This window comes from Meleagris gallopavo, chromosome 17, assembly GCF_905368555.1.
Source record: "Meleagris gallopavo chromosome 17, MGAL_WU_HG_1.1, whole genome shotgun sequence".
In the NCBI taxonomy this organism is placed as follows: Eukaryota; Metazoa; Chordata; class Aves; order Galliformes; family Phasianidae; genus Meleagris; species Meleagris gallopavo.
Window position 1 is genome coordinate 513,778 of NC_139420.1, and position 70,537 is coordinate 584,314.

General features: G+C 44.3%; 2 protein-coding genes and 2 long non-coding RNA genes across 7 annotated transcripts in view; 3 read left to right on the forward strand and 1 right to left on the reverse strand.

Annotated features, from left to right (window-relative positions):
• The first annotated feature begins 3,528 nt into the window (after nt 1-3,528).
• Nucleotides 3,529-14,483, forward strand: LOC146543156 (uncharacterized). 2 transcript variants are annotated; one of them, XR_014887076.1, is made up of 5 exons: nt 3,529-6,894; nt 7,228-7,373; nt 7,684-8,904; nt 9,182-9,392; nt 9,610-14,483. It is a non-coding gene; the product is annotated as an uncharacterized LOC146543156 (long non-coding RNA). The 2 variants fall into 2 exon arrangements; XR_014887075.1 differs by having other exon boundaries at nt 7,684-9,392.
• Nucleotides 14,484-16,361: 1,878 nt separating this feature from the next.
• On the forward strand, nt 16,362-44,868 carry MAPK1 (mitogen-activated protein kinase 1). The gene is made up of 9 exons (XM_085238791.1): nt 16,362-16,760; nt 28,792-28,974; nt 30,568-30,757; nt 33,660-33,776; nt 35,375-35,489; nt 36,104-36,235; nt 37,334-37,443; nt 38,562-38,689; nt 40,760-44,868. The coding sequence occupies exons 1-8, from the start codon at nt 16,618-16,620 to the stop codon at nt 38,676-38,678; spliced, it is 1,107 nt and encodes a 368-aa protein (XP_085094917.1). The 5' UTR covers nt 16,362-16,617; the 3' UTR covers nt 38,679-38,689; nt 40,760-44,868.
• An 18,452-nt stretch (nt 44,869-63,320) lies between these two features.
• Nucleotides 63,321-64,689, reverse strand: LOC146543157 (uncharacterized). The gene is made up of 2 exons (XR_014887055.1): nt 64,369-64,689; nt 63,321-63,455 (listed from the first exon to the last, which is right to left on the reverse strand). It is a non-coding gene; the product is annotated as an uncharacterized LOC146543157 (long non-coding RNA).
• The window catches only part of YPEL1 (yippee like 1), a 16,571-nt gene continuing 10,224 nt past the window's right edge, over nt 64,191-70,537 (forward strand). Inside the window, exons 1-2 of one of the 3 annotated variants that reach the window (XM_085238648.1) lie at nt 64,191-64,344; nt 67,686-67,968. In XM_085238648.1, coding sequence (XP_085094774.1) covers nt 67,852-67,968 — 117 coding nt within the window. In that variant the 5' untranslated portion in view covers nt 64,191-64,344; nt 67,686-67,851. Of the gene's footprint in view, nt 64,345-64,740; nt 65,139-65,733; nt 65,902-67,685; nt 67,969-70,537 lie in introns of those variants that run through there. The other 2 variants (XM_085238647.1, XM_010719964.4) reach the window with 2 other exon arrangements.

Consider the following 70,537-nt stretch of genomic DNA (forward strand, 5'->3'; position numbering starts at 1 on the left):
AAATTTTCCTGCATCTGGATCAAGACGCAGGGGGAGATCTTATCACTGTCTACAACTACCTGAAGGGAGGTTGTGGTGAGGTGGGGGTTGGCCTCTTCTCCCATGTAACTAGTGATAAGATGAGAGGGAATGGCCTCAAGTTGTGCCAGGGGAGATTCAGGCTGAAAGTTGGAAGAACTTCTCCAAAAGGGAGGTCAGGTGCTGGAATGGGCTGCCCGGGGAGGTGGTGGAGTCACATCCCTGGAGGTGTTCAAGGAACGTTCAGGTGTTGCACCAAGGGATGTGGTTTAGTGGGGAGTATTGGTGGGAGGCGGGTGGTTGGACAGGATGAACCTGGAGGTCTTTTCCAACCTTGGTGATTCTATGATTCTAAGATGACTCTTCAGTTAGCTCTAATTTTGGTTACAGGCTTTCATATTCGTGTCTCTGTATGTGAGTATGAATGTGTATGTATATATATATGTTTAACGAAATCAAGGGTAATCTTCATCAAGTTATGCAGAAAGTCACCTGTAATTTGTGTAGGGATTGTAAGGGACATTGACTGCCTGCTTCAACAAACTAATTGGTAGTGCAATTTTGTAGATAAAGCCATGCCAGCATCTTACGCTCAGCAACCCAAACATAATCTGCTTTTTTTTTTCTTTTTTTTTTTTTTCTGTATGTTAAGTTGCTCTTGAACTTTTCTGTCTTGGATATCTTACCAAGCATCTTACCTCTTGCACTCCGTTAGCTCCTAAGGTCTTGGCAGATGCCTTTTAATACTTTTTAACTCCAGCTTAAAAGTTTTGTAGTTTGTGTTTGCCACGTTCTCCCGTTACTATGTTGAGATGTTTGGAAAGAATCTTAAGTTCTCGTTAGAATAAGAAAATATTTAAATCTGCAGCTGTTATCAGGCACTCAGACAGAAGTAGCTCTTTGAAAGAAATACTTTGAACGTGCCTTGACAAATGCAAACCTGTATTGCTGTATGTATGAAAGAGTTCATTGTGTGCTCGAGGCACATAATAAGGCAAAAACAAGTATTTTGTGTAGCCTAGAAGAAAAATCCTAACTATGCTGTGGTGGGCCAGCCTAGCTACAGTGCTTGAATTTTCAGTTTGGTGGATGTCCTATATACTCTGAGAAAGATTGCACAAACAGTAAGGAAAAGAACAACCCTTACTTTCCACACATTCTGGAGTAGAGTAAGCACTTCCAGGAAATAGCTTGTAATCTTCTCCTATCCAGCCTGGCTTTTCTGCATAAATCTGTGGTTTCGGAGTCCTCGTGGGTGACGCAGACCTGTTCCTCTCTAAGGAAGGGCGGGGGGTCTCAGTGCGGTGACCTGCTGGTATCTGAGCGCTCTTCCAGGGCTTTGTGTTTCTGCCTCCAGAGGGCTCGCTCTTTCCTTTGGCCGATGCAAAACGAAGGGCGTAGAAGATACGTGACGCTGCTCAGCACCAGGCGTTGCTCGGCGCAGCCCCGGCGTGCTGTGTCATCCCTCAGTACTGCAGTCAGCCTCTAAGGCTGAGCCAGAAGAAAATCCTTGGCGTTGTAACGCCTTCTCTCCAACTGCACGTCTTTTAAGAAGTTGCAGTGATTCTGACACCAATTCTGCGTTCTGTTTCCTTGCTGGCTAAAATTCAAGTAGTTGGTTCAGGCTGGGATGCAGCTTGTCCTGCACCATGGCCAGCAGCAGTGGTCTGGGGAGAGTGCAAAAAGCCAGGAGAGGTAATTTATATAAAGAGTGGGCTGAAACAGCTGCGGGTTAGAATAATGTTCTTTTTTGCATCTCTTAGATAAAATTAAAAAAAAAGTCATTGTGTTTCTCCTTATATGAAGTATAAAAGATGTGTGTGTGTGCTTATCAGCCTATCTAAGAGATCTTTCTTTTAGTCGAGTTCAGCTCCTTTACAAAAGCAAGTTCTGGTGTCAGCATATGGAAAGAAAAACAACAGCGCAACAATGGAACAGGAGACACTTCAAGCTTTCTGTATAATTAATTACAGTAATTTAAAAATCTTGTGCAAAGTCTGTGCTTGAAGAAGTTCTAAGTTACAATTAAGCCAAGCTGCTAATGATGGATCTAATTGTTGGGTTACATACAGGCACAGGTAACACAAGTTGGGCCACTGACATCAGAGATGTCACCTAATTGCTTTCTGTTGATGCTTCTAATTCCACTCAGCAGCTGGAATGACCAGCACGAGGTGAAGCCTGGATGACCATCAAGAGTTTGCCCTGGCAAACTTAACTGTCCAAATGTCACCGGTCTTTACAGGTACCATGGCCTTGCTCTGTTGGCTCTCCAAAGCTTCTGGGGAACACAGCTTCTTTAGCACCACTCCTGTTGAGCCCCCGGAACCAAGGGACTTGAGACGGGAGAAAGAATCAGAAGCTGAGGTGGCTCTGCAAAGTGTCCCTTTCTATAATGGCATCAGGTGAAATCCCACATGTTTCTGAAGAAACGAAATGTGCAGTTGAGGCAAAGGTCACATTCAGCAGTGCTGTCAGGCTTTGTTGTGGTTTTGGTGAGCCTGCTTTTAGAAATAAAAGTGGATCCTTTCTTCTTCTCTCTGTTTCATCTTTCAGAGGATTTTCTTCTCCAAAATAGTAGAAATGTTGCATCGTACATGGAAGGACCTTTATTTTACTAAGACTGAATGCCTTGATTAATAAAAGGATACCAACATAAATATCCAGTCTTGGACTTCTACTATTAAGGTTACATTTAAAGTCTAGATACAGAGTGCGTGGAAGTTAGCAGCCTTCCTGCTATACAGGGCAGTGCGTAACTACCAGGGGATCTTGAGGAGAGCATTTATGTTCTTATTTTTGGACTGACATTAGAAGCTTTGAAGAATAATTTCATCTAAATTTATTTTTGCACTATGCTCTTTCTCACTGTAACACTGAAAAGGTTGTTTCTGTCTTAATTGTAGCATTCTAGTTTTGTCTGCTTTCTGAAGTGTAGGCATTAGGGATCTGTACTCTTGGTCTTAAATCTCTTTGTAACTTCTAGCTGTTACTTATTCATTTATGTACTTGCTAGTGCTAGATAGAGATGAGAAAGTGGCTAGCTTTTGCAGAGTAAGAAAGAGAGGATTCAGCAGTTTTGCATCTTTTAAGTAGTTTAAGGAAACGTAGTGGGTAAATCCTGGCAGAAATACTTAGGAAAGCTGTTCGTTTCTTCCCTCTTCACTTCTTGTAATGGTATTTTGCTAAGGCTCGCCTTTACCCTCAGAAAACTGTCTTTCTAGTATTTTCTTGTTAATGAGATTTTAAGTCAATGACTTGTTCCCAAGTAGTAACAGACCAAGCCAGGATGTGCATTAGCAGGCTAATGGCAGCCGTCCTCCCTTGCTGAAGGCAGTGTGTCTCATGGCAGTCCTCTAGGAGTTGGCTGCGTCACTTGGAGCACTTAATGTTGGCTCTGCTGAAGCACTTCTTGTCCTCCCATCATCTCCTTTGGGAGACTTCTCTGTTGACTAATAGATCTCACTTGTCAGGAAGCCCTTCCTGTTCTTCGGTCTTACTGATCTCAGTTCCAATACATCTAACTGAAATTTCTTTGACTACTCCTTAATGAAATATTAACGAAGAGAGGCAAAAAGCCATCACGTTTATATTCACATAAAAAATGGAAACTAATCTGTAGTTTGGTCTTCACAGTAAGACTTGCAGAGCTAACTGTCCGACAGTAGCAGTTAAACGCTCCTGCATACATTTCAGGCTGATAGTGGCAGGACCTGAAGTTGGCTTGCATAAATCCACCTATAAATAAAACTATTGGGAATCTGTCAGGGACCGGAGTGTGTGTGTGAGTGTGCATGTGTGTGTGTGAGTGTGCATGTGTGCATGTGTGTGTGTGTGCATGCATGTGTGTGTGTGTGTCTGCCTGCGACAGGCGCAAAACCTGGCAGCTACTGAAAGCAAAGCTGACCTTCCTGGGGCTCCTGGGATGTTTGCGAGGTTGCACAGTGCGCTGGTTGAGATGTGGGGAAACCAGAGCCCTGGGGTGTGGGAGGGGAACCACGGGCTACGCCTTGTGAGGAGCATGGTGTCGGTGTGCCGCAGCCTGCACAGCTCCATCCGGTGCAGTGGAAGCTGCTTGCAGCCGTCGTTGCCACCAAGAGAGGCTGGTGAGCAGGAAGCAGCTGGGAGAGGTTTGCACAAGGACTTGTTGTTTGGTTGCTCACATTATATCAGTGTTTGGGCTATTGAAAGGGATTTGGCCTTTGGGTCTTGCTTGCATCTCTATTTATTTTTGCCCATTCTCAGTTCTCTTTGTGAATGCCAATTTTCTGAGTCACTCAGAATGATTCCTGCCTTCATTAGGGATTCCTTCCAGCTTCCCTTTAACTGCCTGTAGGCTGCTGCCTGCCCTGCCTCCCCCTGTGCACTTGGCTGTGTGGATTTAGCTCTCAGTATTCTGTAGCTCATCTCCTGCAGCTCAGGCAGCCGAATACCTTCATCCGCATGAAACTGTACTGTACCTTTGGCTCTCTGCACAGTTTGCGTTCTTCACCTGACCTGTTCTGTGCCACCCCTGCAACTTCTGGCATCTACGGTGTGGTGTGAGGCCGTAGTTTATTTCAGGCCTACAGTAGTTGAGGCTATTCAAGAGAAATGGTTAAACCAGGAAACTGAGCATCCGGATCTTTTAATCTCTTTCTGTTACACTGTGTCCTTCTGTGTCATCCTGGATAAAGCCATTTTACCTACTGGTGTCTTTATTTCTGTGATATTCCTTAGTGTTTAAATTGCCTGTGATATTCACACCACACAAACAGGACTGCTTTTTTAGAAGCCTAAATTAAAAGATGCAATATAAATACGAAGTAATCGTATGCTCTTTAATGGGTATTCTTACCTGAGCTGCTGACCTCTGTGGTACAGAAAGCTTGTCTACATGAAATCAAAAAATCAATAAGGAAAATAACCTGGGATGGAGGATGGGTCTCTAACTGCAGTGCTGAGTGTCAGTAAAGTAGATGTCTTAATGCTGGTTAATGACTGTCCGTAATGGTATTAAAAAAATGTACATTTGCTGTTGCTTTTTCAAAGTCCGGATGAGCTGCTTGGAGCTCTGCTAATGATGCGAATTATTTAACGCTCATTTGTATGCAGTATGCTCCTGCTTTGGAAGTACTTTGCAGAATTCAAGCCAAATTCAGCCTTGCAGCTCCACTGAAGTCAATGCTTGTCTGTGCATCTGTTGATTGTTTTTCCTTTTTTTTTTATTTTTTTTTTCCTTCTTCTTCCTTGAAGACTTATTTTCTTGTTGCACTGATTTTATTTTCTCAAGGGTATTTTTTGCAGCGGGTTTGTAGTCACTTCTCCCCTCCCCAGTAAAGTAGCTGTAAGTACAAATGCAGTTCTATTGATTCTCCCATCTCTTCGTAAGCCCTACAAATGAGGACAAGCTATGCAGAAAATAGCACTTTGTGTTCATTCCTTTATACCACTTTGCACCTCCGAGGCACAGTTTTGGTGATACATGGCACTTCTCCTAAAAAATGTCCTGCAAAGAATCTCTGCCTGCAGTCTGATGTATCCAAGAAACTGAGTTCCTGTCTGTTGCCTATTTCTGGATTGACCCAGCATGAAGTGATGAAGGCCCAGGACATGCACGATTCTGCAGGTCAGTTATAACAGCGCCAGGGCGCACCTTGTTATGGCTGGCAGCAATATGGTATGGGAGTCTGATCTGATATGTAGAATAAAATCAGCTGCTGGAAGGGAGAACAGGCATTCGTAGTTAAGACATATATTTTAGTATTTGACTTTATAATTGAAATATTCCTTTAATGTAGTTTTTAACTTGACCCAGCTATGTTTTTAACACACACACACACACCGGGGGTGGTGGGGAAACATCATCTGTGATTTTATCATTCACTCCTCCTGGATAATGGGCAAGGGTGTGATTTTTATCTCACAGCATAGCCCTACAACTCTACTGCCTGCACAGAGTGAGTGGGAGTAATGGAAAAGCTTCCTTTCTAAACGTACACATCACTAGAATGGGCAGAGATGTTTCTTGTCAGCTCTTAGATATTTGCTGGTAGCACCAGTACAGGGATGAGCGTCGAGATGTGGGAATAATGGGTTCGTTTCCGAGCTGGATGGAGGATGAATCCAGCCGCCCTAAGTTATATAACACTACTATAGTATGTGGCTTCCCCTCTCCCTTTTCTGCAGCACAGCTCTCCCAGCCTGTGCTCATCGCGGTGCGCTGTACAACACGGCTCCTCCCCCCGAGCTGCCTGCCATCCCTTCTGGCCCGCATCTCTTCCCTCTCTCCTGCTGGGGCAGCCGTAATCCCCGCAGGAATGTGGCCCACGGCCTCGGGCGTGTGACTCCGGAGAGCTTCTGATGGCGAATACAAAGCAGGAAAAGCAACCTTGTGTCACCTAGCAGCGTAGGAAGGGAAGAGCTGGGCATCTGTGGGCTGTTCGGTGTGCGTGGCTGTCCAGCCACCTCATCAGGCAGAAAAGTAGAGGCTAGACTTTTCGGCTGCATGTGTTGTTTCCCTGTCCATTGTGTCTGGGTGATGCATTCTCTGCCTGTGGTTTTAATAAATGTCTTTCTAAACTACTTTCTGCTTCAGTCCCCTTCGGGACAGCTCATTCCAACTCAGCTGCTTCAGTGTGCTAAGATGCTAAGTTAGTTGTGTGGAAAAGTGGAGAAAAGAAAACTCCATGTCAAACATCTGAGGAAGCTGTAGCTGAGTCTCTGTGAAGCCGCTGTATGCTGCAAACTCTCACCTGACGTAGCACAAAGCGCGGCCACTTGTCACATTCACACCTCCTCCTCTTTGTCTACAGAACGCGCAGAAGTATTTGCCATGAGAATCCCCAACTACTGCTGGGACCCAGGCTCGTGTTGGATTCCAATAAGCCTTTGCAGGTAGGGTGTTGCTGTGTTATAGAGTAGAGAATTTCAACAATTCCAAACAATTTGTGTGTGTGGAAACTGGGTTTTGTTCTACGTAGTGAGCACCCATCTTAACCCTGCCAGAGCAGAACAGCCCTTTTTCTAGCAGAAACCAGAGCTGTTGTTGATTAACGTCTTGCTGAAAACGAAGTCTTTGCCATCTGTTCCGCCCCCTCACTACGAATGCCACTCTCATTATGTTGATTATGTAATTAAAAATGAAAATATATTTTGGTAGAGTGCTGCATAAGCATCTGTGCTTATTCTTCTGTTCCTATTCACTGCCTCCTGCCCCATCTCATGCAGAAGGGGAAAGACAACAATTGTTCCACTCGCCAGTGGCTTTATACTGAAGCTGTCGCACTGGCTGCCAGACTGGAGCACGTCGTGGAGCAGCCACTTGAGCCCTGCTGTGTCCGAGCTGCGGCTCCTTCGGAAACCCCGGCTATGAGGTTCGTGAGAAATCTGTGGCAGGAAGCTGACCCTTAAACTGAGGCTCCTTTAAGTTCTTGTGATGGGTTAACTTGAATCCAGAACATGAAAAGTGAAGAGAAAGAGGCCTGGCTACTTCGTAAGTGGTAGTGTGACCTCCGAGATTAGCGGGGCTGCTCGTGTTACAAATATGGCCTGTCTAAGGATGGAGGAAGAGAGAGAGGAGGGGTAGCCTTCTTGTACGTGGGTTAGAGCAATTACTGAGGTCTCTTACAGCAAACGAAGTTGTTAGTGTGACTCACGTTCCCTTTTATTCCTCCTGCTGCCAAGTTCTAAGCAGTAACCAGACGGAAGAAAAAAAAGAGAAAAGCAACAATGGAGAAGAGTTGAACTGAAACAACCCTTCATTCAGGGTATTGTTTGACGTTTTAGTTCTGATTGTACATAGAGATAAAGGACCTATAAATATCCTGTCTGCTGAAATTCCTTATAGCAATATCGCCTTCAGCTGAACAAATAGGTTAGGTTCTCTAAACGCCACCTAATTACGCATGTAAATACAAATTACTGATTACATCCCTGCACCGCGTGGAATGAAGACCTGATCACTGGGAGGGACATTAATCTCCTGTTTTACTGAGAGATGCCCCAGTCCCAGGAGAGCAAATGGTGCACACAGCTGCTACTGCTGAATCGGTGCAAGTCCCCACATCAGACTGAACCGAGCAAGGAGATATTTATCTGGCTGATGAGCACAGATGAAAGCCTCTTCTGATGCTTCTGAAAGTATCTCAGCATTTAGTTCTGTTTAACAAATGGCTGGAAGCTTTTCTACTCTGCTTCAGAGCTTTTAATGAAGCATTGTGATTCCCACTGTGGTCGACTGTTTGACAGTTTTATTATTACTGGTATGCATCGCGTTTTTTAATGTTTGACAGCTGGAGAAAGAAGTATTTTGTGCATTCAAATTTTTAGTACAAAGCTGCTGTTTTCTATTCTGCCTTTGCCTTTGTCTCATTGCTGATGCAAATCAATGAAAGACAGAACTGATGAAATTACATCTGTTTACTTTTTACTTGATAATAATGAGACACAGCCAGCCCTTTGTGAAACACAGAAATGGGGGATGTGAATGTTTCTACAGTATTTCCATAGGGTTGTTCTTTTTCTTACAATATGAAGGCATTTATTTGTTTCTTATGTCTTGATTTATAAGATAATGTGCACTTCCTAATGTATGTGGAATGAGAATGGAGCAATGAATGGCAGTTAGCAATGGATTCCTCTTGAAAACCTCTTTGCTTGTTATTTTTATTAATTCAACAACACAAATGATCGTAGCACATCGCAAAACAAACACCAAGATAGTTCTGTGCTTTACAGTAGGACTGCCTCTGATCACTGCCGTGTATCTGTGTACAGCTACACAAAAAAACCCAGTCCACTGGCTTTGGCTTTATACACACGTGATTGTTGGGGGGCCCCAGCTCTGATATATTGGTACGATATTGGAAAGAAACAAGCTGAAATCAGATACCCATGGTTGTTTTGGTGAGTAATGTGCATGTCTTGTGGATTGTGTAATGCATTTTTGGGGGGTTTTTTGAACGCTTGCCCTAAGAAAGGAGGCCCACATTTGTCTGCCTGACTCGTGCAGCATGCTCGTGTTTTTGCATGTACATTTCTAGATGTTGATAGCTGCGACAGAAAGGTTTCAGGAGAGGTAAAAGGCAGAAAAGGGAGAGGAAGATGATGAGCAGAAGGGAGGTGGTAAGGGAGGCACTTACACAACTGCTCTCCTGATGACTGTTTCCTGTGTTTTGGCCAGAAAGGAGAAAAGCACATCAAAGGATGGTAAAGCCAGCAGAGGTGTCTGAAGGCTTCTCAGCAGTGGAGCCAAATTTCCCTGCTTCACAGGCAAAGCAAGACTCAAGAGTGCTCACGTGGCAGCTGAGCCAAACCTAATGAATTGCTAGTATCAAAAAGGACAGCCCTGCTGCTCTCTTTTTGTGCAGGTCTGGTGCTTGTCTGACCCTTTGGTGAGTATATGCAGCTCAGTAAACTTTAAGAAAATGAATTCAGCAAAAAAATAGTGAAGCTATCAGCCACAGAAGGGAGGAGGAGCAGACACTTGCGAGAGTCAAAACTGGAACTGCAGTGGTAGGGAGAGGGATGGAGGTCAGATTTTTGCTGTAGATTTGGGGTGTGCTGGAGGATGCCTTGCTGCTACACTTAACCTTCCTCTTCATCTCCTAGGTGGTGCCTTCCCTCAGAAGAGGACGTGCTGAATACGAGTGATTAAGAAGGATGCCTGGGCAGGTGAAGGGAGGTGGCAGCAGTGGTCGCACGGCAGAGGAGGGAACGAATTGCTGCAGGACTGCAGGAGCCCGGGAAGATCTTGCCATGGGTAAGAGTAGTGGAAGAAGAACTGAGGAGGAAAGAGGATGTGTTCAAAGCGACTGCAGAAAGCTGCTACAACAAGCACTGAGAAAACATTGGAATACAGGGCAATGGTCCCATTTTGCTCTTAAAGGGTAACACGAATGTATCCAGGTAGCGGTTCCTGAAGGAGGAGTCCTGTACATCTCCCTTATTTAGGCCTACGTTTATCCAAATTGGGTTTTGACAAGAGGACAGCAGCTGGATTTTTATTATCTGAGACAAGCAGTGATATTAGCTGTTCAGAGCTCATGATGGAAATGTATCTGCATGCTGGCGTGCATCCAGCTGCTCTTCAGAAAGGTAAATGGGACGTGAGAGCGGTGCACTGCTCCCTTTTAATCCATCTGCTGTAGAAGGGGGCACTTTGCCTCTCTGCAGGAAGGCTGGCAGAACTGCTGTGCTAATAAACACACATTTCTTGCTGCAGCATATGGGCTTCCCAGATTCATAAACCCAAGCAATTCATAGATGAATTACAGTTAAATATCCACACACACCTTATTGCAGTCTGGTGTGAGAGGCATAGGCCAAGGCGTCAAGGCACCTGCTATCTGCTCTCCTGCACATACTGCTTGGAGAGCACAATCCCCTAATCTTCCTCCACCTCCATTAATTGTACCTTCAAAACCAGATGCAGAGTGTCATCCTACAGATGTTTTGCCATGTCCTCCCAAGAGCAGCATTCTCTCTTCCCTTTCCTTCTTCTTCCTTTTTTTCTTTCTTTTTTTTTTTTTTTAAGCAGCCCTTACTGTCAAATAATCAGAAATGATTTTCATTGCTGCTGGTCTTTTTGTCAGAAGATTTCCAGGCCAAAGGTTCACTTTGGCTCTGTTAATGATAGTGGGAAATGAGACATCATATCAAAAAGTTGGTAGAGACGAAGGGCACCAGTGGATCCCCACAACAGTTTTGTGTCACTTCTACAAGACCCATAGGCTCAGTAATGCAGTAAGATAATGTAGCACTTGATTGCAATGGATTATTGCACTTACGGAAGGCATCTTATCGTGGGGCTCCATGGGGCATATCTGAAGTAATAACTGCTGATGTCAGGTAAGACAATGGTAATGGAAGCAGATAATTTTCCCATTGTTAAAACGCTATAAATGTCTTAATTACATGAAATTTAGCTAGATCTGTGCTGGTGGCTGGAGGGAACATCCTTTTGAGGTTCAGCCTTTCTCTTGGTCTGAACAGAGCTATTTAAAGAAGTAAGAATTATATGTAATTATTACCCATCTTGAGTTTCCAGGCAGCAAGGTTACCACATGAAACTGCCATTCAGATGTTCTCATTTGTCCCAGAAAGCTTGAACAAAGATTTATAATCTGCTGTGAACGTAACGAGCCTCCTTCAGCGGTGAAGCCCCAAGAGGCACAAGAGCTGTCTTCTGCACCGTTGTACAGCTACCTAGCACAGTGCTTACTCCCTTATGGATGGAGCAGACAGCTTGTGTTTGGCCCCTACCCCACGTTCCTGTCAGTCACAGGCTAAGTTCTAGCCACTATTGCAAGAACATCCTAAACTAGTCTGCAATTTGTATTTCCTTGCCAAAGATCTTATCTGCTGCGGGTGCAAGTTGCACCAGAAAGGTCGCTGGTGTTGAAAAATGTGCACTCTTCTGTTCTGCAGCTCTGCCTTGTCAGGCTGGGTTAACTCACCTACAAGAGCTGGACCGAGCTGTCCTGTGAGAAAGCTCACGCAGCAAGGCAGCGTTGCTCTGATCATTGGGCACCTCAGAACTTGCAGATTATTGTTCTGAGGAGCAGGCTGTACTTTTGCCATCGTCATGTCAGGCTCTGTGTTGCATTTCTGCAGAAGTTCATGCTTTGTATTCCTATGTTTGCAAAAATGACAAATGCTGAGAGTAAAAATTTATTCAAATTCATTGCTATTTATATATTTACAGGGAAAAAAAAAAGCATGCTAGGGATCCAATGACCTTGTGAGAGAGGTGGTGTGGATTTCAGTGGGATGTGGATTGGGCCTCAGAAGCTGCTGGACTCATTCTCCTGATACTATCATGAAAACTTTCCATTTACAGCAACAGATGCCACAGGGGGTTGTATATTTGGATATTATTAATTCTTTCCTTAGGAGTGTTTATTAACAAACGCTTGCAAGTTGTATGATGTGGTGTGGTGTAAACAGGAAGCACTCCAAGGTACTGCGTTGCCCATGTAATGCAACACATATTCCAACAGCTTGACTTTTTTTTCATAATACTGTGACACCATTTCCTTCCAGAAATCTCTCCCGTCTGCATAGCTCATTTCTGCTATAGACATGCAAAGCTGCAGAAGAGCCAATTGTTTTAAAAATGAATGTTGATTTGCTAGACGGGGATCTGATGTCTGCAATTTATATCCCACCTTTAAAGTTATGCAATGCAGACTCTTTGGGTGCTCTGATCAGCGGGTTGAACAAAGCACAAGAGAAGAGCTGCCACCTTTCCTCCTGCAGCACAGTGCTGCTTGGAGAGCAGCGATGCAGACTGCCCGGCAGGCATTGCAGCACATCTCAGCCCCAAACCGGGGGCAGTGCCTCTTCTGCCACTCTGTGCCAGCAGGCTGGGCTCTGACTGGTGCAGGGAATCAGCTGTCCAATTTCCAGTCAGCTCTTGTTGTCTGCCAAGAGCAGCAATGGGAAAGCTAAGAGTGACCGTTCATACGTGGAAACTTTATAATCACAATAACGGTGCTGAGGCCTCCACGCTGTCTCATAAAGGCTCCGTGCTCTTGCTGTGTGATGTACCAGTGTTGTCTGTATTCTGAACCCTGGTAGCTTTTACACGAGCGTCTCAGAATCCCATTGGCACAGTTTCCTATGCCTTGTTCAGCCAGTGCTATGTACAACAGGAGCAGACGGGGGAATTACACTTGTGCCACCACAAAATCACTGCGTCCATGGTTGTTATAAACCAAAATGAGTGGTAAGAACATCACCTGGAATGAAGTTCTAGTGGCTCTGTTTTAAAGGCTTGGTGTCACTTCCCAAACTGGTTCTCAGTGAAGGTGCTTCTGTGTCTGCCCCAAGTGCAGATGCAATGGAGCTGAAATCAGGACTGATGCTTTCTCCTCTATCCTCACATCCATCACATATACTCCCTTGATTTCTTAACTATGAGCGAGAAAGAATGAAAATGAAATTGCTGCAATATCTGGACCACATAAAACCCCAATAATCCTGTGTCTACATGCTCTAACTTCTGCCTTTATTGGAGGCATCCCTTGTCCAGCATGAAGCTGAACTGAGAGCGAGTGGGAGAAACAGACGGCGTATTTAAGTATTTGTAAATCGTGAGCCCTGTGAGGTTTTGTAATAATCTTACTGCCTGTTTTGTACCTTCGTGTACTTGTGTAGCAACGGACGATATCTGAAACAGAGAGATCAGGAGGCTGATATTACACACGACGTCTGTTCCGTAAAATCTCAATAGCCTTTTGGTGCATGGAACTTTGGCACACGCAAACTGTGACATCCTGGTAAGTCTGTGCAAACACTGACTATGCATGTGTTTTGTCACTCCTGTAGGATGACTATGGTTCCATACTTGCATCATCCACACCTTGTTTACAGAATTTGAAGTCTTGAACAAAGAGAAGCTGGCTCATGAGGAGAAGCTGGTTTTCAAAAGGTACGAGCTCCAGATAAGTGAGGACAAGTGAAGCACACAATATAGAAATCACTCAGTTTTACTGCAGCCAACTGAGACGGAGTGCTTTGAAGCTGGGAAATTTCCATTACTGAAGTGCAGGACAGTGCCTGGATACTGCTGCTACTGCAGCTGAGAAATAAAAGCAACTTAATTTTACACAGCAGCAAAATGTCAGTACGTTAATTACAATAGTTAGAGTTTTATAAGGATTTAAGGATGCTGTAAAATTGATTCCTTCTAGAATATTTAGAATATAATTGTAAATGACTTCTATAAAAATGAAGAGCGTTAAAAGGACTTGAAATTGCACCTAAGCTTTCAAGCTGTATCATATTTGTGGACATCAGATCTGACAAGAACGTGACACCACATCCCCTACAACAGTGACAATGTGACAGTGGCAGAACGATACCCAGCGTGAGATCAAGGTTGTTACGGACAGCGTAGTTCTGCAGTTAATAAATGTTCTTGCTTTCTGTGGCATGCTCAAAACAAATTTAGCTATCTGTTTACCACTTTTAAGTCCATAATCTATAAACCACCATAAGCTTCCTGTAAAGTCAGTCAGAATGCTGAGCAGGGAAGAAACAAATACTGGGGGCAAAAAAAAAGTGAGTTCGTTTTGGCATCAAATTGCCCCGCTCTTAGGGCAAGATACTGCTTCTAACTTCTCAATGGCATAAAATGACAGGTTCTCATTTACTACTGAGGTCACTTTACATTGCCGAAGCAGTGGATGACATTTAAATGAAAATCTGTCCCATGGGCTTTCAGCTATATGTCACTGGTTAAATCGGGCCCAGGTAGGTTCAGACTAGAAGTTATTAGCATCTGATGCTCTTTATGAATCTTAGGATGGTTCCCAGCGGATCAGAGCTCATATCTGAGCAATTTAAGTTTGTGTCACATTCATCACCATGGTTCCTGACTGCCTTAGAAGTTAAAATACATCTTTATAAAACGCCTTACATGTCTTAGTTCTCTTTTTCTTCTCCTCCACGCAGAGGCTTGAAGTCTCTTTAAATAACGCTGGGAAAATTGCTTTCTGCACTGAATGTCTGTGTTTGGTTTGGACGATGGGTGGGTCGGGGTCACCCCGAGGAACTGTGAACACAAACCCTGTGCTCCTGCAGCAGATACCACCAGAGCAGAGCCTCCAATGTCCCCACACAAATAATGCAACTATTATAGTGGTGATGATTTCAGGAGAGGTAGTTTTAATTTTAGCAGAAAAAAATGAAATCCCCAATAACCAACACTGTAGGGCAGCTATGTGCTGTTCTTCTTCTAAGCCTGATAATGCTGTTCCCAGGAGCAGTGGGGCTCTCGTAGTACATCACTTGCTTTTTCTGTTTACAGAATGTGAAGTTAACAGTTAAAGGCGGTATCTGTAAGTGCACAGGGAGCCTCCAGACCCTGACTGTAGGACAGGCCTGTCCATGAGCCTCCTCACTTGATGTGAAGATGGAGATAGTCCAAACCACGGCACGTTTACCCTGTTTCCTAATACAGCCTTCAAACACGAGGCTGCATTTCTGTCTGGAAAAATCTTCTCATTGCTGGTTTTATTTCTACTGGGGGCATGGAAACATTCTCTCCTCTCTGCTTTTCATTATCTGCTATCATTTTGTGGTATGTCTCCTTACCATAACTCAATATTTTGACCATCAAACTTCCTTGAAACACATTTACGTTCTTTCTAGAATTGACGCCTTAATGTCACCTCGCTAAGGCAGATGACACAGCAAGTGTGGGTAACGGCAGTGTATTTAACGGGCTGAAAAGCAATTGGTAACATTCCTATCTGGCCTGCCGAATTCAGTAACTGCACTGCTTCACTGAAAGGCATACAGGGCGTTCTGTCAAAAGAGGGACTGTTGGCAAAGCACACCATAGCCTTCTGACCTCGTGTTTGGCTCTAATTGGATTAAACACATGTGGGATCGCAACACTCATAGGAGTTGAGGGATCCCCCACAATTTCCTGGTTGGCCTGCTTGGTTTCCTTGCTGTTCTGCCTCACCTCAGTGCAGGCAGGAATATCGTCCATATGCGACAGCTTCGATTCGATGTCACTCCTGCAGGCTGTGTTTAAGCTGGATTCCCCGCAATCGTTGGTACTGAGTTTACTGAAGTAATCAGAACTGTAACCATCGTTCACTTTCGGAGTGGAAAGCCACGGAGATCGCGTTGGACGTGGTTTCAGGAAATTTGAGCACTTATTCCCATTTACTGCTGTCCAAATTTCCTGAGAGAAATGAAGCGGTGCTTCGCAGCAGAGCACGCGGGGAGGCACGGGGCGCACGGCTCACGGCCGCTAATCGCAGGCAGGACGCGGTGCCGTCCCGGCCAGCTCCGCCAGCAGCGCGCGGGAACGGAACGGCCGGGCAGGGCCGGGAGAAACGCTGCAGGGCGGCGGCGGGGAGAGTCGGGGGGCGGCGGGATGGCCGCAGTGCGCGGAGCGCCCGCGGGAGGCGGCCGAAGCTTGGAGGAGTCGCAGCCCCGCGGGGCAACCGGCGCCGAACGGCCGAACTCGCGAACCGAGGAGCAGCTCCGGGAGGCGGGGAGCCACGCGTGGGCGCGGAAGCCGGAACTCCGCTGATCGCGGAGCCGCGTGGAAAGCCGCCCCCCCTACGCGGAGTGGCTCCGGGACCGCGCCGGCCTCGTACTGGGCCCGCAGCCCCTCCTCGGGCCGCCGCCCGCTCCCGCCGCGGCCCCACCCGGCGCGGGCTCCATTTCCTGCCCCGCCGTCACCTGCCGCCTCTAATGGCGCCGCGCGGCCCGCGGTGCCGCCGCGCCCATCACGTGACACTCCGACCACGTGACCCGCGCGCCGCGCCCCTTCCCCGGCGGCTGCGGTTGCCGCAGTCCTAAGCCCCGCCCCTCCCGGCGCGAGCCCCGCCCCCACCCATCCGCCCCCCTCCCGCCGCACCCCCCTCCCCTCCTCGGCCGCGGTCGACGCGCGCGCGCAGCGGTTCCGTCTCCTCAGAACGGCCGCGGCGGCGACGGCGCTGAGCGGGCCCGGCAGCCGGCGCCCGGGGCTGCGGAGCGCGGCGGGGCGGAGCCCGCCTTCTTCCTCCTCGCGCTCTCTTCCCCGTTCCCCTCCTTCCTCCGCCCGCCCGGCCCTCCCCGCACGCAGTCGCCGCGGTTCCCGGCACGGACAACATGGCGGCGGTGGCGGGGGCCGCGGCCGCGGGCGGCTCTGGCGGCGCCGGAGGCCCGGAGATGGTGCGGGGCCAGGTGTTCGACGTGGGGCCGCGCTACACCAACCTGTCCTACATCGGCGAGGGCGCGTACGGCATGGTGTGGTGAGTGCCGCCCTTCCCCGCCCGGCCGCGGGGAGCGGCTCGCGCGCGGCCTCGGGGGAGGGGAAGGAGAAGGGGGAGGCCGGGCGGCTCCGGGGCGGCCTCCCCCGCCGCGTCCCGCCGCTCCCGGCCTGGGGGGGCCGCCGCTTCCCCCGCCCCGCCCGGCTCTGCCTTTCCGCCTCCGCGGAGCCGTGGTGCGGCGCTCACCTGGCGGCTGCCGCCCGGGCCCGGCGCCGCGTCCGCGGGGCTCCGCTCGGCCCTGCGCGGCGGGAAGGCGGCGATCCGCGCGCGGGCCGCGTTACTTAGGTCAGCGGCGGCCTGAAGGAGCCCCGTGCGCGAACCGCAGGATGCCGAAGAGCCGTCGCGAGGTGTTGGCGCTGTGGTAGCAGCCCCGACGCGCCGGGCTGAGCCGCGGTGCCGCCGTTGCCCGTCTGGCGCGCGGTGAGCGCACGGCGCTGCTGGGGCCGCGCTACTCGGGCAGGACGGCCTCGGATGGGAGAGTTCTCTCCTTGTTTGCCGTCTCGTTAAGGCGCTGCCGCTGTTTTTCGATGCGTTGTTTGACCGGAGGTGCTGTGTGCCGCCCGCGGGCTGTGACGGGGTGGAAGCTGTAGCAGCGTTGCTTTCTCTCTCTGACGTTTAATTTTTTGTAAACCACAGCAAGCTTCTCAGCAAAGGCGCCTCGCAGCCTTCAGCTGCGCGCTGTGGATCGGCAGGTTTCTTCGTACTGCGGAGATGTGCCGGCCTGCCGTGGTGAGGCCGTGCTGCGTGTCGGTGGGAACTCGCGGGGACGCGGACAAACATCTGCCAGAAAGCTTGGAGCTGCGGCCTTCGCTTTTCTGTTGTGGGAGGAAGCTCCAACACACAAACCGAAGCTCCCGTTGATAGTGTAAAAATAACTTTGTTGTTAGTTTAGTGCTGGGAGTCACAACAACGGCCAGTCCGGAGCTCGTCTTACAGATTTTGTTATTGTGTGCTTTTATCGTCTGAGCTGGGACGGCTGAAGCAGCGCAGGCAGCCCCAGCAGGCTGCTTTGTGCTTGCAGGCTGACTTATGCAGGTACATGGGAACAGAGCTAGTGATGGAGGTGGTGGCACAGCCGCTGTGCTAACGCTAAATATTTCACCACCAAGCAAAGATTGCACGGCGCAGTGCGGTGGCAGCTGATGCCCTTTTTTGGCGTCACCGTACTTGGGAACAGACGGGGGAAACCGGGTCCTTTTCTTCCCCTCTGCACGGTGTGTCATTCCCTACAGAGGGTTTTCTCTCTGTAACTGGAATATTATCTTTTATTTTAAAACTTACCATACTAAATGATATCTGCTTCAAATGTTATCCGTATTTCTTAACAAAAAATGATGAATCTCCAGTTTAGCTGAGACATGCGTTTGGCTCCTTTGTTTTCTCCTCTAAAGCTGTTAATGTGAAATACTGAATGTGATGCATTGTGCTCTAATTATCTTCTGCCTTGGGTGTGAAATGGCAGGGAACAAAGTCTCAGTTTATGCTGTGTACTTGACAAGGGAGGTGTTGGATGCACATGTTCCAGCTGAATGCCATAGCAACTGTAATGCGTTGTAGCGCAGCACGCTACTATGGTTAAGTAACAGTGCTTATTGAGCAGCAGAGGTAGAGCTTATGCAGATTTGTACTGCGTGTCTCTGATCTTGCTTTGACTGCTAATGCAGCGAAGATGTGCAGAGCATCTCCCTTCGGGCCGGGGGTGGTAGAGGGCAAGCCGCCAGGGTGCAGGTGGAGACAGCTCTTGCTGTTGCAAAAACCATTCAAAGTTGTACTCTTAACAAAGGACAGCAGGGCAAGCGTTAACGGCTTTAGGCCATCAGCTAATGTGTATGAGACAGAAGGTGCTGGTTATTTCTAAATGCCTTGTGCTGTAAGGCTTGTTATATGCAAAACGGGTGACTTAACTCTTAGAATTCCTCACTCCCTTGTTTTTCATAAGTGTTACGTTTCCACAACATTGAATTAGGGAGTTTATATTAAAAAAAAAAAAAAAACAAAACAACAACAAACAACAACCAAAAAAAACTTGCTGGGAGTTAAGTGGTTAATAAGTGGGTATATAAGTATATATAGGAATATAATAAGTTGTTGATAAGTGAGCATCCCTTTCCAAACTTTTGTTTTTCACTTTTCTTGCATGTGGAACCAGGGAATGAGTACCACGCAGAGTCTAGCTGAAATCCTCAGCACTTTGCAGGACTGTAGGACGTGAAATAAAAAATACGGGGATCGTTGGCCTGGGGTCAGCCAGTACTGGCTGCAGCTGGAAGTTGCAGGGCTCTCAGGTGCAGTGTGATGGCTCTGGAGGCTGCCCCTTCCTCACCAGGTGCTGGTGGGCAGCCTGCCTTTAAAGCCACTGACTGTGCTGAGCCCTAAATTTCCAGCAGGAGTTGTTCTCCATCCATGTGGTCAGTGCTAATTTGGCGAGGTGATTGTCTGATAGTCTAAAACAAGTCGTTTTTGGAAGGAAATAGTTAATGGGAATGTGATGGCAGGCTTCTGTTTTGTATTGTTAGTTGGAACTCTTCTTGCCATCACGCTTATGTAAATGTGAAGTGTTATCACTGCTGCAAACTGTGCATATAAATCATGAAGGTGAATGGAAAGTGGAAAGCGGAAAGAAGATGGGTTTGAAGCTCACGTCTTGTATTTCTTGACCTAAACTTTACACTGTTGCTAGAATGATGTACTTAGTGTTTTCTTTCCAGTCTGTCTGAGTTAGACATGGGCGTTGTCTGCGTTCCCCGGTGAGGCCACGCTGGTGATTTGGGGCAGAGGCGACCTTGCCTTGGTTCTGTTAATTATCCGTTGATCTGGAGAGAATACACTGTGTTGATGGAGTGAGTGCAGAGGTCAGCGTCCTCCTTCATAAGTGCTTTTAGGGAGCACAGGTTGTATATAGGTGTTGCTACCTGTTAACTCGTGTGTTCTGGTCTCTGATAAGGAAAGCAGGGAGCTAATAGGCGTTGCCCTGGTACCTCCTCATCAGTGCATGGATCAGAGCAGAGGTTTGGAGGTGTAATGGGTGGAGGGTGTCAGTCTCCTCTCTCTGGCAGCAGCCTCCTGCAGTGGGATGGTCTGTGCTGCAGGTGGGGATTGACAGCAGCATCTCCTGTTCTGTCCCTGGGGTTTGGGAGGGGGGTGGCTTGTCCTGGCTGCCAAAAGCCACGGCTTAGGTCTTGGAGAGTGCAGCTCAGGGACACTTGCATTCCATAAATAAATACAGGTTTTCATAACATGGCATGCCCCAGCCCACAGAAGCAGATACCTTGTGGGTTTTTTCCCGTTACGTATGAAGGAAATAAGGCTGTTGTGCTCACATTAGCTGTGTGTGGTTGCATCTCTGTCTCCTGTACTCCTGCATCAGGATCTGGGACCTATTGCCGGGCCTCCATCGTTTGGCACATGGTGAAGATCTTACCAGATGAGAAATTTCTGCAAGGTTCTTAAAAATCTGTACTTTACTATAGCAGAACAATGCTCTGTGTGTGTCCGAGAGGGGAGGGTTTACACAAGAGATCACTACTGCAGAGACATGGGTGGGCCTGTTGGCAGCTGTGGCACAGAAGCGTGCCCATAGGATGGCAGGGCCCAGCTTCGGCATGCTGCTCCTGGGGAGGGATGGCTGCTGGGCACGTGGGGCTGGGGACCTTCTCTTGTAGGCTGTGTGTTGTGGTAGTGTTCAGCTGTGATCCAGAAAGGAAATTAACTGATCCCTTTGGTGTTTGATATTTTGACGTCTTGCTGTGCAGCAGTTCACGGAGCAGAGCGGGTCGGGAGGCATTGGTCACACAGCCTCCTCTCACAGGAGGGCTCCCGCATCCATCCAGCAGCACAGGTTGCCTGCTCAGAATTTCCAGTATCTGCAGATGGAGGTTTCACCCTTTCTCTGGGCAGCTCCTCGCACCTAACCAGCTGCCAGGTGAAACTTCTGCATTGAGAAACATGAGAATTTCCCTTGCTGCAGCTTGTCACTGTAACCTCTTGTCACTTTTTAACCTCTGAAAGAGCCCAGACCCTGCAGTGCATCCCTGCTCTGTGGGCAGGTGGGTTCCTGTGGCTGTGCCTGGTGATGTGCGGGGTGAGGAGTGCTGTGAGGCAGCACGTCTGCGCCCAGGGTGGGATTCTTCAAATAACATCCGCAAAAGCCCTGTTGGCTGCTTTCAATGGTACTTAAGTTTGGGTTTCCAGATTGCTCACGTGAAGTTTGTGGAGGCACAGCTGTCTTGGAGAATTACTTTTACTGTGTTGTAATGCAGAATGAAGTGAGCAGCATATGTGGAGTGGTGTGTAGTCTGTTCTGAGTGATGGGTAGCACTGTGCTGAGCTGTGTCTCTCTGGCCGCCTCGCCCAGCAGCACCCAAAATCCAACACAAGCTCTGCTGAGGGAAAAACCACTTCTGTTGGGGGTTATTCTTTTGTATTTTAATGTAATTTTCATAAAAGAGTGGAGTGCTCGGAGGTGATTAGAATGCAAATTAGAGTTTTTGTTACATGGTAGAAAGTGTTCATCTGTGTTGTGGGTATGTTTTAACTACCAACAACTTGCAATTAGGCTTACAGTTTACGATGTGTAATTACTTCATGCAGCAGTTTTCCTTGCAAGTAGCAGCTGTCCCCATACCTTCCTGTGTGCCCGGAGTGCCGCCCGCTGCAGCCCGGCTAGCTCAGTGCACACAGCAGCCCTCCATCAGCATCCTGGGGAGAGCAGAAGCTCCCATGGTGGGTGTGAGGGCCTTGTTGCCTGCAGAGCTCTGAATGAAACTCAGACAAAATAACTGAGGCTGAGGACTCACTGCAGGCACAACGTTCTGAAAAGCGAGGCAGGGCCCGCAGGGTGCACCAGCCTGCTTCCTTTGTGCCATTCCTGTTTCTACAGGGTTAGGAAGGCCTTTGCCTCAAGTTGTGTGTGAACAGTATGGCTCAGCCGTTATTACTATCACTGCATTTTTTTTCTTTCTGCATCTTCTTGGACTGAAATATCACCAACTGTCTTCTCTGAAGTTTTGTATTGTGTGGAGTCGAGCCCGTTTCTGAAAAACAATGTCATCATCCCCGATCTTATGTTTTTTCCTTTTTTCTAAAGCTGCTTTTAGGAGTATTTGTGCTATCAGCCAAATCAGACCCTCACAAGACAGAAGGGCGAGCCCAGCTGGGGAACTCATTAAAGCCATTGCTGCTCTCAGCTCTTGGGCCGCTCTTCCTTCTCTGGCAGGGAAGGAAGCGTTTCCTGCAGTACCTGCCATGCTCGGGGCTCCACTCCATGGTGCCGTGCGGCCCTGCAGCAGGCAGCTGCTGCTTTGTCCTTCCCACCCTGCTCGGCTCACAGCGTGCCTCCTGCTGCGCTGCTGTGCTCTGCAGCTGGTTTAGCTGAGACCTGACTTACAAAAGGTTGAGGTGGTGTGAGTGTCCGTGCTGAGGCAGGGAGGGAATAGGAAGGTGCTAGTAGAGGACTTCTTTGCTCTCCCTGTTCCTCAGCTTGCTCGGCTTTGTGCTGCCCTGGATGTGAGGTGAGGGAGGAGCAGCCCTGAGCTCACGGTGCCTGCGCCTGGCTGACAATTCACAGGGGAACTGTCTGAAGTTTATAAAGAATATGGAAACTTGGCATAGCGGTGTGTGCTGTGGGTTTGTTTTGGAGGGAAGGGCTTTTCACAGCAAAGCTCACAAGAAATGTGAGTGCTGTTATCAGCATCAGAGAGCTTGCATCTAAGATGGGGGTAAGCATGAAGGCCAAAGGTGGACGAAGCTGTAAGAAGTGTGAGACTAATCCCCGTCCATTTCCCGAAGACCGACTTAAGCAGAGATGGGGTGATGAGTAGATGCTTACAGTGACTTGAAGTGTGGTGGTACGCAGCTGAAGGTATGGAAAGAGCCGTGTGGGAAGCACTGTCAGCTTAGAGACGGTGGGTTTCCAGAGCCCTGAGATCTGTCAGAACACCGAGGAGTTAAGTGACTCTTTAACAAAGCCGTACAGAATGCTGTGTGAAAGCATGACTGCCTTTTCCAGTGCCGCTGCTGGGGCGTAGTGGTGGAAGTGCTGCTCCTCATGGCTCAGCTCCGCAGCCGCTAACAGAACAGGGGTCATTGCTCTGCCACCCGGCATCGTGCAGTGACTCAGCTTTCTGGCAGGAGGAACTTATTTCAGACTCCATTTTGCATGACTAGATACTTATTTTCAAAACTAGGAGCAATCTAAAGAATTAAACCATTAAATTGTTACTACGTGCATAGTAAGTACTTTACAATTATAATGCTTTGAAAGGTCAGATTTTACTTTGCAAATTCTGAAAAATACATGTGTGCCTTTTTGGCTTAGTAGAATTATTTGAATAGATGAATGAAAACAAATCTCTTACAGGAGGTGCCAGAGTGCCTTAAGAACTTGTGGTGTGAAGGGCAACAACCTGTGCTGGGTCAGAAACTGCCGAGGTGTAAAACCACTTAAGAGTAATCATTCACTTCTGTTCTGGGGTGAAAAGAGTTGGCATTATTGTGCCAGAAACCTTTCTCATTAGGATTGATGGTGAGCGATGGGTGAGAGATGGCCAGAGGGGGTGGGGGGCTCAGGTGGTCACCCAGTTCCATTTTAGTTTAGTCAGTGGCAGAGGCTGACAAAACCAGATGAAGCAGCACATCACTCACATGGCACCGGCCTTTGCTCCTGAGCTGAAATAACAGACATTGTCAGAAATGAGATTTCTTTCCTTCCTTTTAGAAAAGAAAGAAAGAAACAAACAGATTTATAATAAATACAATTTAAAGTAGCTTGCTTAGGTCATCTTCTGTTAAACACACACACACACACACACACACACAAAGCCAAAAAACTGTAGTAGGACTTGATCTGGTGATGAGCAGCATCAGTAAATGGGGGTTAAGAACATGGATAAATTCCTGAGGAATTTGTGAAGTCTGACAATGCTTTGCAGAGGAGTCATGATAGAAGATTTAGTAACAGATTTGTGTTTTCTTGGCCTAGATGCAATAAATCTACCTGGTGGCATCAGATCCAGTCAAATGGAAAGCTGTTCAGTGGAAGTGAATTCTCAAGTAGTGTGCTGTTAGGAACTTTGAGGCAGACCCAAATTCACATGCTGGGAATTGAGTTGCATGCGCCACTTAGCAACTGTAACATTCTCTTGTTGCTTACTCTTCTGCTGTCAGTTTTGTAGCATGAGATGTAAGGAAATAGAGAGAAATAGGCGGTGCTGATGGCTGTGTGCTGCTATGTGTGTTCTTTGGCTTTCCTTGAGAAAAAGATGACGTAAGGTAAATGTGAGCTCATCTTGTACTGCATGACTTGGGGCGGGTCTCTGAGCACAGGTGATGGGGCGTTCAGCAGTCACAAGAGTGGAGGCTGCTCTGAGAAGGGCCCGCTGCGTGTTCCTTGCATCGCACTCCTGCCTGCTTCCCTGCAGGGAGTGCCTGCATTGTGCCACAGGTGGCTCAGGACTCAGAGGTACGTGTTGGTCTTCTGTCCTCATGTGTGGCACGAAGAAGAAGCCGTGTTCTTACAGCCTGGGATCTCTGTGTGGTTTGAAAAGCAGCTGGAGATTGGAGGGTGGGATTTCTTATTTTTAATTTTTCATAAATCTAAAATAGAAGCAGCTCTCTGCTTTCAGCTGCTCCAGGAGTTGTGTTTTTGTAGGTTGAGGCCCATTAAAATGAGGGGAATATGCCTTAATGTAAATATGCATGTTTCTTTTAAAAGTAGGTTGATTCTCAAGGTTAGTACTGGTGCGCGAATGAATACTATGCTTATTTATCTTAAGAAATGTTAGGAATAAGTGGAACAAGGTACCAAAGACTTCTGTTACCCCTAATTGTTCACAGCTGGGGGATGAGAGTACATCCAGTGTTAGAAAATGACACAGCTGGATGTCATCGAATCTGAAACTGCCTACTTTGTCCCTTCCTCGAGTCTTTGCTCTTAGGAAAGTGTTCTGCAGATGCTCCCAACCTGGTTGGCCAACTGTATCGCAGTAGTGTTATTTTACATAAAAGATAAGTTCAAGTTATTTGCATTGTAACGTGATAAATGTCAGCACGCTGTGGAAATATCTGCAGTTGAGCTAAATGCAGGCTGAGCGAAGAGGTTGAAGGTCTTCCCAGATCAGCTGCTCTGGGAGCCATGCTTTTTTCTCCAGACTGCAGGCCGCATTAGTCAGTATTTCAGGGCGATTATCTCTGACTGTGCCCTCGGAATCTTGTTTCCACAGCAACGCGAAGCTGCTGACAAAACATCCCTTTTAAACTTCAGATGGGTCAGTTCTGAGTTCTCAGTAGTCAGTTCTGAGTTGTAATCGTGGCGTCGGCCCGCAGCGCTTTGTACCTCCGAGTGCTGCGAGTGGCTGCAGGACGGCATCGGGCCGCTGACCCCACAGTGCGGCTGAGGGGCGGCAGAGGAGGCGGTTGTTTGTCTGCATCTGCGTGAAGCAGCAGCTCTCTGTGGGATGTGGCTGCGGCCAGGAGCTGGCTCCTTTCTCCAGCAGCTGCGGCGTGCTCTCACTTGTTCCAGCTCCAAAATGAAACGTGTGAAGAAATGGGTGGGAGAGTGTGCGGCAGCCTCTGTGGTAGGGGCTGAGCTTTGGTGCTCGTCCTGTACTGCGTGGTGAAAAGCTTTCCTGCCCTGGGAAGGCGTTAATGCAGGGGGGCTGCACGCCTGCTGCTCATCGCAGTTGGTTTGCGGCCAGAGGCAGCCCTGCCCTGGGTTGGACCGCAGTGCCCGGGCTGTGCAGCCGTCAAGGCCGGCTCAGGGCAGCACGGCGCGGCTCCCTGGGCCATACGTGCTCGTCTGTTTGCTTTGTGCTGCTGTGTGGGATGTTCTGTTTAGTCAAAACTTTGTCATATATTTACCTTAAATGTATTACCTTAATACTGGGAATGATAAACGGTAGCGCCAGGGCTTGTATTGGTTCGTACGTGGTGTCTGGAAAGGATCTGGCTAATGGTGCTGCTGTAGGTTGTCACAGGATGGTAGCTGCAGCTTGAAATAGTAATAATGTATATGCTGGAGTTGGGCTGTTGCAAAATCTGTTTAATTTTATCACATTACAGATAAATAGCATTCACAGCTGTGGTTCCATCAGCTGGTGAAGCCGCACATCATGATGGGTATAAATCCTTCCTCTTGAATACGTAGTGCTGGTAATGAGATGCACCATCATGGGGGTAACCCAGAGCCCGTAGGGCGCCATGTGCAGCGGTGGGTATATGTTAAGGGCTATAAACTAGAAGCTATGGATTGGCACTTAGAAAATTACTGGTATGGGAACTGGTATTCCCAGTTCATGGATCTCTCAAAAGCCAGCAGGTTCTTGGCTCTGGGAGGCAGTGCTGGTTGGCTGCTTCAGTGAAAATAACAACACTTAACAAGATCCAGCAGAGCCCGGTTAGGCTGTGCACAGTGGGACAGCACTTCCAGAATGTGGATTATCTAAATTAAGGATGTGCTTTGGGATGTATATGTGAAGCTATTTCTTCTTGAACTGTAGGGGGAGCCCAGGCAATTATTTGTCAAAAGATTAGATCTCTAATTCTGGCTAAGGCTGATCAAGGTGAATCCTGTGTTAGGTGGTAAGCAAGCTGTTCATTAACTGCAGTGAGTTTTTGCACAGGGGTTTTGGATTTGCATTTCCTGTCACTGCCAACGGACTCCGAGCAATGTGTTCTGTATTCCTTCAGCTGCTCTGGGGAGCAGCACTGATGGTAAAGGATTGTGAGGAGTAGGAGGGGCTGTGGTTGGGTCTGGCTTGCAGAGTACTCAGTTATCTTAGTGTGCAGTGATTCCTGTGTCATGACATTATGAAGCAGCATGTAATCTCATAGGCTGAATATGGGTGCGGTTGTAGCACGTGTGTGAGTGGGAACACGTGACTTCAGTTCTGCTGAATTCAGTCTCCTGGGTACCTTTCATGGATAGGGACCCGGTCTTCTGCCTAAATTACAGGGAAGAGATTGAAGCTGTTAGTGGCCTAACCTGCCTTCTTTGTCTTTTAACATCAGCATCTTCGGGGCCTTCGTGACCCACCTTTATGTGAGAATCAACAACGTAGACAGACATCCAGCACTGCAAGAGATTAAGGCTTTATTTAAGCAGCATCAAGTTGTACACGTTGGGCATTTTGCCTTGTTCTACTTGTCATAGCTGCTCCTGGCTGATACATATGGTTCTTCATTGTGAGAGCAAAATAGGCTTCAGTCAATGCAAAGAAGAGAATAAGCTTATTTAAAACAATAAAGTGATCTCTAAGATTCCTTTATTTCATTCCCAAGTGCAGGCTGTTCATGCTTAAGAATTTCTAGCTTTGTTTTGTGCTGGTGACTTCCTGTTCTGGCCTACTGGAAACACCTGGGGGGGCGTCCCGAGCAGCCCAGAGAGCTGCCATTAGGGAGGTGGCATTTTGTTATTGTTTGGTTTGGGACTTGAGGGCTGCTGATGTACTGTGTACTAACAGCAGGTGTTATGAATGCTTACTGCATGGAATTTCAGAGCACTTCATGAAGCACTGGAGTTCACTGTTTCCAGAGGCATGTAACATTTGTGTTTCGTCTGTGCTTATAGATGAGTTACAGGTCTAAGCAGATCAAAGTGATTCTGTGGGGGGAGGGCAGTAAAAGGGATGTCACTGCATGTGTATGAGCTACATGAATTTACTAGCAGCATAAATTCTATATCATTTTTGGTAATAAAAGTGAGAAATGTAAATGTTTTTGCATACTGAAGGTACAGTGCTGTCTCAAAGACATGTTATTGCACCATAAATGTGCTTTGTGGTAGAAGAACCTCGAAGGAGCCAGACATCAGAGTTCCTTTCAGTCCTCTTCTGATTGGGTTTTCGTATTTCGTTCCGGCTCACCCGCTTGCCAGATGCTATGTAAGGCCAAGAAGGAACGTCCTGGGATTTGATGGTAAAAAATCCGTAGGATGAAAAGCGTGGTTAGCTGGCAGCATGGCTGTATTTTCATGTGAAATGGCTGAGACCAATAAATGTCTAAGTATAAGCTTGATAAGTATTTTTTAAGAATTCTAAAGTAGTGAATAAAAAGAAATCTGAAAGGAACAAGAGATCTTTATATATTAAAAATCATGAGCATTTAACTTCTAATTATATTAAAAGCATATGGTAATGTAATTAAAGAGAAATTATCGTAATGAGATGCTTTGCCATTCGTATAAACAAGACCTTAAAGAAGATGCTAGAATAGCCTTGTAACCATTCGTAGCCTTTTTGCTCAGTAATGACTCCAGGCTGCGCCTTCTGCAGAGCCTCGCTGCTGGGCTGGGGCGGTGACGCTCCTGGTGAGTGGTGGGCATTCTGAGCAGGAGGCCTGAGCTGCTGTGTTGGTGTAGCTCTGAGTGCTGCCCTGCACTTCTTACCTCAGTGTGCCCTAAGTGTGGCCTCAGTGCGCACCATCAGTGCTGCTGCAGGGCTGCTCCTTGCTTCCCTTCGTGCGAGTATTTTATTTTCTGGACCTCTGTTGTCTTTGGAATTGAAATGGGAGAGGTGTCTTCAAGTTCCCCATTCCCATGTTCATGGAGGTGCAGAAAATGCAGTTCAGGGGAGGTGTGAGACATGGTGTAGGATTCTGCTGCTTGAAAGATGGCTTCAGAGAGCTTTTCCGAAGTGAATGGGTTAACCCAGGATTAACCCATTTCTTGTCTAAAATTTGTTCTTGATCACAGTATACAGGAAAAGAGTCAAACAATTTTTCCACGGGGCAGTGAAGGAGGTGAATGTGTCTGTCTTTGTTCAGGTACTTGGGATTCAGCAGGCTGAAAGTTGACTGCCAAAGGTCATGACTTGTAGGTACCCAAATAAGTTGAAGGACAGAAAAAATATTGTTGCGCTGTCATCAAATTAAAAGATACTTGTTACTGTCTTCTTCATTTGATAAAAATAAATGTAAAAACAAGTGAGCAGTCCTTGCGTTCGGTAGAATTAACATTCTTGCTTTCTGAATTGAATGAATGAATTTTAACTTTTAACACGAATTATTGATTCTGTTCTAGTTCTGCCTACGATAACGTCAACAAAGTTCGAGTTGCTATAAAGAAAATCAGTCCTTTTGAGCATCAGACATACTGCCAGAGAACTCTGAGAGAGATAAAGATCTTACTGCGCTTCAGGCATGAGAATATTATCGGAATAAATGATATTATCAGAGCTCCAACTATTGAACAAATGAAAGATGTGTATCCTTTCAAAATCTGTTATGCTTAGTGATTGATACCTTCTTCTCTGTTTTCATTAGATCCCTCTTCATCCTTATCCTTACCAAATTTTAATAAAAGCTGGCTTTTATTACTTTAAACTGGAATGGAAGTTCATAGTATTTGATGGATTTGTAGATGCATTGGTTGATAGATTTGATTCCTAGATAAGTGTGAGGCTTTTTTTCTCTCCATATTTAAAAAAAAAAAAAAAATTCCAAGGCAAAGAACTCAATGTACATTTAGTCCAGTCAGTCTTTGAACTACAATCACTTTATGCAGAGCCTTTGTTACAACTGTCAGATTGCTTCAAGGAGAAAATGGAATGGTAAAGCTCCGAGGTAACTGTGTAAGATTTTCCTAAAGAATGGAAAGGATACATTTGGGGCAGGGGATAAACGAGGCCAAACATCCCCCCACTCTCACTCTAGCCTTGCAGTGCTTCTTGCATATATGAAGTCTGAAACTACACATGAGCTGGTAAACGTGTACTCACTGTTGGCTTCATGTGTCTGTCTAACATATCAAGGCTGTCACAGCTGAGAGGTTCTGCCTGTGATGCCAACCTTAGTTTGGAGTCAACTCACATCATTTCACTAAGTCTGTATATATTGTTTCCTATTGGCTTCACAGATTTTCACAGATGTCTGCCTGTTTAAAAGCACAAGGCGTTGAATTGAATCTAGGTCAAATGTTCTCACTTCACTAATTAGCAGTGTGCTCTTTGAGTTCAGTCTTCCGTGGGATTCTGAGGTTGCATTTCTTTGGCCACTGGGTGCTGTAGGTGTGTGCTCTTAAAAAGATGTCCTGGTTGTGTGGTGTGATCGGAGCATGCAAAGGAAGGGATGGAAATGCCCAGCTGAAATGGCAGAGGTAGTGGCTGGTGTTTGGGGTTGTGGATTTGTTAGTTTTTTAGTTGTATTTTGGTGGAAAACTGTCACAGAACTACACTTTGAGAGTTCTGGGGCTGAGTTGAATTAAAGGAAAGGAAATTTTGGCTCAATTCATTTTTGTCAAAGCAGAATTAAACCTTTTTATGTTAATTTCAGTCTTGGGAAAGAATAATGTGGTGAAAGACACTAGAATTTAATTTGAGCACAGTCTTTGCTTACCAATATAGTATGATAAACGTGGAGTAAAGGAGAACATTTTGGAAGTGGCAGAGACTGATCGGAAGTGATTGGATTTTTCACCTTGAAGTGTTTGTGCAGCAGGAAGCTAATATCTCAGCTTATTACTCATGAAATGAAAACAACTTGTATTTCTTGGCAAGCAGCATAGAATGCTAGTCTCCATAAGATTCCAATAAAGATCAGTCTCTAATATGAGGAGATAGTTTGATTATCTTGAGGGGACCACTTTCTGATGCCTCTTAATTCTCTGAGGGTCTCTATCATGTATCAGGATTGATTTGATCCAAAGTCTTTAAAGCAAGAATCAACCAAATAGTTCCAATTGTTGTGAAGCAAATAGAGAAAAGAAAAAAATGGTTTTAGAAGTTTCATTTGGTACTGTATGTTGATATCTAACATGCCACCAGCTTTGTTTTGCTGCCTTACATCTGATTCCTTACAGATACATTGTGCAAGACCTTATGGAAACAGATCTTTACAAGCTCTTAAAGACTCAACACCTCAGCAACGACCACATTTGTTATTTCCTTTACCAGATTCTGAGAGGGTTAAAATATATCCATTCTGCCAATGTGCTTCATCGTGACCTCAAACCTTCGAATTTGCTGCTCAATACCACTTGTGATCTCAAGGTTAGTGGAAATTTCTTAAAAATTTTGCTCCTATGGTCTTCATCAACTATATAATCTGTTATAACTGTGAACAACTGTGAATGTGATAGTGTTATTGGGGATTAATGTGATTTTTGTTGTGGAAAGGTTGCCAAATCATTATTAATTTTCGTAAAATGATGTTTGAGAACTGTGCTCTGTTACACTGTTCTAATGAATGCATCGCTGTTTCCATCTGGAGGCTGGCTTTGAAACAGCCTCTTTAAAAGCTGGTGAAAATACCAATCTGAAACACAGTTGTGTTTACTTGGAAGGTAAACTGACAGTTGTGTGTATTTCAAGTCTTGAATCCCTGTATTAAAACTGTTAATCATTCTGAGTTGGAAAAGAGCTTCATAATAGCAGACAACCAAAATGATACGTTAAAGTCAGTGCTGATTGGAAGCAAAGCCATCAACTGGGGAGAGAGCATTGCTAATTTATGTTTTCAGTCATGGGTTCTTTATGAATTAATACTGCAGATAGATGATCTTAGAGCTGTGACAGTTCTTGGAAAATGTTACCTTGTTGTTTAGTGGCATTCAGTAAAGCAAATTAAATGTGAAAATGAGAACAGAAATGAAGAACAAAACAGAAATCACACCTTGCTGTAAGTTTCTGCTCCTGTGTGATTGTAACTGTCACGCTTCTCCCTGTCATGGTCTTTCAAAAAGAGGTGACCAGGATTTCAAGGTGCTCCTACCCAAATGAAGAAGAGCTGTGTTTAGCCTAGGTCTTCCCATCTGGAAGATACTGCTTGAGTAAAGAATGAACGCAATAGAAATGGATGAGGTTCTTAGTGGCAAGGAGAGGTAATGAACTACTACTGTCCTTAGCTATTGAAAATGAAAACTGGATGGGGCAAATGAAAGGAGCAGCTGGCATGCTCAAAGTGAATGGATGTAGTAGTTAACGTTCAGCTTTTTTAAGGTGTGGAAATTGATACATAGAGTAGATATTAAGGTAGTGTGACTTACACACCAAGCAGGTAACCAGAAGAAAAAGGTTTTGAATGCTACCTCTGGTTTAGAATTCCATGGTGGTAAGTGCGTGGAAAATGAGAGACTTGCAGAAAGCCGTGGGAGCGTGTTTCCTTGTACACATCAAGTACTTCCAAGTATTTACTGTTGGCTACTCATGGAATGAGATTGGAGTGTACACGGCTTTGATCTGATTGGTACAACTGTTCTGTTACGTGCTGTTGTCCCCACTAATTACACTGATTTTTTTTATAGTGGTTCTAACATGCTAATTAAAGAACACAGTGGTAACAACTGACCCTCTGCAGAATGTGGACCGGCTGCTGGCCATACAAGTTTGTCAGAATTCCGAGAAAAATCTTTGCTGCCTAGGTGCTCTATACACTGGTCCATTCCAAATGCCGACCGCTCCATTAGTTTGCTCTGTATTCCCACTGCTCCTTGTCTGCCTTTCCCAACGCATCCTGCTGGACGAGTCGCTCTGCCTCTTGCCCTGGGACTGCAGCAGCTGTTGTCACATCAGAGTTCCTCAAGGCATTAACCCCTTCATGAAAGAAATGGAATAAAATCTGTAGTAGAAGCAGGAAGGAAAAGTTTGAGCGTAGCTGTGTGTGTGCAGTTAAAGAAAGAAGTGTTTTAGGACAAGTAAGATGCTCATAAAAAGTAAATTAAGTTTGCTGGGCGGCAGCGTATGAGCTCAGTAAATATTGCTCTGATTTCTTTCTTGGGTATTAAAAAGAGCACGCTTCTGCAATGTGTGCTTTCCTAGTGCAGAATGTGGTAGTCTGTATGACAGAGCAGATGCTTTTTCTTAACCTAAAGGGAACTGTGGTGTTGTGTTATTACCACATCTGAAGTGTAAACAATGGAATTGAAAAGAAAGTGTGTGTTGGGCCTTGTCTGGTGAGCACTGATTTGTGCTGACTTGTTTCTTCTAGGGCTGTTCTGCCAGTCTCTGTTATGCACACGTGCATGCTTACAAAGTGATCATTGCACTTAAATTCAAAACAGTGTCCCATGAAAATGAACAGCTTTAAGTCATGCTTTCAGGGGAATGAAAATAGAAATTTTGTTCCTCTTAAGTGTTAACGCTGTTAATTGTTCTTTAATGGCATTGTGACAGAGAGCTGCTGTTTATTCACGTTTCTAGTTTCCTTATTTTCTTTTTGGAGAAAGGACAGTAAATGGCTCTGAAAGCCATGGAGCCTCCTTATCAGAGTGGATAAAAACACTTTCTCCTTTTTGCCCATATCACTAGTGTACATCAGAGATGATTTTTTTTTCATGATTAGATAAAATTATTTTCCTGGCATAAGATTGAGAAATGTTCTCTTGTGGGTTTTTGTGCTCATGCTTCCTTCAGCAGCTTGTAATCTCTCCGGTACACCATTATTTCATGATGCTTTTTTTTTTTTTTTTGCAGATAGACACTGTTGTAATGGTACTTTTGTAAAATGGAGTTTTGAACTGTTCTTCAAATGTGTTGGTCGTTAATTCTTTTTGTTGTTGGAGAGCTTAATCTCTTCTTCTTTTTTTTTTTTTGTAAAATTCAAATAAGTTGGAGCAGTATGCTTTACCCCCTTCCTGGCAGATACAAGGTAAAATGAGCCCATAGCAGAGCATAAACTGTATGCCAGAAATGTTTTCCCTCAAGCTATTCAGACTACTTGTTCTCCTTGACCTGTTTGGGGCCTTATCCAAATAGCCTTTTTGTATTTGAGTTCCAAATATTTTTTCCAACCTTTGTGAGATAATTTATTTCTGGAAGTATGTGCTAGCATCACTGTCTTTGTAAGTGTAACATCGTAGGTGGGGTGACTTAGAAATATTGCAGTATGGGAGCTGTATGTATGTATGTCTGATATACTTGTTCTTTTTTTTTTTTCTTTTTAATTTAAAACCAGATTTGTGACTTCGGACTGGCTCGTGTTGCAGATCCTGACCATGATCACACAGGATTCCTGACAGAGTATGTGGCCACGCGTTGGTACAGGGCTCCTGAAATCATGCTGAATTCTAAGGTAGGAACTGCAGGGTGCTGCTGTGGTGCTTCTGTTGCTGATTATTCACTTGTGAGCACCAAATTTTTCTCCTTTCTCCTGCTCCCTCTGGATTGTTTGTTTTTTTACAATTGGAGCTCATGTATAATGTTGAGGGAACAGAGAAATGGATTTACAACATAGCTGTTGGTTTGCAGTAAATTTGGGATTTCAGGTACAATTATTGGATACTACAGCTGAGTAGAGGTGTGCTTGAGTTCCCCATATGCCTCATCTCTTGCCATTCACGAGACTTTATTCTGTCAGATGCTCTGTTTTGTAGAGCAAGACAGAAATGCTGGTGATGAGGGCACTTCAGTGTATTCAAGAAGGTTTGCAAGTGTTGCCTTAGTGTTAGTCAGTCTGTTTTCTGTATGATGCAACGGGTGACCTCCAGAGCCTTTGCAGAAGTTACCACAGCGGTACGCTTGGTAGTGTCAGTGTGACAGCTCTGTATTCTGTATTCCTCAAAGGCTTTGTAGGAAAACTGCTTCAATGGCTGTTCAGTTTGATTTTATTGATTGATTGATTGCAGCAATGTGCATGTAGAAAATAATTATCTGCTTAGTTGAGTTTTTAGGCTCCTTATATTTTAAGCTTCCATTGCGGCTGTAAGAATAGGGTAGCTTACCTTTATTTCTGGATTATCGGCAGCTTTTACAAGAAGATATCTCATGTATTTCTCAGGAGGTGCACAGTGTATGATGTTCCTGGTCAATAACCTGATTTCTTTCAGAACTGGTGTGTAGAAAACAAGCAGTCAGTGATGGGATGCTGAGAAGCTGGTGCTGAGCGGGTGGTGGATTCAGCAATCACTTGCTTTTGTGCGAGCTCCTTGCTGGTGGGAGGGGGAGCAGCAGGCAGCAGGCTATGGGAGGGTAAGGCGAGGGCATCTGTGAGGCCAGTAGTTCTTGAGGTAGAGTTGCCTGTGTATTACCCAGGCACCAGGGTGGATGCCTAAGAAAAGGCTTAGATTCCAAAGTGTATAACTCAAGTTACTCACCTGGAGATGTTGTTTGTTCCATTCTTCTTATCGCAGCATTTGGCCTTCTCACATCATGTTTACTTCTTACTTTCCTACTGTGTTTACAGATCAGCTAACCAACAATCTGTGTTGCCCTTTCACTCCCTTGGTGATGAAGGTTTCTTACTGACCTATGTGTGGCTTTTTCCTGCTGCTCACGTGTTCAGCATAATGCTGGGAACCTCAGTAACCTTGATGCTCTGAACTTCTAAGAGTCCAAGTTAGTGTAAGGCCTGTTAATGAAATCTGCTGATGTAAATTGGCTATAGAATTAGGAAGCCTCACAAACATATGGTTGGTCATGTACAGCTAACCTTACTGAATCCCTTTGGAAGAGTGTACCTTGCGTATTTCAGGTTTTGCTACTCATTTGAAGTAGTATTTTTGATCTACAGTTCTTAATTATTTCATTACATACCAGAAAAATTGAACAGCATGAACAGGCACGACACATTTAAACAGTTTCAGTGCATTTGTACTAAAGTAATGTGTTACTGCAGTTATGCAAAAATATATTTGATTAAAAATGGTGGGTTTTGTTTTGCTTTTCTTGCAGGGTTACACCAAGTCTATTGACATCTGGTCAGTAGGCTGCATTCTGGCAGAGATGCTCTCCAACAGACCCATCTTTCCAGGAAAACACTACCTTGACCAACTTAACCATATCCTTGGTAAGTTTTACATAATAACATTTCCTCATCCATCCACTTCTCTTCATCTTTTCTACCAATCTGGGTCAGCCATTTTTTTTCTTTTAATCTTTCAGTTACTTTAGTGTATATATTGTTCTTTAGTCTAATCCATGGTAATGTATGTATGAATTGTCTTCAAGAACATATAATTTAAGGATCTGTAGATGCATTTTGTGTTCCCTGTAGTTATTTCTGTAGTGATTTATGGAGTAAATAATTGACTTGGAGGGTGTTTATTTATTGTATCAGCAGAGATGTTTTAGAAAAATTAATAAACAAAGAAGCTCACATACCAAAATGTCTAAGTCCATTTGTAAAAGTTTCTGTAGGTAAACTTATATCAATCAGATCTTATAAACAAAATGCTGCTAATTGGAAAACTCAAATGCATCTGTTTATTTATGAGAAAACAAATAACCAACAGTTTAATAGTAAGGGTTGCTAAACATTCTGTGGTATTCATTGCTCTTAGAACACGTGGTGTGGATTCTTCTTTGCAGCACTTTTAATGTTGGCTTTTAGGAAACATGATGTGACTGCTATAATGTGACTTTCATAGGAATGCAGTACTGTTTGTGTTTTTATTTTTATAGGTATACTTGGATCCCCTTCCCAAGAAGATTTGAACTGTATAATAAATTTAAAAGCCAGAAACTATTTGCTTTCCCTACCACACAAAAATAAGGTACCATGGAACAGGCTGTTTCCGAACGCTGACCCCAAAGGTATTTTATGCTCTATTACGTTGTATCAGATTTTCAAAAGTGGAAATGAGCACCAAAATCAGTGGCAGAACGGGATATTTTTTAGAACCGCTTTGTAGACCCACTATATAGAATTTATCTGAGTTGGAATAAGAACATCAGGGTCCATTAGAACACCTATATCAGTCAGGTGTGAGATTATAAACCAGCATGAAACTCTTCTCTCATTCTAAATAAGTCAAAAATTGCGTTATGGTCTTTAGCTTCTTTGTAAAAGATGGGAATCCCAGCTGTTGTTGTTGTCTTAGAAAGTGTAGTTCAGTCAGATATGCAGCGTTGGCATTGGACGTTCACAGTTTGTTTTGTTACATCACTGGTATTTCCTTCTAGCTTCTACTTTGTGTGGTTCAAGGATTGCTGTATGCACAGCACAGCTCTCATACTTGCTCTGACACAGTGCATGTCACCTGAGCTGATGAAATAATTCGTTTTCAGTCAATATGATCAGGTACTGAAGTGTCATGAAAAAGCTGATTTCTGCAGCTGAAACAGTAGAGCTGATCATCCTTATTGAGGGAAACAGCGTGATTTATTCTGTTTTTGTAACTGCTTGTCAGTGTGAGAAATCTTTACTGGGGTTTTTGACAGCTTAAATGGCAGTGAAGCTCATGTGCTTAGCTGCTGGGGAACATGCAGTCAGTGTGACTTCGTAACCTTTTTCCATCTAAACCTTCAGAGCAGCTTTAACAGAACAGGTTTTCAGAAAGCTCTTTGCCATCGTTTCAGTGTGCACAACGTGCTTTGGCATGGAGAAAGCAAGGGGTTTCTAGGTCTGAAAACAGGCCTTCCAAAGGGTGTATGTTTTTCTATACTTGTTCTTAAAATGTACCAGAGCAGGCCGAAGGAAACTGTAATTTAGGAATGCTGATAAGATGGACAAAAAAAGACACACTGCCCAACTCAGAGGAAGCATTTTGCTGTTTCCGTTGCTGCTACTGCTGTAAATGAGAATTAGCACTTAGGGAAGCTTGTTTTTCGTGTGTAATATCAGTAGCATTTATTGTACTTTGCCATTTGAAGTGTGTATTAAGCTCTTATTTGCTTGTTTTTTCATCTTAGCACTTGATTTGTTGGATAAAATGTTGACCTTTAATCCTCACAAGCGAATTGAAGTGGAACAAGCTTTAGCCCATCCATATCTGGAACAGTATTATGATCCAAGTGATGAGGTAAAGACATTGTTAAAATGTGAATCTTGTTGATAAAGTGATACAATGTGTTATTCTCTTCATTAGTTTATGGACAATGTTTCTACTTGTGGAATGAAGAGTGGATGATGTCATTTTACCAACGTGGTTAGAAATGTATATTCTGCTTCCCAGTGGAAATTTAGAGTAGTATTTCGAGCCTTGCCAACACCTCAAGTGTTCCAAATGGAGACTCGTAGCAAGCAGTTGAAGAGCTGTATGTGCTCTTTACATCTGAAAATAATGCTGCTACTTTATAGGCATCTTTTGAGAAATTGTAAACTTTTGTTGCAAAGTTTAAACTTTTAAGAGGTGGATTACACTTTATATCACAGGCCTAAGAGGATCAAGAAGGTTGCTGTTCTCTTGCTCTTTACAAGCAGTAACTTGTATTAAGTGGCCCTTACAGACCGAGAAGTCTTGCTTGTATTTAGGGATATAAAGAATTTGTTTAAATGTTTGTTTAATAAAAATAAGTGGAAAAAAATCAGTCTGATTAACTTCAATCTTTGAAATTAATGTCCTGCTTTTGTTTTGATCCAGTGCTACATTTTGGAGGCACAACACAAAAATAAATATATGCTAAGGAGTACTATTCTGAAAATGGAATTTCTCAGTTCACTGTGGTTTTGTTTCATAGTGGCTGAGGTGAGGCAGGAGAGGTAACAGAACTTACCATTGTGTTGTGCTTTAAAAGCCCCCAAAACTGAGCTTACTGGAGTTGATATAATACTGATGAGATTTCAGGTTACTTGTAGAGGAGGGGAGGAGGAAAAATGCAGGTTTTCCTTGAGGGATAGATTTATTCTGAGAAATCTGATGTTTCAGATTTTTGTTCAGGTAGTTACTGAGATATAAGCTGTTGTTAAATATTATGCTTTGTTTTGCATTTGACTGTCATTTGAAATTTTTTCAACTAATATATGAAGCATATAAGGAACTAATTGAATGAGTTGTTCCTCATAGACTGCAAAACACTGCATGTTTCTGTGAACAGGCTTTTAGATGTTTTTTCCCATTCAGGATCTCCGTTAATTTCAACTGAACAATAATAGTTTAAAAAAGATGAATTATTACCTTTTTTCTTTAATTTTATCAAGCCTGTAGCTGAAGCACCCTTCAAGTTTGATATGGAATTGGATGACTTGCCGAAGGAAAAGCTGAAAGAACTGATTTTTGAGGAAACTGCTAGATTCCAGCCAGGATATCGATCTTAAATTGTGCATAGGTAAAGTTACAGCAATAAGAAATCATTTGACCAGAAGAATTTTGGAACTCAGTGGTTACTGCTAGTGAGATGTATAGCTGACAATTTCTGTTGACTTGCTAACTAGCTGCTGAAGTGCAACTTTCTGCTTGTTCGATTGACCTCAGTCCTGTTCTCTTACCGAAGAAATGAGCATAGATTGCAGCGCTGAACTGTCTGCAAAGAATCTGGGCAATGGTCTTGAGATGTTTACCTGGTTCTCAGGTTGCATTTAAGGAATAAGGGTTACATTTGATTTTATTCTCCAATAAAAGTGGTGAGAACGCTACTGAAATGCAAATCTTAAAAACAAAAACCACAACTTTCCAAGGGGTCAGTGATCTTCATAGAAGATAACAGTATTTTGTCATGTGGCTTCAAATGCTCCTTAAAATCTCTTCCTTAAATTTAATGTGCAGAGGAGAAATCTCTTGAACTACTCTAAAAAAAAAAAAAAAAGCCCCAAACCTCAGAACCATGAATCTTCTGTGAGACTTCAATTCTAAGTACCTCTGAGATAATTGTATGAGTAATTAACTATGTAGCTGTTTGTAAATCAGTTATGATTACATTTGCTAGTCCTTTGAAGATCTAAACATGCTTAATTTGAATTTGCTGATATTCACTGCCTGTGTTTTGTTTCAAATCAATAAACTTGTCTTCACGTACTTTGAGGCTTGCAAGTCTTGGTAGTGTCATACAAAATTGGTAACATAATTAACAGTATATTTTCTCTAATACTTGTGGAATGAATGTTTTTAAGTAACTAAGCTTTGTAACTGGACAAGAAACTGAAAATACAAAGAGAACTGCCCGATGTAGGTTGCCCTATTTTGTGGCCTTAAAAATGATTTCCATGGTATTCTCCATCAGCAGTTCACAAATAGAATCTCTGGTTGACAGTTCCAGCAGAAAGTTCTGACTCTGAGCCTGTGCACTTCCCTGAGCCATCTGTGGCTGTGGCAGCAGCGTGTAGGAACTTTACTGCTTTGCTATAACCAATAATTCTTCTGGACTAAAAATGGGATTTCTGTTCCTGCATTGCTTATGCTTCTAGTCTCTTTTAACTATTACTTGGTAAGAAAAGAGGAAGGAAAAAAAAAGTTGAGTAAACTGTAAATAGTTTTTCCTCCTTTTGTTACTAGCTTGAATATTAAATGATCGTATTGAACATAAAAGCTTACAACTGAAGTCATTTTGATTTTTGGGAACAGTGAATCTTGCTTATTGAACTTACTAGCTAACATATGAAGCTCTTATAATAATTAGAATTTAGGTAAATCTGAGCCTTATGCTGTTGGACATTCCACAATAAGGCAGATGGTGCCTGCTTCCCTCCTGTGTTGTATAAAGCTAATTCTATACGAGGGCACTGGGAGTGTGTGCACATTCTGGAAGAAAATTGTCTAACTGGAGTAAGATGAAGGCCGTGGAATCAAGGAGGGAGAGCAATAGCTGACACTGTGGTAGATCACAGATCACCATCTCTGCTACTTGCCCCTGCCCTAGGTTGTGTTAGGGATTAAGGGGTTAGGAGTACAGATGTCAGTGATCCAGCGCTAAGAGAAAGCTCTGATCTGCTAAAAATGTTACCTTTCAGTGCTGCTATGAAGAGTTGATTTGGCCAGTAACATTCTGAAATTTAAGTATTTTACTTAACTAGGTAATGATTCACGAGGAACTGTATGAGTAATTTGTGGTCAGAATTATTAGGTATTCCACAACACAGCATTCAAACGTAAGTAGCTGACATCCTAGTGAAGGCCAGCCCTGAGCAGTTGGCTCAGACTGCACAGTAACTCTCTTCTGTATATTTCTGCTCTCCTCCGCAGCCCCTTGCTATCTGGCTCTTCTCAGTGTGTTCTTTGCGTTGTCATTTTTGACTCTAGCTTTTGGAATTATGAAGCAATGTGGGAAAAAAAAAACAGTTCTTCAGATAACCGAATAATGTAGGTCACTCATTTGGAGAAAGGTAGAAGTAGGAAAATGTGTTAAGACAATGTTAAGATTTCCTTCACTGAAATGTCTCTGCTTTTTTTTTTTTTTTTATAGGACAAGGACTTAAAGGACTGGGCATGCTCAAACGTTGCTGTTCCTCTTCCCAGTTCTTTACTGTTGGTCATGTCTTGTGGCCTCTCTCAGCTTATCCACTAACTCCTTTGAGCCATTCAGGAGGGCAGTTCCTGGTAGTTTTGGCTTTTCATGCTTTCAATGAATCTTTTAAGCCTGAAGAATTGTAATTGACACTCCTATGCGTAATGCCCGTTGTTGACCTGTTGCAGTACTGTACTGTAAGTGCACCTACTGCTGGCCGTGTTTTAACTGCTTGCTTTCTGGTTTGAGAGATGCAGTGGTTCCTTTCACTCCTGGATTAATATCCAAGAAGATAATTCATTAACTGATGCGAAGTTTACACCATGAACTATGTTTTTCTGACTTTACTGAAGTCGCTGGCATTTTTTTTAGAAAAGCTACTATTCAGGGCACTTTAAGTCAGTGACATCCCAGATTTTTTTTGCACTTCCTTTTTAAATAGAAATGGTTAGCATCCAGTGAGTGGGGTTTTACCATTATGCTCTGGATTACAGCATAAGTCGTGTTCGTGTTAATCTTGCTTATGCACTTGTTTGGGTGTCCTGTGCTGTACATGCAGGTATTCTATACAGTGTAATAGCCACATAGGAACCCATCTGAATTGAAGTCATCTAAGAAACATTTTACCATGCATTGACAAAATTTGTACTTTTTTTTCCCTACCTTTTTCAAAAGAGATCATTTTAAGTTTAGCCATGCTGGGAGGGGTAGTACTTCCAAAGTTCATACCTTGTGGTCGTGTTTATAAGGCTTGTGCAAAGAGAATGAGTGGCAGCTTGCCATCCTATTTATTCCCTGTGTGAGGGGAGATTAACAAAGAACATAATGGCACGATGACCTAATGGTGAATGCTTTTCTTTGTGGAAGGCATCCGAATGTGGTAAGTGAGAAACCAAAATATGATGTTAGTAAACTCAGCCTGCATACTTCATGCCAATGAAATGCTCCAAATGAGGACTGGTAGTTTTACATCTGAATCTTATCACTGACATTCAGAATTCTCGCAGAGAGGAACACTGCATCTTTAAATGAGAAAGTTTGAATTTCCTTTTGCTCCTACAGCATGTCAGCATCTCAAGTTCATTTCTTGCAACCTACACTATGGTGATTTGTAATCAAGCCTCCATGAGCTCGTGACATAAAGTACTGTTCTGTTGTCAAGTACTATCAAACTTTTCTGATAATGCTGAGTTAGGACAACCAAACAAAGCTAGCACTAAATAATGTTTTAAATTGTATACCTTTTAATGATCTTTTCAAGTATTTGTTACTGAAATTGTATAATGTGGAGTTTACTAGGTGTTATGTTCCAGTGCAGTGCCTCCTTTTCTTTCCCCACTGCTCTCTGTGGTGAGAAATTTGCCTTGTTTAAAATGATTACTGTGCCCTCGCATGACTGTTAAAGCTTTCTGTGCAAAGATGATTGTTTAAGTGCCACATGCCTATGATTGAGAGAAAAAAATCTATTGTTACCTCTGAGTTGTGTTCAACTGAAATGCTATTCAACAAATAACTTAGGAAAAATAGTTCTATTTTTAGCTTTTCATATCTCTGCTGTCTTCTCAATTTATTTTGGCAGCAGTGAAGAATGGATTGTATAGACTGCTTGCTAATATGAACAAAATGCACTTGTAATTCCTGGAAATAAATTTAAACCTTATATCTTCACATTAACATAAAGAATTAGTTTTTGGTTTCCTCTTGGGTAATGTGTTTGAATGGAAATCAGATTCAGTTGCTACTGCAGTATTACAAGGATGCTTGCTGGTTAATGAATCCAGGCTTCCTCACTCCACTTAGTCTGCTTTTCAAAAAAAAGAAAAAAAAAGAAAAAAAAAAAGAAAGCCATTAACTTAGGTTTCAATAGGCAAGGGTGCTTACAAGATTCCATTTCAGATTTTTTCTTTGAGTTTGAGTCTTAGTCTACCAAAACTAATTTTTAATAAGCGATGGTTCATTTTAAGGGGCATTTTCAGTTAGGAAGTTCCTGTGGTACATCTCTACTGTGCGGAACAAAAGGAGCAAAGTCAGGACACTGCACAAGTGATCGTGGAATCTGATATGGAGCCTGTGCTAAAAAAAGTTTCTATAGAAATTATGCACTTGACTGTTGATACTTGTGTAGAAATTTTTTCTGATGTTTCTACACATCTTTACCAAAACGCTTTCTTCACGCAGTTTTGAGAAGCTGAAATATTTCTAGAATCTCTGCTACTTGTACCATCGTCACCATTACAGGAATCGTGGTTGGAAAGATGACTGTTACTGAAATCAGTTTGTAACACCTCAATCCGAATTTAGTAAGGAAGAATTTTTGCAGCTTATTTCATCCTTTTCCCAGTTCTTTTCTTAATACTTTAATTTGGGATTCTGGAGAGGTGAAAACTTACCCTTGCTATCTTCTCTCAGAATGACAAGCCAAGGGTTTGCTTTACCTAACGTGTGGTGCTTTCAGGCTTTCTTCCTTAGCTGTCCTTACTGAACCAAGTTGGAGTCCATCGGTACCAATAACTGCATCCATCAGTCTTCTGCTGAACGCAGTGAACGTTGTTAAGCTGAATGTTATATTGTCAAGTGCAGAAGCGTGACTTTTTCTTTTGTCAGATACTGAAAATGTTTAAAAGAAGGTGCCTATAACACTGTTAGGTCGGCTATTGCTCCATTTTACTTTTCTCCCCTCCCCCCCTCTTTTACCTAGTTTTTGTATATGTAGAGCAGAGACCTGAAACTTGTATTTGAAGTAATATATATTTCATGGTAAAGATGTTTTGGGAATAAGGAATGTAAACAGTTGACTGTCTAAACACTGCAACTGTACTGCGGAAGAAAAACAGGCAAACTTAAACTTCTCTTGGATGCTTTGGCAAAGAAAGCATCTTATTCTGCTATCCTGACTTCCCCAGAATCTTCCTCCTCACTGTCACACGCACCAAGTCTGAGGTGTGCAAGGCCCTGCGTGGGCTGAGCAGTGCTGCTCTGTGAGGTTTCAGCAGCACAGATGGTGACGTGACTCAGCAGTGGCCAAATGCAACCCAAGGAGTTGAGCGTGGCTTTCCTTGCAGAATGGGGAAAAAGAAAAACTTGTTGCAGCCCATTGTGATACGCTATGATATATTTATACCATGTCAAAGTTCTTTGCTGTACTATAGATTTAAACTTTATTAATATATATCTGCTTATGTTAGTGTAGTTTCTATAGTCCTTGGTTATGGAGGAATTTGTGTTGTTACAGCACAGTGATATGGTATAAATATGGGTCTGTACACACAACGTACTCATGAATTTGGTCCCTTGCATAGTACTTTTATATTTGTACAGCGACGTCTTCAAGCAATCCCAGGTTTTAGGGGAAGTATTTTTGTAAATGCAGTGGTTTAAACAAAAAATCCAACCAGTCCATTTACTAAGTTTTAAATGCGTTTGTGGTTCAAAATGGTTTAGTTAATGACTAAAATCAAGACACTAAATTAGTGAAAAGTGCACATTAGTAAAGTGAAGCATACCTTGGTTTTGTGTAGCATGTGCTGTGATCAAGCTAGGGGAAGCATTGGACGAAATGCAAAAGTTGGACTACCTTTGTAAATCTAGAACAAACGTCTGAAGGTTGCAGCTGGATTACTTACTATTGTTGCCTTTTCTAGTGTTGTATCAGTGTAGAGCACTCTTAAATACTCAAACTGCTTTGTCTTTGCTTTGTACTGTTGGTGCCTTCTTAGTCACGTACCCCACATGTCCTGCATAGCTAATTTAGTTAATGGTAAGTTTAAAATAAAATAAAGGAAGATTTTATATTAAAAAAAAAAACCTTTAAAACTTCATTTTCTGTATGTTCTTATTCATTGTAACAATTAAACATTTATATTGTGACAGATTTGTGATTTGGTTAATTTGTATAGATCAGTTGTAAGTAGCAAAGGTTTATATTTGTCTTATTCTTTTAATGTTGTAAACGTACGTGGTTTTCTTCTTTAAATCAGGTAATTAATGTTCTGTTTCGTTTTTGGCATCTGAATCTTGTAAAAACAAATGCAAAGAAAATCATTAAATTGTGTCCCTGTATTACCAAATCAGCATAGTACTGTGCATATGTAGAATGACTGAAACTTCACTTTACAGTGACTGCTGTTTTACAAACCGTGATGCATGTCACATCGGCGTGCCTAAAAGCGCGTCGCCCGAACGGAGCAGTCGCAGGCAGCCTGCATCCATGTTTTTGAATGCACAGTGTGTCTGTTTCAGTGTATGAGTATACCAGTTTGAAATTGGAGTCATCCAAAACATGGCAGGTGAAGTTTATGGACGGGCAAAGAGTTGCATCTTTGTGGCAAGAAAGTTACGAAGTCAACGTTGTGAACTGCTGGGCACAGAGACGGCTTTGGCTCACTCAATATTAGTATAGCTGTAGCCACTTCCCAGGAAGTTCTGCCGAGAAGTACCTGAGCAGTCCTTAGAGAGCAAATGTTTTCAGTTTGATACGAAAAAAAGTTCTTCTCAGGCCGAGGATTGCAGCGTTCTGAGGTGTCTGGGAACAACGCGCTCGGACATCCTTGTAATGGCATTTTCGTGAATATTTTTCAGTCTGAAGTCCAGCTGTGCCAAAGAACTGAGAAAAGGTGTAATTTTATCATGGCAGCTAGAAACTTCTGTATTTGTATGACAACATAAAAAGCCTGACCTGAAACTGACAGGTGCTTGTCAGTAACTGACAGCTCTGTGACGGCTCTAACGGCTGGCTCGTTGAAATTCCTCTCTCCATCCCCTCTCTGGTCTTCACAGCAGTATGCATTTTTTTTTCCAGAATATTGAGAGTTTAATTTTGCCATATATACAGTTATGCACGTTGCTTTTTCATCGACTGTAGCTGCCCTTGTCTGTCTCTGTTCCCCCAGCAGTGCGCGGTTTGGCAGTGGTGTTTCAGCGAGTCACTTCAAAGTTTGACTGAACTGCATCTGGTCCCAGCAGAGGATTTGACAAGCTGCTGCTTGACTCAGTATTTTTGTCGCACTTGTTTAAGTAGGATTAGTAGGAAAACACTTAGCTTTTATTTGCTTTGTTCCAGCAGAATAGGACGCTGATCCTTCCTGTCCGTGAGCTTTGAAGGGCGATGGGTTGTGAGACCTTGGAGCCAAGGAGTGCGCAGATGAGCTGTGGGGTCTGTGTGCAGGCTTAGTGCTTGCGTGGATGGGCTCTGGTAGGGTGGGTGCTGTGGAGCTGATAGCCAGCGCTGGAGGAGCTCGTGCTCCACGTGTTGATTTGAGCCGTGTGGATTTGATGCTGTTGGGTTTTGTAGAGCTACAAGCCCAGTATTTTCTCCGCAGACAAAAGTTCTCACTTCTGTGTGTTTCATTGTACTTTCTACTAAGTAACATTTGCTTGACAAGCTTAAAAAAAATGAATGTTTGATAATTGTAGAAGACTTAAAATCTTCATCACATCAGTAGGTGTCATGTCGGTGATTCGAAGAGCTCTTGGCTTCCCTGCAGAGCAGCATTAAGCACTGCCAGCTGCAAGAGGTGGGCGATGCTCGTAGTGCCCTGCCGGGCTGAGCTTCCATCACACCGTGTTCATGTGAGGGCTAATCTTGGAATTGAGATTTGAAAATTGTTCTGTGAAACCTTTACTGTTCCGCTTTGTAAGGTACTCACACCCAATGCTTTCCTTCAGGTATTTTGCAGAACTCTGCCTGCTTTTTCAGTACATCTTGCTACCGTGACAATTTTTTTCTTTGTCTTCTTATTCAAAGTGAAGCTGAAGTCTCAGCTGTTCCAAAAACCTTTCTTTGGGATTCACGTGGTTCTGGTGATGCACAACAGGTTACTGGTCCTGTTACATAAACTGATGTGAATCCTCAGAAAAGGTAAGCAAAAATACCTGGCAGGTCACTGAGACTCTTCCTGCTGGAAGCACAGCATGCGGTCTGGTGATGGTGTGTTCGTTTCTGAGGGGCAATAAAAAAGCAGATGAAATGATGAGAAAGGAGCGATAGGATTGGGTAAGGTGTGGTGTGGGGAGTCCTTTGTTGCTGTTAGAAACTTGAGCCTGAGATTCAGCAGACCCTGGTTTGAACTCTTCTGACTCTTAATCCTTGAATACCTTGTAAATACTGGGACCTCCTGCCCTTTCTCTGAAATGTCCTCGCATCTTCCTTGCAGCATGCAGCCATTCTTCAGTTTCTCCCCTTTTCCACCCCATTAATGATTCTGGCAGAGCGATGCGTGATCCTTTAGTTCATTTCCCTTGGTGCAGGAGTGGCTTGTTAGCGCATGAGGAACGATAAAAGGAATCCTTGGGCATTTTTCTGATTCCCCAGAAAAAGAAGAAATGTCTTGAGAATGCTGGAAGGCCAGCATGCTGTCTCATCTAAAAATACTGAGTTGAATCCTTTTGTGTATCTTGTGAGTCTTTCTGTGGCTTTGTGTGGACTCCCAGTTGTGCCAGCTATTTGATTGAAGTGCTTCTCTGCCTCCTTCCGCTGCTTCTTGCACAGAGCTGACCTTTGATCCCGCTGAGTTTCTGTCTTCCAGTGATGCTTTTCTTCCTCAGGGTTTATACATTCCGTGTTGGTGTTTTTCTCCCCAGTCCTTTGACTGCTGTGACCGACTTGGCGTCACGTTTTTATTCTTTCTTCTCCTTATTTTGCATGGCTGTAGCTTCCCTGTGGTCTCACAACTCTCCATTTGTTTGCTTTTTAGAAATTTCTGGGTTTTTTTAGTTACTCTGTAAGGCCACAGCCATACTTCACAGAGCTGGGCCCTGGTTACAGGCAGCTGGCTTAAGGGCTGCTGGTTGCACTCCAGCCGCTGGCTTTGGGGAGAAAACTTGCCTAGGCAGAGCAGTTCCTTTAATGCAGTTCCAGTGCCTGGGATTGCACCAGTGCAGCAATCTGTTAATTCCACCTTACTGCTTTAATGCCTTGAATACAAAAACCAGAAATAACAACGGAGAACTTCATTCTCCCCAGCTATGATGCATTCTTCTGCACTACTGAAACTATATCAAAATTCAGGCTTTTCAAGAAAAAAAAAAAAAAAAAAGGCGAAACCCAAAGCTGTAAGAGATGCCATGAGTTTAAAAAATAACAAAATAATAAAAATTTGCTATTATCAAGAGACTTAAGATGCACCTTCTTCTTCGATCTTAACATCCAAGACACATAGCTTGCTCGGAAGATGCTTTTCTGCCTTAAATCTGCAAATGCAAAAATGCTGAATATTCAGAATTTTGGCTTGAAACTGAACCAATGATATCACCAGTGAGCTGAAAGCTCGGGGAAGGTTTGAAGTCAGGCCTTCTCCTAGCTCAGCTTTAATCTCAATAGCGGGGGAGAAATCTTTGACTATCAAACCTTCCTGTTCCTAGAAGTGTTTAAAGCTTACAAATATTCTATCTTGTCGTTGAGGCGTCTTAGATTCAAGTTTATAGACTAAAGAATTTTTGTGTGTTCTGTGTTCTTAAAAAGCTTTGTTAGTTTTGGTACGTGTTTACTTCTGCAGGCTCTTTGGATAGGCATGCCACAAATGTGGGGGGAACCAACTTCTGCAGGCCAGTTGACACATCCAGAAATGCTTAAATCACGTTGTTGATGTCACTGTAGCTACGTGTTGTTTGCTCTCGTGCAGCATACGTCAACGCTCCAGAAGAAGGTGGGGATTAAAGAAAAATAAAATTGTGGTCATTTCTTAAACATTCTTTTGTAGTTCAATTTAATCCATAGGCTTGTTTTTGAGGGTAGTTTGGTATTTGGGGAGAACCGTGTTAAGTCGTTTTTACAGCTGACTTGACATTTCTCTAAGTATAATTTGCTGTTATTCCAGCATGGCAAAGGTCTGCATAATTCATGTGTGCTCAACTTAATCACTGGTTTTCTTCTAACAATAAATGGCATTGTACCAAAAGCAATATATCCTGTGCGTAGTTGGTAGTGGAAGTAATTATTACTGTGCAGCTTTTACTTTCATTGTCTTCCCAATGGTTGCTGCTAGCATGGATTTTGTGCACTGACAGATGTTCCAGGCTGTTAGAGATGTATTGTGGGGGAAAAAGTCCTGCGTAATACCTGTTTGCTTTCTGGAAGCTGCTGCAGTACTTTGAAGCAGAAAAGAGTTGCATCTGATGCTGCAATAAGCTTGTTTTCTTCTGAGTCTTATCACCAGAACGCATCTAGATCTGGAGAGTTTCTCCGGAATTGCTCCTCCACATTTTTCCTCTTGAGAAAGGCCCGGGCTCAGCACCAGCACCGTTAGAGCCAAGGATTATAAGAGAGCAGAAGGGCTTTTTTCTCTGCTTGATTTTGGGATTCTGCTAAGCTACACCCAGCCTTATTAGATCACGGCGCTGTAAAAAGACTTGGGGAATGCTGCAACTGGTTTTGTTCACCAACTACTTAACTCAAGACCAGATAAGAACGCACAGGCAATATGCAATGCATGGGAACTCTCTAGTCTTAAATTCTGTCCTTCCTGACCCCCTGATAGCGTTTCTGCACTACTGGCTCTGCAAGGAAATCTGCCCTGGATAACTTTCCTTTGCAGGAGGGAAGCTTTGTTTTTCCTCAGAAGGACAAGGTATTGATACAGTTATCTTCCCACCACTTGCATTTGACTGCTAGTGTGCAGTGTTCATCATACCAAGATGTCACTGTTAGAAAAGTTTTAATGCTGTAGAACTAACAGGGGTGAAGAACTTGCTCTTCTCAACTTGTATATTTCTCCTTGCTTTCAAAGTGTGTAGAACGATTCCTACTTTTAATTATAACTGACTAGCTTTTCTGCATTCTCTGTGCACATTTTTCTCTGCTGCCTCCTATTCTAGATGTTACTTATTTTACTTCTAATGGTGTTATAAAAACTGTAGTACTACAGGTGTCGTGTGGTAACTTGTAAATAAAATTACTACAAACACACGGTGAAGTTATTTGTGGTGCTGCTCTGTAAACGTGTGACGTTACCTTAGCTGTAAATCTTAACTCTGCTTTCCTCAGGGACCTGCCTGGAGCACTTGATTACGAAGCCGGTGTCTTTGCCTTTGCAAGAACCCCTCCTGCAGCCGCTCTACACAGCAGTCTGCTCCTCCTCAAGTTCCAGGAAACTATGGCAGTGAAACAATTATTTCTGCACAGTCACTTTGCAACATAATATGCTAGGTGACAGCAAATCAACACCTACATCAAACTGATTGGCTGTGGATAATATATTGTCATGTAAAAATCGATTCACGTAGAAAGAACACAACGTTATTTATGGTTGGAAGGTGATTAGGGAACTGTTGCCTTTTGTTCTTGGAGCCTATCAGCTCCAGCAGAAGACTGATTGTTTCCTATCCAATTTGAGAGGATGGCAGAAGAGAAGTGGGAGAGGTCTGACCTGGGGAGGGAACAAAGAATGCTACGTTTTAGTGGGGGAAAAAACGCACACAAAAGCAGATACTCTGTCTGCTACATTTTCCTTGTGGTTGACATGCAGTCAGAAATGCAGCAAAAGTCCCCTCTCCCTTCTAGAAAACAGTCTCGAGGAGGGCTGGTTAGCACTCAGACCTTAAGCTCTCCAGAACCTTTTGCCTTTGTGTATGAAGGAGTACAACATGTAAGGATTTTTGTGCCATTTATTGGGGGTTGAATCTGTACTCAGTGCTACAGCATAAGACAGTAATAAAATGGCTGAATTTTCTGCATTTTTGCAGAGAAAAGCAGCTTGTCACTCCCAAACACCTGAGGCTGCAGTCGTGTCTTTTACACACGCACACACACACGGCACCTTTCTAATTCTTACCAGGGGTGTTTTAAAAACGCCGTCCTTAAAGTGGTTCCTTCCCTTGGAGCATCTCTGTGGAATCATCCTCTGCAGATTTCTGTTCCTCATGGCTTCATCCCACGGCATCCCATGCAGACTGAGCATTGTTTCTTGATTTTGTTGCTGCTGAGAGAACTATCAACAGCAGATTTTTTTCAAAGTAAGAGGTGCATTTTATGGTGAGATAGCCACGGTTTTTTGTACTAGCATCTTTGGCTGTGCTTGCTTTCTTTTGTGTGATGGAGGTGACAGAGATAAGAGTTTCTGCTTTCCCCGTGTATTTCACCCCGTGTTGATGGTCATTGAGTGGATTAACTTGGAAGAAACTTTGGAAAACTTCAGCTGTAGCAAACGTTCAGAGTATTCATTTTGCCAAGCAGTTGTCCTAACGACGTGCAGTGCAAGCGCGGCACTTTGGAGGAGTAGGCGACAGGGCCAGTGGGAATCACACAGTGCTTGAGCAGCATCCAGCCTGGAGCTGTTTTGAGGCTGCCCAGGAGGGAAAAAGCAGAGGAAAGTTGTAGTAGCCCCAGAATGCTATACAACACTGTGCAATAATATTATTAGCCACAATCAGAGTTTAAACGTCACCAAATATATGAGCTAAAAACATGATTTGTCCGCTGCTTTCAAGATGTGGCCAACCAGCGGTTGGGCCGGGCTCCTCCATCACTGCAGTGTGTTGAAAGTAACTATATTAATGCACTTATTTTTTACTACAACACTTCCCCTCAAACTTTTATTAAGTAATCAAGAAAATTGCTTTCTATTCACAAGTCAGTCCTTCAATGCCTAGAGAGAAACAACCTTTCAGTGCTGCTCATGACTTTCAGTGACTGGATGTGACTCTGTCCCTGCTCTTGAGCTTTCTGTTGTTCCTGTTCTTCTTCACTGGTTCTTTTTTCTAAATGTGCTTCCCTATGGCTGTTAAATACAGTCATTGGAAGCCTAATTCTTTTTAAGGGATTTAAGTGAATTAAGAGGCAAATTACTTACATCTGGAAATGTTACTCTAGAAACTTTCACTTAAGGTAGACCAAACTCTCTCAAAGCAGGAGCTGTGACAGCGGAGCTTGTGGTCTTTTACCTTAAGGGGCATTCGAGAGTTTTACAATAAGCATATTAAACTAAATGTTCAGTTCAGAGAGTAAACATGCTCAAAACAAATGCGATCATTTTCAGAATAAAGTGACAACTATTGAGTGGAATCTCAGACAGCAAAAAAGCAACCAAGCCACAAACAAACAGGTACTAGAAAACAAAAATGTCTCAGAGGTAATGCTCCTGAATGAATGAAATCTCTGTGAGCAGCAGAGATCATCTGAAGGTGCTGATTATAACCCAAGCATTTTTTGTGGGCAGGAGCAGTGAAGATTGGGGCACTTCCTGGATAAACATTGCTATCTGCAAACTGCCACGCGCCTCCTCGAACCAAGATAGCCATTAATTAACCAGGAGAGTCGATTTCAACTCCTTAATTCCTCCTTCGGGATGTTCAAGTATTGTCGTGCTCTTCACTTGCTCTGAGGATGGGTTCATGGTGACGTTTCTGTGTTCAAGCACTGAAATTTCACGGGTATATTTTGGTTTTACTTAAATGTATGAATCATTTGAACACCTAGTAATTTTCACTGCAAAAAGAACTGTGACAGCTTTTCAGTGATCCTACGTTGCTGTTGCCTCTTAACTGTACTTGAATGTGGAGGTGGGGAACCATTATTGGCTTTTCTCTAAAATGCACCCTTCTGTGCCTGGATTGTCTTTAGAATCATCTTCAAGTTAACTAGTAGAAATGACAAAAGTCTCTGTGTGGCCTGTCCAGGGGTGATGAATACATCTGCATACTCTCTGTAGCTATTTGTATAGCAAGGAGCTTACAAACATCTAAAAAGCTTGAAGGAAATAGATATGTAAACCCAACTAGAGCTCTCCTACAAACACCATTCCCGTATCGTACTTGTGATTAACCACGGGCTGTCGGCTTGCAGGGCCCAGGAGCTGGCAGAAGACACTTTGCTGTGGATGGTTTGTCTGATGCCACGTGGTTTTATTAGCTCAGTCCAAAAGTCCAACCAAGCCATTGCCCTTTTCTTCGGGAAGTACGGCGTGCTGCCAGAGGTGCTTTTACAGACATCCCATTCCAGTCATTTCTGTTTTCCTAGTTATTGTCTCATGCAATCAGTTATTTTCTTTGTTCAGTTTTTCTGCAGTCCTTTCTCTTGTGGGACTTAAACTGTGTGTGCAGGGTCAGGTTAATGCTCGGTCTTAGATGGAGGATTGGCAATCCAAAGGGGACGGAGGCCAGCAGTGGTTGCATAGGGAGAAAGTAAGAAAAGGCAAGCACCTTTCTCCAGAACGTTTCCTGACCAGCAGTTTTGTAGCTCAGAGATGGTGTTTTCGTATCTCAGAGGTGTGGGACTGTTGGTTGGAGGTTTTATTGTGTGTTCTTAAAGCCAATAACAATTGTGAGATCTTTCTGTAATTCTTTGCAGTTGTATGCTAGTTTCTGTCAAATGTATGTCAAGCTAACACAGGTAATCACTGACAAAAAAGCAGGTTGGAAGGAATTTCTGAAGGCCATCTGGTCCAACCTCAGGTGGTAGCAGTGAAGGTGTGGTACCTCTGACTGCCCCTGGGCTGTATGGAATGAAGCAGACCTGCTCATACTTGCCTATGCTTTCCACTGCTCATTTTTGCAGGTCTTAATAAATCCAGTAGCAGACGGTAACAGAGGCAGTGAATTCACTCTTTCACTTTTGTTTTCACCTGTACTTCAGTGGTGTAACCTGTAAGCTTCAGAGGATTTCTTTTTCTGTTTGACTGGAAGATACTGTTAGCAAATGATATAATTTACATCTGTTCAGAGCCTTTAGCTACTGCAGAGATGCAAACAATAAACTCCACTGTGCTGTGCAGGCTGCCCTTCCTGGCACCATCACGGCTGTTAGAGCAGATGGACAAGAGTGCACTGCCATAGTCTGTCATGTTTCTGCTCTCGGGCTAAGCTTTCATTCTTCTTGTTGTACATTTGCACTTCTCAAGCACTGGGTTTTACACACAGAAGCAATCTATATTCTAAAAATTAAAAACCTTTTTATGTACGTTTGCTATTAGTTTTGCCCGTAGCAGTAGTATTTAGCATAGAATCAAAGAATCACCGAGGTTGGAAAAGACCTCCAAGATCCTCCAGTTCAACCATCCGCCTCCCACCAATATTCCCCACCAAACCACGTCCCTCAGTGCAACGTCTGAATGTTTCTTGTGCACCTCCAGGGATGGTGACTCCACCTCCTCCCTGGGCAGCCCCTTCCAGCACCTGATCTCTCTTTCAGGAAATATTTTTTTCCTAATGTCCAACCCGAATCCCCCCTGGCACAACCTGAGGCCATTCTCTCTTATCCTATTGCTGGTTCTGTGGGAGAAGAGGCTGACCCTCAGCTCGGCACCGCTTCCTTTCAGGCAGCTGCACAGTGATACGTCTCCCTGAGCCTCGTGCACAGCAAAGCAGTGCCCCAGTCCCCTCAGCTGCTCCTCCTAAGACCTGTGCTCAGCGTCCGGCCTCAGTGCCTAGACTCAGGGTAGTATCCAGAGAGCAAAAAGAAGAGAGAGAAAATTGGCCGTGGAAAAGATACAATAATGCTTTTTATTCAGCTTCCTGCTAGAAGCCTTGTCTCCATGCAAATCCAAAAAGCTGTTAAAGGAAAAATGTAACTGTGGTTTGGACCTACGAGCTCCACACCTCTCTGCTACGTTCCAGTAACTGCAGAGCTGTTAGACCTGTAGTTGTGCCATCTGCTGGTTGAAAAGTAGCCATGAGTATAATTTATGTAAATAAAAAACCCAGAGAACGACTGTTAAACGTGATGATTAAACAGCAAAAATGATAATGCCTAGCGTTCTGAAAAGTATTCTCTAGCACTGTAGCTGCAGTGGCTATCAGAGGGTAAGCTGGCAACATCTCAGGGCAAGGACTGACCTTGAAACTGGGAGTAAACTGTTTACATTCTGATGTGGCAGGGATTTGATTTTTTGTTTCTCTCATTGTTTGCTTTTTCTGTTTTTAATTTTATTTATTTCATTTAAAGATATTTTATTTTTATTTGAAGCAGACTGGGTCTTAGTGTGTGTGGAGTATGACTGGACAGGGCACTGAATGTGAGGACTAAAAGAAAATTGAGGTGGATTTTTTCCCTTTTTTCTAGTTCGTGGTACAGGTCAAAGTAATTCCAACCACCCATGACTAAAGCACAACATCTTGTTATGCAATGAGACAGAAGCAAACTGAAGCATTGAGAACTTTCTTAATGCACATATTAATGAATAACGTTCTGCTATCAGACTTCACAGAATCTCTTCTTCATGTCTCCGTACCTTTCCACTCTTCATACTTACTGACATAAATGCCAGAAAAGTAAGTCAGGATAAAGGACAGCAGTGTTTTTCAAACTGAGAGGAAATGGGAATACATGAAAAAATAACTTTACTAAGCTGCTGCCGTGTTTTGCAGTCCCTGTTTATGGGTAAGTCAACTTCTCTCTTGCAGTAATATCCAAGGAACTGCAAAATCTTATTTGTTGCCGCAGAGATGTCTCTTGCAGGAAGTTTCTGCATACTGAAGTTCAGAGCATCTTGTTGGTTCTAACGGTGATTCTGAAGGCTCTGCGGTGGTTTTCATTCACTGCTTCACATCTGCTCAGTAAGGCACTCCACCTGCTGCTCAATTCTCTGAGCTGAGAAAAAAAGCGGATATCACTTTTCTGATTAAATTTGTGTTCATGTGCTCCTGCCAGAGCAGCTGGTTTGGTCTTGTCTTGTGCCATGCGTCCCTGAACAACGCAGAAGACTTGAGTGACTCTTATTAGAGATCCTGGATTAGATGTACCACAGAGATGAGGCACTGGAACTTGGGTGTTTTTGAAGCTCTTGCCAAAAAGGATGGCAGAATAGTGATTTGAAGGGGATATCTTGTAGCAAAATAGCAAAGCCCAGGATGCAAAATAGATTTAAAAAAAAAGCAAGCAAATAGCAGGCACACCTTCGGCAGTTGGGTGTGTGGTACAGTACTGACACAACTTTTTTTCAATATACTGGTGCAGAAAAAGATGCTGAAAACATCATAGGCAATATTTACACAGAAGAGCTGAGTACAAGCCTCTCCAAAACTTAGGTACCAATTCAGGTGGCATTGCAATATTTGAATTTAATCTCTGCTTTAGCAGTCAACCTCCTGCCCCACTGCACTGCTGAAAGTGAAGCAGCAGCATTGCCTTTGTTTTTACTTTAAAGGACTACTGCTGTATACTTGGTAGCTTTCACGCTTACTGCTGGCTGCTAATGTCTCCAGCAGGTGTCAGACAGCCCTTTACAGCTTCCTCCCACTCTTGATCCACTCACTCAAAATGCAAACTATGCTGTGGCTGAGAAGGTGAGTCCAGCAAACAGATCACTCTCCTCCTCTCCTGCTCCCTTCCCCGTGCTGCTTTGCTGAGTGGTGGCTGTGTCAGACTCAGACAAACACATATTCACTGTGATTCTGTGATTCTGTGATTCAGTATCTGCCAGAGCAGAACATAACTATTCAATTGCTGTGTGGCATAGTGCACAGTCCAGTCTGTGTTGTGTGCATGGTGCCTTCTGGCCAAGCAACATGCTTGTTTAATGCAATTATCTTTTCCTGGTACAACATCTAGCAAGGAATTCTGTATGTGGAACAGTGGTGCAGCTGTGAGAGAACTGATTGAAGAAAAAGACTTTGCTACTATTAAGTCACCATATGCCAACCTTGCAAACCTGCACTTCTTTTCAGATTTTTGAGCACAGCTGCAGAGGACACAAAATGGAAATCTAGACGTGGAATGTGCTCCAGCTTTACATATACATGAAAAGGTAAGGCAGCTTTGTTACAGTGGACATCATGGTTACCCTATGTGACTTACAGAGAAACTCTTCTTGGCAGACATGTTTTGCTGAGATCTGTGACTCCCTGGAAACAGGGACTTGCTTTGTTTCTATGACACGTGGATCTGGGATGTACCTCTGATATTAAAACAGTCAAAATACGTGTGTAATTAGACTTATCCTGTTGTATACCCAGCAATCAGTTTCTGGAAACAGAATTTGTGCGCTTTCGATCGCTGCAATCTTGCATCTCAGACAGTATTTTGTAAAGAGAGATGAGTGCAGATTCTCATATGATCCTTAGAAGCTCTATCCAATAACAGACAACTTGGTATATAGCAGAGCAGCACATCCAGCATACCCAGTCAGGTCACTGCCTTCCTACTGCCAACACTGAAACTGCTAAAAGCGAAGCACTCCCTGCAGAAGATGCGTGGTTGTGCTGTAACTACAGTGTGAACTTTTGTGTCTGTGTTATGAGTAGGGGACTTCAAGCCGTTTGTTGTAAAATGTATGGAGGAAATTCACGCATTTGTTTATCAATATTTAGGTAAGAATTTTAGCAAGAAGATTCGGCTGTCGAATTGCAATACGTCAATCGACACGAGTCTGTTCGGCCGCGAGATGGAGCCGGCGCCGCACTGCGCGCATCTGCCCGGCTGCAGGGGTGCCGCTGCTGCGTTTCCTCCGGCGCTCGAGCAGCGCCAGCACCGCTCCGAGCTCTGGTCGCCCCTCTCAGAGCTTCTGGTGCACTTGGAGAAAGCCGGAACAGGCAGTTACAGTACAGAACTCGTATAGAAATCGTTCCCTCCCAGAAATGAAACTCCTGCAGCCAGCCTGAGTGAGAAAACCAAAAATCTCTGATGCTTTCTTTTCTGAACCTAAGCTAAGCTAATCATAGAATCATAGAATCACCAGGGTTGGAAAAGACCTAAAAGATCATCCAGTCCAACCGTTCACCTATTACCAATAGCTCCCACTAAACCATGTCCCTCAACACAACATCCAGTCTTGATCTTCAGTCCCTCTTAATGGGCTGACGGCAAGGATTTCAGTCATCTTTCTACTCTGTTGCATTCTCCGTGGGTTTATAAAACTGACTTGAGAAAAATGAGAATTAAAACAGAAGAAGAAGAATAGAAGGAGGGAACAAGAAGAAGGTGGCAGATAAGGCATTTGTGTTAGTCTAGCAGGAAAAGGTTTGTCAGCATAAGTGCCAAAGCACAGAGACTGCTCTAGAAGCTGCCAGTGAATTTAAGCCTGCAGGAATACTAGGGAGCAGGAAGGTAGGAGGGGTTGCTGTGCTGTGTGCTGTGTGCACACTCCCTCTAGCAATCTTTTCAGGCACTTTTTCAATATCTTGTTAAAAGTAATTCTCCAGTTAGGCCTGCCTGCAGTGTGAAGTTACAGTGTAGAGTTCCGTGTCCTCACACTTACAAGCATCTACATTTTTTCCTTGTTACTGCAGTTCTGATCAGTCTGTCTCATTCCGTTTCAATCTTACACTGGACTCATACTAATTGCAATACAGGCTGTGATTAGCTTTTATTTTTGTTCTTTTTCAGTAGCTGATTCCCATGGCCAACATTACTTTTTGCGTTGTATAGTCATCTCTACACTGTGAAAGAGAATAATCTCATTAACAATATTTATCTTCAGATAATTCAAGAAAATAGTGAGATGCCTTGAAGTCTTACTCTGCACTGCTACGTTTTGCCCCATAAACAGTGGGCTGGCTGCCTCAGAAAGTCACTCCATCTAATCAAAGTAGATATCTCTCTTTCCTACTGGAGGATGGTCTGTAGCTTCACTAAGTGCATGTCCTGATCACTTTCTGGAAAAATTCAGATGAATTCTTACTGTGAAAGCAATTCTGAAATGCCTTTGGGGATCCTAACGAAGAATCAGTTGAGCACCTGACAATTAGCTAACTACAGATACTGTCAAAACAGGAAAAGCACCGTCCTGTGTCTGACAGGGACAAAAATCGCTGCAGGAATCCTCAGTTCAATAAATCATTTGATAACTTGAATGAGGATCTGAGAGGGGATGTAGAAACAATTTGTAAATTGAAAAACATATTTATTACTCAAAAGGATTACTTGTTTCTATGTCTATAGTAAGTTTTATTGTCTCTTCAGACTTATGGGCAAAGGAAGGAAGAAATGAAGGATAAAACTGAGTACATTCAAGGGAGAAATAAGATTTATATTTTTATCAGTGAGAGTAATTAAAAATAGGAACAATGAATTAACAATCTGTAAATTGAGACAGGATGTTCTAAGGATGTTTTCCCAAGGGATGTCCTATTATTCTGTGATTCTGTGTTCTGGTTTAAAAGACAAGTAATAAAATAGCTTCTATCTTACAGCAAGTCACAGAGATCCCCTTGATCCTATTTATCTGTGCAGCTATACAACATGCTTGTGCTGGTTGCCCTTTCCTGGAAAGGATATGAGAATGGAAATATGAGTCTAGGTTTCAAGATCAGAAACACACCTCTTGGAAGAAGGAAGAAAAAAGAAAAGAAAAAAGAAAAGAAAAAAGAAAAGAAAAAAGAAAAGAAAAATTAAACCAAAGAAACTCTGAGCAGAAAAAAACTTGGATCCCTGCCTGTAGCCAACTAATTTGCAAATATAAGCAAGCATATGCAGAATGTGTCTATACAAAACATGTATCAATAGGAAATGAATTTCTGCTTTTTCACAGCTCACAAAAAATAGTTTCACCTTTTCAGATAAAGCTGCCCAACATCAGCCAAAGCGCCTGTAGCTGCATGGAGGAGATGACAATCCTACTTAATGGTGGACTTCACAATATTTATCTGTACATTGGGAAAGCTTTTATTATTCTTCATGTTCTACTACCTTTTTCTTTTGCCTTAGAGAAATGTGACTTCTGCTTTTTTTTATTGATAAATACAAATAATGCATACTAGCTTTTGTTTGGTACATTAAAATGCAATGGTTCTCAAAACGTGCAGTAATTTTGTGTGTGCTGCTGTGCTGGTTTACTGCGTTCCCTCTTCTGTTTGCATGCTAACTCGAGATTCAAGTATTCCACTGCACTGTGTAATTTACTCACCAGGAGTGAATGCTGCAAAACCAACGGTGCCATCTCCAGTCTCGTGATGGCAGAGGGTGGTCTGATCCTTGTCTACAGTCCTGGTGTTTTGCACTGCAGTGCAGCCCAGCCCTGTCTGCACTGGGAATCACCCAGCCACTTCCAGGGATTCAGAGTAGTTCTGTCTTTTCAGACTTCAGCGGTGACCTAGGTCCCAGAAGCAGCTTGGGATAGCTGGTAACAACTGGGAGAAAGTTACAGAATTGCACTGCTTCCTTACTTACCCAGCTGTGCAAGTAGCTGCCTGCAGTCCCCGCAGCTTCCCCTGCTTTTGGGAGCGGTCAGGCATTGGAGGTCAGTAACTTGTTCTCACCAAGCTTGCCTAGTGCAAAAAGCAGTTGTCAGGAATAAGTATGGCTGTCACTTGTGATCACCCCCTCATTACTGAGCATATATCAAATGGTTGCAATTCTTATTGCTGCTCTTATGTTTTTGTTTGAAGACCCAACGGAGTACATAATAAGACCAGAACTGTTACGAGCTCCTGCTACTGTTTATCTTGATGGGAAAAGTCCAGATTTTCTAATGAAAATAGCCATTCAAGCATTCTAGAACCATACTCCTGCAGGAATAATGATAAATTTTGGCTTAGTGCAAAGGTGTTCAGAAGCTTGAAGTGCTTAAACACTGGCTAATTCCCTAGTGAACTTCTCTGCTTTAGGTAAGGCATTTGCATACCTGTCAATCTGAATATTAAAGAGTTTAATTAACATCCAATTTTGGTCTTTTAAAAGTCACAATAAAGGAAGCATTTCCACGGTGATGGTGGTGGGGAAAGGAGCAGTTCAGATCTGGCAAATGACAAATCATCCTCTAGTGGTGTATATTTCAGCCCTGATTAGAGAGAATATACATATACACGCAAGATATGTATTTATACACATCTGAATTAGGTATCTGAAGTTGGGTGATATAGATCTTACAGATCTTTTTTTTCCATCTCACATCCACTTGTCTGTATATCAGCAGATATCTACATCTGTTCCTACATAAAATCATGATAATTATTTGATTTGTAGCCTATAAACAAATTCTTCTGCTTATTCTCCACTTGGGGATGGTTTGAGACCTCAAGATATCTCAAGACAGCTGACCTTATCACTTCATATCTCTGCTCTGCCGAAGCAGTAGCTTCACTCGTAGTGCGAACTGCTCCTGGTGCAGCTTCCAGAGGTAGTCTGCAGATTTTGCACTGGTGTCTGCAGTGCAATCAAACTTTCTCCTACTGCTTTCAAAACTCATCCCAAGTGAAATCGTACTTTCTTTGTTTGCCTAAATACCTCTCTGCACGCAGACCCAGACAAGTAACTAAAAATTTGCTGTGACAAGTGCCGGTGTGATTTGTTTATTACCTAATAATGAGCTGGTTTCAACTAATGCACAATATTGTATTTTAATGTTATATAATCACAACCTTGTTCTACTTCTGTCTCTTTCCATACATAACCTGCACAAGGAAAATTTGTAAAACTTTTGTTTCCAATCTCGCTTTAAATTCCGGCACCCTTCACAACACTCATCGTACATCAGTTGTTCCTATGTTATGCACTCCAGCCTGGCTGCTGCCACGTCATAAGAAATAGATGCATATCATTTTCCTTAGAGAACTTGGCAAAACATAATGTTATAAACTTCAGTTATAAACCTCTTCTGAGAAGAGCAGGTGGGTTTTTTTGGTATATATATATTTTCCATTATTAAGCATACATTTAAGGCAAACATACAGGAAATTATTTTCATTTGGAAAAAAAAAAAAAAGAGCATCTTCTTTCAATAGTTCTTTCAGTTAAAACAGAGAGCATGTTGCTTTACAATTCTTAGACCAACTGATTTTTGAGACTTTACTTGTCCTGAAGAAACAAAGGAAGGAGCAATCCTGACATAATTTCCCAGTTTAGATGCCTTTAATAGTCCTTCCTCTACCTCACATTGGAGTTTGTCCAGTTTTCAGCATGGCTCATGTTGAGGTACAACTCACCTACAGTTCTATTTCTAACATGCTAAGCCACAAAGACAATGATTGCATACTGTCTCTACGATTCCTGTGACCTGATGAATTCCAGAACTGCAGACTATAACGTTGATTAGAATCCTAATGAGAAAAAATAACACCTTCCTGCTCAGATTACGCAGTGATGCAGAGCACACAACAGGAACACAGGCAAGAGTTGCCAGACTGTCAAAATTAGTGCCATTAAATTACCAGGCATAATATGCTTATGATATAATCAGGACAGAATACAAGGTTTAATAGTTGTAGTATGACATCTGCTTTGCTAATCAAGATGAGCTCCACTGTGAAAGGTAGAATTCACCCTAAGAGTTTATAATCCAAACAGTATATTGAGATTGAGATTAAGTATTTCATTTTATCTGTGCTTTTGTAGTTGTTTCACTGCAGTTGTGGACTACACACCGTGTTGTCAAACACACCATTCTTTATCAGAGGTTGTTCATGTAAGCAACCTTACCCTGCTGCTGAAGGCACTAACTACATCCTTGACATGTCTTTATATTTAGAAATCAAAAAGAAGGAAAAAAAAAAGAAGAAGAAGAAGAAGAAAAAGATGGTATTCTAACAGTGCAGCTTGTGTATTTGTTACTAGGGAAACAAATAGCAAAGAGAAAGAAACCCTTAGTGTCCTTGTCATTTAGATCTTTCAGTGGAGAAGCAGAGCTTGTGTTAAAACAATGGAAACATTGTTCCACTCTCAGGATCCTTTGCTGTCCTCACAGAACGACAGACACCCCTTTCTTCCCTCATGTTCGTCTTGTCTTCTCTGAAAAGAACAGCTTCTCTAGTCGGGGTTGGACTCTTGTTTCATTTTAATTCACCATGCAGAGTCAAAATCCCGGGTTAGGGTTAGGGTTAGGGTAACCTGTTTGGCTCCTAACACCTAAACAAGATCGCAGCAGCTCTCTCAAGTTAGGCAAAGAGAGATGCCAGACACTTGCATTCACATCTACAGAAGGCATGCACAGCAGCACTGGTGACTCCACGTTTGTGATCCTTCCTTTAAGCCGGTGACCAGCAAGACATGAGAGTGGGAAAGGCACCGCAGCATCTGCCACGTCCCAAACCCAGGGCCTCCAGCTCCAGCCACAAGCAGGTGGCATTGCTGCCCTTCGGATGTGAGGGCCGTGTAACCAGGGGAGCTTTGCCACCAGTTTCAGTGGACCAGCAACAGTAGTGGTTGATGTGGGCAGGCATAGGTGTGGGGTGGGGAGGACGCCTGTTGTGTGGGAACAGGGAACAGTTGATCGCGGCCCGAACCTCTGACTGTCCACCTGAGGTAAGCAGTGAGTCAGCCCTGGGAGCAGAGGTGAAGGCAATTCAGCTGTGCCACAGGAAGGGGTGGAGCCTGGCCGCACCTCTCCTACCTCCCATATAAGTGCTGACTGCCGCTGAGGAAGGATCTCTTCCTGGAGATCGCTCCTTGTGGAGCTTACTGCGAGCATTTCCGTTTATTTTGATTAGCTTTCCATCGTGATAATCTTACTAAGTCTTACCTTTGTACACCTATTGATTTCACACCTGTGGAAATCAGTGTTGTTTTTATTGTGACCTTCTGCTCGTTGCTTAATGTTTCTCACTCCTAATCCACAAAGAGAATAACACTTGGAACTATGAGAAACATACTCTGGCATGGTACCCAGAACCTGTACGTTACAATATAAGTATTAACTATTATTAAAAGGCTGAAGCAATAACTTCTACAATATATATATATATATATATATAGCAGTATTTTTCAGACGGCTGCACGGCTCCTGGCTGGGTGGATGGGGCACAGGATCGGCTGCAGCAGGTCACAACATCACACATCTGGTCACGTACCCTTTGACTAGGGAAAGAACGGACAAAAAAAAAAAAAAAAAATCTTGTTAAGGGAGAATAGTAACAGGCCCCTCAAAAGGAAGTATGAGTTGGCTGAAGCTGTGAGCAACATACAGATCAAGGTTTTTGTTGTTTCTGCACTATGCCTGATTCAATTGCTTTCTCTGCTCAGTTATATCCCTGCTCTCTCTCCATTCCAGCCATTGTCGTGTTGCACGCCTTCATTGCACGCCTTCGTCACACACCTCATCCAACGCATCTGAGGCAGGGGCAGATGGAGCCTGCCGTGGTGCACTCTGAAGGGAAGCCGGGTCGGTTCTCACCCGTCTGCTTCCTACAGGACTCCAGCTGGGAGCTGCCAGGAGATGGGAAATTGTAACTGGAAGTGCTTTCACAGACGTGTGCCTCCCGGCGTTCCGCCAACACGCATTTCACTTCTACTGTGTAAGCGTGAGTTTTTGTACCGTTCTTCAAGAATGGCCATTAACTCGACTTAAGGGAAAAGCACGTAACAACAACCAAAGTATAAACATGGGAGTTACGTAGGTTTGGAGGTTTTGATTACAGCCACTAACTGAACTGCAACGGATCTCAGTCATTTAATATTCTGCGAAGTACCAAAGAAGTGGTTACAACTAGGAGGAGGGAGAGCTCAGGGCGGGGAGAGAAGGAGAGAAGGAAGGCAGGAAGTGCTGGCGGTGCTGCGGGGCGAGAGGCGGCTCTGCGCCGGGCTGCGGGCGGGAGGCACAGCAGGGTGCCGCCGGCACGACCCGCGCGCAGGGACGGTTTGGCGCTCTTAGTCTTCAACGTCGCGCTTTTATCCCTAAAGCCTGCGCACCTGTCATCTCCCGGAGCTTTACCTACTGTCATCGGAACTGAGAGACAAACAACCCCAGGTGAGGAATGAAGGCTTGCGCTACCTCGCCTCATTGCACCGCCTTCACTCTCCGGTCTCTGTAACACCCACAGCGCTGTCAGGGACAGTTCCGACCCTCGGCGGGAGGTGCGGTACGGTACGGTGCCGGTACGGTACGCACGCTCCGTTCCCGCCGTCGCACCGCCGCGCCCCGCGGTCCCCTCAGGGGCCGCCCGCGCTCGGTGCGCGCCGCGCCGCTCCCGCCTCATCTCGCCTCGCGCCCGACGCGGGGGGAGAGGAAGAGGCGCCGGCGGCACGCGCCCAGCGACCCGCGGAGGAGGAGCAAAAAGGGCGGGGCCGTGTGGGCGCTCGCCCCGCCCCTCGGCTTTGTGGGGAAGGGCGGAGGGGGCGGAGCCGCGCCGGACATCCCCTCCCCCCTCCGCTTCGGAGCCCCAGGGGGGCGGGCCGGAGCGCGAGGGCGCGCGCGCGCGCACGCTGATTGGCTGCCGGCGGCGGTGGGAGCGCGTTTAACGGCCGCAGCGCCCCCGAGCCGGGGGAAAACAAAACAAAGGCGGCGGCGGCGCGGAGCGCGGCCCTCAGGATGCCTCGGCCGACCCGCGGCCCTCAGGCGGGGAGACGCGCGCCGAGCCCCCGGCCCGGCTTATGACCCCCGGCCGCCGCCGCGCGCGCACAGCTCTTTGTTTTCGCTGCCCTCGCTGCGGGCCGGGCGGGAGGGGCCGGTGCGGGCCCCTCGGCGGCCGCCGCGTGGCGTCCGCGTCTGAGTGCCGCTACGGGAGCGCGGCCCGCGGCGGTGCTGCGCCGGGAGCGGAGCCGGTGAGTGTTCGGCCGCGGCGGGTCGGAGGGCTGCGGGGGGGACGGGGGAAGAACGGCCGGGGCCGCGGCGCGGGGGGAACAACTTCGGCGGGGGGGCTGGAGGGGGAACGGCGGTTGGTGCGCGTGGGGCGGGGGCCGCCGGGGCCGCTCGGACGGGAGGAGGCGGCGCGGCGCTATTTATAGCGCCTGGAAGTGACGGCAGCGCCGCTCGCCCGCGGCTCCCGCTGCGGGGCGGCACTTTACATAACGGGGGGCGAAGCGGCGCCGGTGCAGGGGCCGCCTGTGGCCGAGACGGAACCTGCCGGGGCCGTCATCCTCGGGGCGGGGGGAGTCCGGCAGCCGGAGCTGCTCTGCCTCGCCGAGAGCCGCCTCCGTTGTGCCGTTTCCCTGCCCTCGGTTTCCGGAAGGCGGCGATTTTGTAGCGCTCCTTTTAGCCCGGAGCGGGCCGCCGAGGAACGTCAGCTTTGCACCCTCGCCTCCCCCCGCCCCCCGCTTCGATCCCCGCGCCGCCGCCCCCCCGCCACGCTCGCGGGTGTTTGTTTACACATCCGGGAGCCGCGCGGGGCGGCCGGGCCCCGCCCCCGAGTGACGTCACGGGGCGGGGCCGAGGCGGCGGGGCGCCCCGCGCCGGGTGGCAGCGCTGCCCGGGGCGCCGCGGATCCCCGCCTTTGCCTTCCGAAGCGCGGACTGGAAGCGTTCTTTAGAACGCCCTGCTCCAAAGTCTTTGTTCTGCTGGCTGAACTCTGCGGGCGCTGAACTCACGGTTCATGTGTGCTGATCTGAAGAGTCTGAAGTCAAAATATCATTGCGTGTGCTGTCTGTCGTCCCGAAACCCTGTCTGATTTTGTTCCCTTTCTGTGCGGCTGAGCAGCGTCTCTGTCTGACGTTGTCCTGGGAACCGGGCTGAGTGTGACTGGAGTTCAGGGTGGGAATCCGGGGGGGCTTCACTCGGCTCCCAGCGCTGTGTTCTGTCACTGTCCCGTTGTCAGGGCAGTGCCTGCTGTCCTGCAGAAGCCAGCTGTTGTCTGCACGTGCTGTACAATGCTCTTCCCATTGCAGTCCTAATTAGATGTCTGTTCTCCCAAGACAAGGCCGTATTTCTTTAAATTTCTTAATTAATAATTAAGACCTGCGCTTCATGCTAACTGGGTGACTGTCTCAAACCTGTTTCATACCCCTTAAAATATGTGTTTTCCTTTTCAATGGCTGTCCTTCTGACCTGTGGATTCGTGCTTTGGAAGGCGGTTTGTTCCTGTTGCTTTGTGTTTGTGCACTGCACGTGTTCTCCTACATGTCCGTTTCTGTAGCTTCACCTCTGCCTTTACCACTGCCTTTTTTTAAGAAGGCCTCTTAGAGTCCTTTGGCGGTTGTGGAGAGCCATCTTTTGCTGCCCGAACTTTGGCTGTAGCTCTCATGTGCTGAGCCCACTGTGTGGGTCGCTTTCTCAAGACTTCTTTAGAAGCACAGTGACAACTTCCTATAAACACTTCCTAATTTGTGGCTTTTGTTATTTTTCTTCTTGTTAGCTGCATCCTGCTGCTGGAATAGTGGTTAACTCTGCAGTGTGCACAGTTCACAGCTGATAAGTGTTTTGTGTGCCCATTTCAACAGCTGCGTCAGTGCTGTAAATTCTCCGTGCCACTTTCATTGCTGTGCCTGTGCTATTGACCTACTCTGCCAGTCACCTGATAGCTGGTGACATAAGTGCTGTGCTGTGCTCGTGTTTGGGTTGCTCATTAGCCTGACACACATTGCGTGCTGGCTGATGCCCTCTGGCAGATCTGTGGATGTTATGAATATTTAGAATCTGTGATTTCAAGGCAAGCTTTAAAAAGTTTTGCTTTCCAGCACAGCAGGAAGGCCTGGCCTTCTGTTTATGCGTGTGATTTTTGTTAAAGGTACCCCAAGGCTTAAGAAAGCGGTTGTGTATTCTTTGGGTTCAATTTTACTCTCTGAATGGCTTCAGTAGTAACCATTAACAATATTTTTGTAGTGCGGGGAAGTATCTAATTAGCTCGGCTCAGGGCAGTTGTCAAAAAGGACTTTGTCTAAAGGCACATTCTGCACAGTGGGGATGGGGAGGATGCACAGCCCTTGACAAGGGTGGCAGCAGGGCTGGAGGCTGGGACGCAGGTGCCTGCTGTTTGTTTGTTGCTGGTCGCAGCGAGTGTTTTCCTGGATACCTTGTCACTTGCTCTATTGGAGCGCACTGCTGACTTCAGATAAATGATTTTCTGGTCCCCTGCCTTTTTGTTGTAACTGCTGCATACATTTCTTGGAGTACACCTGATGTGTTGTAGAAAGTATTTCTACATTTGTATCTCCTTCGTTGGAAATGTGATGGAGTAGAAGCCACTAGTGGAACAGAAACTGCTTGTTGCTCTGTTAAACTGAACTTGAATTGAGCGGCTTCCCTGAAAGAAGAAGACTGTAGCACAGCCAGACATTTGCTCTTAAATAATCCTTAGTTTAGTGCCTAGAATTGTTGAGCAACAAGCTTACGGTGCCTCTGTAAAGCTGGTAACTTTCTGCTCTTTTCGCCTACAGGTTGTGACTGTTTCTCTTCTGTCATTTGTGTGGAAAGTGCCACACACACTCCAGAACAACAACGGCTTTTGCTTGCATATTCCAGTGTTTCTTTTGTCAGCGAGTTCAGCAAAGTTGTAATTCTTCAAGTGCCAGCCCTGAGCTGAGTGAGGAGCCACCAGCAGAAATGGTAAAAATGACAAAATCAAAAACGTTCCAGGCTTACCTGCCGAACTGTCATCGAACCTACAGCTGTATCCACTGCAGAGCCCACCTAGCCAATCACGATGAATTGATCTCCAAGGCAAGTGGTTTGTTTTACGGACTTCACAAATAATTTCTCAAGCAAATTGGCTCCCCTTGTGTCAAGGCTCCAGTAGATAAGGGATGCAAATTCAGTGCGTGCTTCAAAGCATCTTTCCTGGGTTTGCTCTTGGGTCATAGGTGTTGTGTTCTGAGGACTAGATACGTTCTGAAACTTAGAGATGTGACATATATTCCCATACTTGCAGCCTCCATCTGCTGTCAGGTAGGTATTACCTGTGAGATGTTGTACCTCAGAAGTCTAAGGAGAACTATTGGAAGAAAAGCATGGATCTCAGAAGGGAAATGTTCTGGTTATTCCAGGTAAAGATTATTTGACTGAAGGTCACAAAACTGGCTGTATCCAGAATGTTCCACTCGTTATGTCATCTGTAAACACTTTCTGCTGTATACCAGTCCCTAAAGAATACAACTAATGATATTTTCAAAACCTTTGACTGTCTAAACTTGGAAGATATGTGAATTGTTGAAACGTGCTAGGCCTGTCCTTAACCTGTTGCTGGGAGAGACCAAGATTTGTAATGTATAGAATGCGTAGGAAAACTTGAAGTTTGGGAAAAATACCTAAGGGACTGGTTTGTTCTTTGCTTCAAAATAAGTTTGATGGATTTGCTCTTAGTGGTATCTGGAGGAAACAGCTGCTCTTCAGATATCTTTATATTAGTGCTTTTTGTATAGCTTTTTTTGCAGAATAAAATTTTTAGTACCTTTGTAACTGACTTTCTCTGCCTGTTTTTAGCAGCAGCAGTCTGGTACTGCTAAAGAGATGGGAGTGAGAGCTGCCACTTCAGCTGAGGTTTTCTTTGGGTGAGAAGAAAGTATGCTTGTGCAGTCACCCTTTGGAGGGTTATCACAAAGTACTTTCTCCGTTGTCTTCTGTGTTAGTAACACTTTCAATCTTCATTTATGTATCAAGACAACTTCTTGACTCATAGTAAAATTGGTGACTTGGACTGCTATGTATTGGTTACTTACTCTTCTGCTCTGCCTTTGTTTTAGTCTCCTGAACAACTATTTCCCTCAATTTAGTACATGTATGAGGCATTGAACTGTGAATTTAACTTCTTGAATAAGAAACAGTGAGCTGGCTCCTTGTCTTAAATAGTATGAGGAAACTGTATGAAATGGGAAAAGGTTCCTAGTTTTTTCCATAGTGATTGTTCTTATTTCTTTTTAGGATCAGTGAAAACGGGGAATTTGCAGATAGTAATATGAATGTTTGAATTGCACTTGTTTCTATCTTGTTTTAACTCTAACCTATAAGCTTCATTACTCACCAAAAATAATAGGGAGGGGTTGCATTATTCTTGAATTTCAGGTGCATACAGGAAGAATCAATTTGTTAGCTGTATCTCTTAACATGTAGATTCATCTTCTGAATGTATTTCTAAACGCATGTAATAGGAAGCTTTTCTTTCAGTGGACTTCAGGTTTTTGTATGCTGACTGAATTGCTGCAGTTACGGCACACATTGGCTGCCTCCAGTGGCTTGAGAGCCTGGGTCAGGAGAATGCTGAGTAACAAACGTCCTGATGTTGCAGCTTTAAAAATAACTTCAAAGATTTAAAAGTTGAAATCAAAAGCTCGTGGAGATCTTTCTGAAAACTTGCTCCAATAGATCCCGGGAAGTTTTAGATGAGAACTCTAATTTAATCCTGGCTTCTTTAACATCACAGTGTCATGGAATCATTCAGGGCTTGCCTGGCGAGTAGCTGAACAGCATTGTCTCATCTGCAATATTGCAGAGATGGATCTGAGAGAAATAGTAAATGGAGCAAATTTTTTTTTTGCCTTGATAATTGTTTAATCTGTGTCTTATGTTGCATCATTTTCTCTGAAAATCCCAAAGTGGCAAAAGATCACTGCAGTCTGTAGGGCCTGGTACTGAGAAAACAGCTTCAAGGATCAGCACTTGGACGTTTCTGGTGTGTGCCAAGGATACTGTCTTTATTACTGAGTAATAATTATTTGACTTGTGTATATGTTTAATACAGTAATGGAGGTTGATCTGTCTTCACTTGTGAAGTGAAATCCATCAAATGAAAGGAAACCCTTCCAAATGAGGCACAAGCAAAACTCCTTGCTGTTCTTTGGTTTCTTTTTTCAGTGGTATGGTTAGCTTGCAAGCTTTGCTTAAGGAAGGCACTGCTCATGCCATTCTCCCTGGCTTATGCTAATGCCTGCCATGCCTTTTAATACATGCTAAGGTAGCAGTTTAGATATTTTCAGTGGAGCATCTAATCTAATCCTGTCTGCAAGGAATGATTAATTACATTATGAGCTTTTTAGTAGCTTCCCTTCCCCCACCCGTGCTCCTAGGTATGCCTTAGGGCAATAAATGCATGTTCTGTTTAACTGGTAGTTCCTTTTCTTCTGGGTAAAGCAGCTAATCCTGCTGTTAGAGCGAATTATTGTTTAACTTAGAAACGTAGCTTGTACCTATTTCTGCAGGTATGTACCAGTGTGCAAGCAAAACATTTCTAAACCTTCTTTACTATAAAATGAATTGATAACAGTTGTGTTAAATGACTTAAAAGGTCATAATACCA

What these genes read in the sequence shown, in the direction of transcription:
- MAPK1 (XM_085238791.1), top strand. Translation starts at nt 16,618, where the DNA reads ATGGCGGCGGTGGCGGGGGCCGCGGCCGCGGGCGGCTCTGGCGGCGCC. An exon ending in ATACCACTTGTGATCTCAAG is followed by an intron (nt 30,758 to 33,659) that starts GTTAGTGGAAAT and finishes ATTTAAAACCAG; the next exon opens with ATTTGTGACTTCGGACTGGC. An exon ending in ATTATGATCCAAGTGATGAG is followed by an intron (nt 37,444 to 38,561) that starts GTAAAGACATTG and finishes AATTTTATCAAG; the next exon opens with CCTGTAGCTGAAGCACCCTT.